Below are 65,000 nucleotides of genomic sequence, written 5' to 3'. Positions count from 1 at the left end.
ATGAATAATGCACACTCCACAGTCAAACAGAAATTTGAAAATTTAAATCTACTTTAGCCTTACAGACTTGAGCTTAGAACAAAGAAAAATCAAATTTATAAAAATTTGGAGCATAAATTTAAGATTAATAAACATGAAGATGCTTGGGAAAACAAAGTCATAGTTTGATAATAATTTTTCACAAATGATGGGGAATATGGAAGAAGAGGAGTTCATAAATGGTTAACTGCGAATTAAGAAATGAATTCCATGTTGCCATGTGCATCAGTAGTACATCACAGATGACATCAATGTGGGGTAAGAACAAAACTGCCATGTGTCACTAATGCTATTCCTATAATGACAGAGCCATGGCAACATGGATTCTGTTTGTCTGATTTATACACCAGAGAAACAAAAAACTTGTCCTTCCAAAGATCATTACAAAGAACCAACCAAAATGCATGTAGAATTCAGCATATGACATAATTTGAAATTCACACCTGGACATAAAATTTTGGAACACATGCCAATGTGTGGGCGATGTTGGTGAGAATGGCAGTATTTACCGGAGGGTAGGCATAGTGAAGACTTGGGTTGCAACTGTACTTAATTCTGCAACAATAAAACTTTAAGTTAGTCATTTTAAAAAAATTTTATAGCCAAGCCACATCAAACAAACCCACTCAGATTGTATTAATGATACATTTAAGCTAAAATAAAAAGTGTAAAACATGAGGATTTTAAAGTATAATTAATAGCTACAAAAACTGAAAAAAAGTTAGAATGATTGTCATTTGGCAAAATCATCCTGATTTTTACATAGGAAAGTATAGTGATGCTTAAAAGCCTCTGTAATTTATTGATAACAACTTTTAAAATCTATTATGCTGAATTCATCATTATAACAAACTTATGTCTACATTAATAATCAAAAGGATTTTGACAAAAGGTCTATAAAATAGGGTGAAAATTAAAATAATTCAGAAAGTCTTTGCTCCGAACCATTTTTTAAAAAAAAAATGCCCATAAGGCAAGAGCACTTTCTTGAAAACTTAGAGAATAAAAATTATTTACAAAAGAGAGCTCACCAAATGAAAATAATTTTGAACAATGTGTCTGGAACAGTCTCATTCATAAATTAAACATATAGAAATTGATAAAAGAGTAGCAATTAGGAGCCAGACACATACATGCATCCTAAATGACCTAAAGAGAGTTCCTGGTTATAATAAAAACCAACAAAAGGATCATCCATAAAAACAGAAATACAATTACCCCTATCGTAACATTTTTTTTTCATTTATTCAGGATTGGTTCAGATTAATGATCATTAATAACTTTAGACATAATGGCTCCTAAAGTTATTTCCATTATTACTTCTCTTTGAAAATTGACAATCAAATGAAATAAAAATTACAGATGACCATTAAAGTGTCAAAAAATGAAATGATGAATGTAAACAATATATCAGCCCTGACAGATTGCATTCATTGCTTTTATTTCTGTTGTCCTAGCTGCTAAAACATAAAAAACAATTAAATTTCATGTCAGTTTATTCTGTACAAATCATAGTCAACTGGCTGTGAACCAACAATTATGAGGAGACATGTATATTTGCAACATCAATAAAACAAAAAGGTTGACTAATATATGACACAAAGCCACCACCCTCACAAATGAGCTGCAATTTTAGCAATCGCAGGAAAGAAGTCTGAAAAAATAAAAAATATTCAGGCTTTGATGGCATTTGAACCTATTAGCACCCCAGATACTAGATGGGTGCTGCTACTAACTGAGCATCAAAGCTACACATTGGGAGGGAGGAAAATACATCATTGACTGCTACACTATGCCATCTTTCAATAAACAGTGAATGAGAAACTCTGATTAGCATAATATTTACTAGGATTTTTTGTACCCTAAACTTGGTGCTATGCCTTGAGTGTCACCAGACTTCACTTTAACTTTGTTACTGAGTTGTTCTGTCTCCACTTTTCTTGTTTCTTTGTCGTTGTTTGTGTTTTCATCCAACGATACTGAAGGGGAGACCCTTAAAAAAAGTCACACAACAAAACATCATACAGTAACCCCTGAGATTATCAATGGCTTGAGTTAGCTTTTTCCCCTTTATTCCCTTGTGTGACTCAAATCTATTTTCTTACTGCAATAGGCCTGGATTAAAATTTAAGGTCATGAAAATAAAGGAAATGATCACTGACTAAACATCTCAAGCTGTTGACTGTGAGAGAAATTCTCCTTGACAGAACATTAGGAAAGGTATAGGGAATAGTAAAGAGAATTTGAATTTTGATGTTATGGTGTAGAGAGTTAAGTTTGTATTTAGAGAAGTTCAACACAAGTTTGAGAGGAATAAAGTGGTTCACATTTTTCAAAGTATTACTATTAGTAAAATTACAATATTTTCCTAAACAGATCTGATAATTATCCCTTTGTTTCAATCATGATCATCAGTGAAAAATGATTATTTATAACTTACAACTGCCACAGACATACAGACCACACCATACAGTGCAGCATGTCAATTTTACATGAATTGAGTTAAATTTTACACTTTGGCCTTTCTTTGTTGTATGCAGAAAACATTTTGGGAAGCTTGAAGTTTCTGCATAAAAATTAACTCTTCAATCAATTTTGGGTTCCATCAAGAAAAAGAAAAGGAGGAAGGAAAGAAACCTGAGATTTCCAAATTTTTCCATAGTGCTGATTTAGATAGAGGAGAGCTACATAATATGTCATTCACATCTAGAAGTGTTGGAGTTCACATTTTCTTTCTTCACCCATGATGGTCAAAGTGACTAAATTAAAAGCCAGGATAATGCAAGACCAGAAATTAATTTTCAATTACAAAGGATATTGGTGAATTTTTGTACTTCTGAAGATGGTATGTTTTAACAGCCATTTATTTTGCAGGATTTAAACTTTCAGTGGATCAGGTCAAGGTGTGTCAGCTGGTGGAAGGGTTCAAAGAAGGGTGTTGTGTATCAACATGATTGTGTAGGTAAAACAAACGAATTCCAAAAAATCCAAGTTTACCTGCTACACTGTTGAGCTGCAAGATGTTCATGAAGAGGTTTAGCATATTCCACTGTCAATCGGCTGCCAAGAACCTCAGACTGGTGTAACTGAGAAATTGCCTGTGAAGTACACAATAAAAGGATTTTGGCCTTGCAGAAATGATCAATCTGCCCCAACCAGGTGCCAAGTAACTGAAACACTGCAAGCTATAAGAACAACTCTCCTGTCCAACCCACACAGTACCAAGTTACTGAGTTAATGGCTCAAGTTTAAAATCAATTTCTGCTGTACTGCGAGAAAACTCAAGTGTGGGGTGTGGAAATGAAATTACCACAATGCCACTTGAGCTCTTATAGAGTAAAATGCCTCTTGTAATTTTGCCATCAGTTGTTGCATGAGAAATAAAACCCAGAAAGAAATGATTCTATAAATAGATTAGGGACCTAGTACAATTATGATAATAATTGTAGAGTTGGTAATTAATATGAAATTGTCAGCATTGCTTTTATTCTTTCATTTTTTAACACGGGCCCATTATGGATTAATTTGGATAGTTTCAAACTGTCCAAATTAATCCAAAATTGAACAGTTTAAAAAAATCAAAGAATAATAGCTTGACTGAGCAATGCCCAACTCCAACTGACTAGCTGGTATATAATTAACAAGTAATAGGTCTACATGCTTGTCTAATTTTGGAAATAGGATTCAAAAAATTCTTTTGACTGCCAAATTGGACTCGGCTTATGGCCTTGTCCAATTATGGCCGTCCTCAGAATTTTTTTCATCCAATTATTTCCAAATTGGACAGAATGTAGTCCTATAATAAATACATAATACTGACACCTTAAGTTGGTAAGGAAAGTCGGTAATGGAACCATTAGTGGCCTATCAAGCCTGAGCTCATCCCAGTTTCCCTGACATAAAGCAACCAGGAGCATGGCAACCTACCTGAGCAGCTTGTGTTAGGGTGGAAAACTCAGCAAATGCAGCATCTCTCTGAAAATGAAGATCAGTTAACCAGACACTGATTGTCTCTCACTGAGTGTTCACCTTAACTGTACAGTTTTGCTTTCTTACATTGCTACAAACTGACATTTCACTCAATACTCAGGAGCTTACCAAATCAATATTTAGAGAAATACAAGAAAAGGAAGCATTTTCGATCCTCGAATTCTTCCACCTGAGGTCATGAAATAGATCTAGACACCCCGTTTTTGAAAAAGTATCATATCCAGTTACTGAAACAAATTCATTGACTGATCCTAAAAGTAAGCAGGGAATCTGTCGCTAATTTTTAAATCTCTTAAGTTGAGCAGTCACAACTTTAGTATGAGATCGAGCAAGTACAGCTTCTGCTCAATTTCAGATTATCGAATTCAATTATTTGCTTGAAGTTTCTGTTGCGTGATTTCGTCAAAAGGTAACAATGGAATTGTCTAACACCCACCAATTTTCCTCTCCTTTCCATACATATTACTTCCTTTGCTCCAAAGTGTTTCAGTAGGTCCGTTTTATCATGTACACTGAGTTGAGAGGGTAAATGTCTCACTAACAGCTTTGTTGATACGTCGTCCGCCATCTTGAAATATAGTGCATTACCGCTGAGCCTCTTTTAACTACTTGACTTTAACAAAGGAAGGTTGGTATGCAGGGTGGGTGAAGTGGGTGAGTTTGAATGTGATCACCCTCCCCTCTCCACACTTAAAACTGATAAACAGACAGCTCAATGAAGCATTATTACAAAATTCTGAATATTCTGTACTTATCGCCCAGAAAATCACTTCAGCCTGGGTGAACAATTTTGTCTTGAATAAGGTTTGCAATTCCAAGGCTGTTTTGACCTTGTAAGCTGTGCTACAAGCCTGACAATCATCCAAGTTTTGATTTATGTAGTGATAATTATATCCTACACACTGGTATTCACCCCTCCCTCCCTCTCAGACAGACATCTTATCATTTCATCATGCATCTTTTATTTTATAAAAAATTTAGCTTAATGATGATGAACTTAAGAGAACATCAAATGAATGAACATGATATGCTTGTCAAGTTTCCTTTGTTTGTGTCCTTTCAACCTTGCAAGAGGGCAGAATTTTGATATTTTTGATGTCTCATGTTAACAAGTCTGCTGTTAATTGACCTCGTGCACTCAGACACGCATGCATGTGACAAAGCATATCCAAAGACCAATGAAAGATTTTTCTTTGTTAAGAAACCCTTCCCTCCCCCCCAAAACAAAATATTAATTCTCTATTCTGTCAAAATATCAATTCTCTGTACAGTCTACTGCACATTTCTTCTAATTTTAGCTCAAAGGACTTGTTGTTTAGTCAAACAGTATTGCCTAGTTGACAATATTTTTTTTCTTCTCATTTCCTTCATGCAAAATATTTTAAGGATGTTGTGGGGAGAATTTCCTCTTTGGTCACTTCAGTGAGTGAAAAGGTAAAAAAAAATAAGTATAGCAAAATTAGGGCATGGGGGAAAGAAAAAAAAGGAAATCAGTATACTAACATATTCTGTTTCATTTATCTGTTTTCTCATCCTTCCTTGACAGTAGAATGTTAATAAAACCCTGCCCAATGAATCATCTTTGACAGATAAGTTAATCCCAAATATAAATGAGTCCTTTGGTTCAAACTGCCTGATTTGAGACCTTGTTGCAGACCATAGTCCATTTAAAGACACAAAGGGTTTTGGTGTTGTTCATATGACTGGTTTTAAAAATAAAATTTAATTAACTCCAAAGTTTCCAAATCACCACTGCAAATTAACCCCTCAAAAGGATGCACTTTGATCTTTGTATCATTCTAAGTGTAGGCTTGAAAATGTCACAAAATTTTCACTAATCAGTTAGCAGTGAAGCTTTTTAAAGCAACATCTCTTTCATTCACAATCTCTGACAGATAAAGGCTCTTGTAGAAAAAATAGATTCTGTAACTTTGGATAGAAGGCAATAGCTCCCCAACAACCAATGAAAAAGGTGTCTGGCAATAATAGTCATGGCTCACAAGATCTCCAGGTGCTGACAATTTATACCGTTCAGCTCCTCATGTGGGCCATGGCTAAGGTCATTGATGGGTATACAAGGCAACTGATTACAACTTAAAATTGGGAAATGGTTCTCAAACTTTGAAATCTATTAAAATAAAAAAATAATCATCCTCAAACCCAACTTCTACCAAACTTTAGGAAATTCTGCCCTCTTTGGTCAACGATTACCACTCTTAATTTTCCTTGTTTCCATTTGGTGTGCCAGATTCCACAACTTCTCAACCAAAAATTTAAGTTTTCCAATTACTTTCCACTGATCATTCACATAACATATCTCCTGGGGAGCCATTGTTCAGTCTTCTTGCTCTAAGTCTTCTTCCAAGAGGGGGAATCAAAAGAGTTCTGCATTACAAATCCAAATTACAATGGCTGTGTGGTAAGATCAGTGAGAGGAACTCCCTGCACAAGTGTTTTTATCCTTCTCCGGAACTGAAAAATTCTGCAGTCAGGCTAGATCCTCCTTCACTAATTGCACGTCCTCTATGATCCAAAAATGCACAGGCCATACACCTGATTCCTTTCTAATGAAAACATTTTGGGGTTGATGAAAAGATCACAACTCAAATTGTTGATATCCTTTTAAAATAGAAATGCAGGGGAACTAAGGAATAGTGGGGTGATTTTGCACCACAGGACTTTGTATGCCATGTTCAATCCAAAACTGACACCGGTTAAATGTGTTCTCCAAGAATAAGATCACTAACAAGGAGAATTAGGAAAAATGTTTCAAAAGAATTGTGGCATATTTCCTCCAACAAGTTCCTTCAAATCTCCAACCATTTCCCCTTTGTTATGGGAAATGCCAAAAATAGAGCTCAAGTGCAGATTCAAAATTGGTCAGTATTATCTGGCAAAAAAAGAGCTTGCTTTGGGACAACCAAGTGTCACAGAATCATCCTCCCCTTTCTTATCTTAGGAAAAGGACATGCAGCCCCTGGCAGCTAAATTCCCACCCTTGAAAAAATGCATATCAGATGTTTCCAACTGATGTTTCACTTCCCATTTCAATTGGTTTAGTAGCTGCACAGGTTAAGGCCTGTGCAACACCACCACATTCTAACAAACAGTAGAAATAGGGCCATAGCTTTTGACATCAAATAATCAACTCAAAATAGTACATTTTTTAAGTTTATCACCCACCAGTCTTGTGTCTTATCTTCATTACAATTTTATGCTTGGAGGAAACCTTGGAAATTTTGTAGACATTGTTCAGCTACACTCAACCACCCTCAGTTAAATTGTTCAAGAAAGCATTTGAACAAAAGTGATAGTCCACTTTAAATTCAGATGAATAAAAATTACTGATATTGCCATAAATCAAAAACTCTTGAAGAAATGTTCACTGCATGGTTGCTCTAATCTACCACACTACAACCATGGGTGAACAGCACAAAGAAATCTACTCTTTTCCTCTAAGGGTAAAAATTTCTAGTTCCGTTCCATCTCACAAAAATAAATGTCGTAACACCTTCAAACTTGCTGCATGAATAATATGCAACACCTTTCAGAATCAATATAATGCAAAACAAACTAATGTGATGTCCTCCCGCTTCATAAATAGCCCCTACTAAATTTAACAACAACTCAAGTAGAAAGCACCATGCCATACGTTTTTCTTTATAATAACCCTTCAAAACAAGGTTCCAACTGGACAGGGCACGACAATCTATTCCATTTTCAAACATGGAAAGCCTAAGAGAGACATGCTAATTTTTCCCCTAGTTTTGTCACATGATTAAGACAATTTTTCTCACCTAGTTCAATCCCTTAGTAACAGGAACAATGCAAGATGCACATGCAAAAATAAACAACACTCACATGATTGCTCAGTTTTAATTTCAACTCTTAAGTATAATTTAACAATACATTTTACAGGAGAAAGTGTCTTTCATGTCTACATACTCCTAACACTTGAATTCCATCGCGAGACAACATTCACTCCGCCTCTGTTAGACCAAAATATCATATACAGCGCACCATTTCTAAAGGAAAATACAATGCTACACCTTTCAGATTCCATGGCATTCTAACAATAACAGCTGCAAAAACTTTTTGGAAAGTGAAAAGTGAAACTGACGTGACAGGACGTCATTGTTTCCATACATAGCACCTTGCAAGTTTCTAATGGCTACTACAAGTGGCAGCAGGACATCAATATCACTGAAATACTATGCAAATTGGAAGGGTAGCAAACTTTTTTCAATTTTCACACATCTCTGTAGTTCCAGCTATCGACAAACTGTTTCACTTTGTGATCAACAATAAAAAATAAATGCAAAATAATTCTATATTTAGGCCTTTCATGTTCCCAACGATTTGTTTTAAATGAAGGGACACTAGATATGCATGGCTTAGACTTAATTTACTACAGTATTATAATTTGCAATAATTTGCAGAAAAAAAAATGAATGTTTTTGTCTCTAAATTCAGAAATAGAAGAGCATGCAACCTCGGCTAAACTACTAAATTTAAGACAAATTTAAGGCACTAAAAAAGGCCTTCCAAACAAAACACGTGCATGCAAAACAAAAACTAATACACTACACTATCAACATATAAATTACTCTACTTCTTTAAATTTATTATTGTAATGTCACTTGGTTCTTACTCCAAGCTTTACAAAAAAAAAACTATTCTCTTAGCTACTCTTAAGATGTTCACGTTTCGTCTTCTTGAGTGAAAAAAAAATTAACTCATGGCTCAGAATTAGCTTATATTTAGAAAGGGAGATGCAATCCGCTAGCCATAATAAGCACCACAAACACGTAAAATCTACGGAAGGCGAAAGGTTCTTGAAAATTGGGAGGGTTTAACTCGCCACAACAAAATTAGATATTAAATCCCAATTAGACTGTCCAAAGTATATCTTTGCTCTCTCGTCCATGAAACCCATCGAAACTCGTCATGTCTGTTAAATTTTCAGTTTAGATGGAACATAACTCTGAATCGCAAAAGAAAGCTGCTAATTTTAATCCTGTTCGAAGTGGGCAAGACGAGAACAAGATTAGAACATATTTCTGTAAATATTTACCGACTGTGGTGTAACGTTCGAGTGAGAGAAGACGAGTTTGAGGATTCAACTAAACGATTTCAAATTCCAGCACAATAATGTGAATATAGATATCCACTGTTGACAATTAAGAAAAAAGACTTTTCCTGAACCTTACATAAATACCGTGGTTCCTTTGCCTAGAATCTCGGACTCAATTTGTTACCATATAACTCACGACTATTCAATGTTGTGTCTCGAAATTAATATCTACTACGACTAGACGAAAATTATAGCGCAGGTACAGAGCCACGAATATTGCTTCGTGAGTATTATTACACTACTTTCAAGTTTTTCATAACAATCAAAATATTATAATAAAAAATTAATGTCTTTGTACTGATGTAACCGAGCGCGATCACTGCTACTTAATTCGAAAATCGCTATCTTCTAAAGCCCCACCTAAATTGGGAAACGACACACCTTCGGAAAATTACACCGATTTCAGGTTTTCAACCGAATTCCATCTCAACGGGGCTGCTTCTAACAAAATGAATAGATTTGTCTCGATTTTAACGGTCAAATACTAGCAATGAAATAGAGGAATAGTGAATAATAATCAGGAAGAATCAAGAATGGATTTTCAGTCACGAATCGATCGCGCGTTGAGAGAACTCGAATTTCCCTCGCAACAGCGAGTGAGCAGCGATCTACTGAATGATCTCTAATCACACACAACCTCTTTTCCCTAGCAAAGAAATCTACGCACGTCTTGCGTGTAAGCAAGGAAAAATAATACTTACAATAGGAAACCTCCGTTCCTGGATTGAACGCCTAAAGTAATTCATTAGTATTCGGTTAGGATATAGCAGCGTTTTGTTTGCTCAAAGTTCACAGAAAACGAATCTGAAAAGCTTACAGTTTATTCCTGTGCGGCTTCCTCGGCTTTTGGTTCTTCGCCTCCATCGCCGTTGACCACAGGAGTTTCTTCCTCTTTCTTTTCTTCTGATTCCTTGGTCTCCTCCTCTTTTGATTCCTCCGCTTGTTCCTTTGGTTCTTCGGCGGCTGCCTCTTCTGTTGCGTCTCCATTTACAACGGGCTCCTCTTCTTTCTTTTCTTCTCCCTCTCCTTCTTTCTTTTCTTCGGTTTCTTGGTCTGCACTAGCTTGGCCTTCTTTGCTCTCGGCTGCTGGCTCTTGGGACTTGGTCCTCTTCTTCTTTTTGACACTTAGCCTTGATTTGGGTCGTGTCTCCTCGACTTGCTCTTCTGAAGATAGATCATTCCAGTCTAGCCAAAAATTAAGCTTCATTCGGTCGCAGAAATCGACTAAATTTTTCAAATCTTCATTCACAACTTTAGCCAGGGGCGAGTTTTCGGCCGTGTGCAGCAAGCATGACAGCAGGCCAAACATCGTGCAATCGATAGTTGTAGGATCGGAACCCATGAAGAACTCCTTGTCGCCCAGGAACGCTGATAGCGCACGTAGATCCTTTTCGCCGATGGCGTAAATTTCTTCCTTATTATGCTTGCCGATTTCATGCGCTTCTAAGCACTTCACACACTTGCCTTGGTCGAGCTTCGGGCGTACATTCTTTCTGACAACATCCAGCCCTTTGAAGTATTTCTTGGTTTCTGCGAAGTTATCCACCCATCGGTAATACATCAAACTCCAGAACGTGTTTTCCTCGACCATAGTTTGAAAAGCTCGCGAGCAAGCTTTGTCCATTTCATTCAAATTTGCATCGGGGTCCGCTTCGAACTTGGAATTAAGGAAGCCTATGAGGTCGTGTTTCTTTGTCTCGCCTTGATATTCGATGTACGGCAATTTCTGATCAGTACCAGGTTTGTAAACGTTTTCGTAAGGGATCTTCAGCATACGGCAATACGTTTCCACTTTTATGCAAGCGGGGAGCGGCGATGGAATTGCATTCCATGGTGGATGTTGATAGAGAAAAACCTTTGGTGGTGCGGTACCATTAACTTCTTCTTGTTTTTCGCCATCGACGACCGCATTCTCCTCGTCCGGCTTGTTTTCATCGGCCTGCTCCTCATTCTTCTCTTCGACGTGATTCTCTTCAGGTTTTTCGACCTCTTCGGTTTTCGTTTCAGTCTGATCTACCTCAATATTCACAGGCGGTGCTTCAACTTCTGTCGCCATCTTTACGCTTCGAAATCAGCAGAAGTAATGTTCAATGATCAAGGCTTCGATCAGCTACTACGCCTTTTCTGTAGCCAACTAAGGCCAAGCCCAACAATGACCTTTAGCTTGGTTGAACACCACGCGTTATTAGCACGTTTCAAGTTTATAAATTGACGGTATTGTCAAAATATTGGCCAATCGAAAGTTGTCTTAAATTCACAAACCAATCACGTGCGTTGTTGCTTAGGCAGGCAAAGTTATGGGTGTGAGGTATAACAAAATGCCGAAGTAGGGTGGTGCTGGGGCAAACAGATTGCGCTACACAAAGAAGAAAAAGTTTTGTGCATCAAAAGAAGTGCCAAACTGCAAACAATGGAGATAATTTTCGTTTGACAACTCAATAAAAGTGTGTAAATATTCGGCGTGAGCGAAATTCTTCGCAGAGAGATTCAAAGGTTCCCACTGTACATTTTTCTTTGGAGCTTTTCTTTCGATCGCTGCGTGATATTCTAACGATTGCATGATTTTATCTTTTCCTCGATATTCTATAAGTGTTACTGGATCGATTAAATTAGTTGCACTCGAAAATCGCATTGAAGTTAGGATCAGTTACTCGGAACAGCGATTCCAAAATACTGTCAGGGCAAAAGAAATGAACTTGATCGTGATAACGGCGGGAACAGAACATTACATACCGGTCAAAAATTATTTTGATTGTCGATTGAGCAACTCTACGTGGTAGGGGGGTCAAAATTTTAATTTAGTCCTTTTTTCACACACCTGAATTGAAATTTTACTGAAATGGGCGGGAGTAAACAGGGGCTTAATACAGTAAAAATCTGACGTAATCGAGACAGAGAAAAAGTAACAATTCCCTCTGTGTCTTTATAGTGCAAAGTTCTGTCCTAAATTCTTCAGTTCGCCCATTTGGTCGAAAAGATAAAATTGTGAATATATTAAGTTTAAAAAAATAAATTTCATGTCGAGACGAATCGGCGCTCCAAAATATTCAATAGCGACAGTTACGAGGCAAATTGTCGTGTTTTGAACATTTCCCCGACAATTTTATTTTGAAGTTTGCGTTAATTAATCAGTGGTTACACGCCTGAAAATGAAAATTTTATACTCACCATTTTGTCAAAATTTTATCAATAATAATTTCGTGTCAAATGGAAATAATTTCAGTGCAAGTATAATGCAAGCGACACAAGTGAGAAAAAAGAACAAAGCGCAGGGCAAACTTTGAACAATCGATGTTATGAAACGAGTCGTTAGGAAACGAACACAATTTTTTATTGACACTTAATTTGCGATGATTTGTTGACAGACGTAACTGTTGCCATGATTCCACCGCGCCCAATAAAACTCATAATTTTGTTTGCCATAAAAAAATGGTAAGGAGAAATATATGATTCTTTTTTGGTGGAGTTAATTGCGTATACGAATTGAAACGAAAATTTTCCTTATCACAAAAGGGTTAAAGGTTATGCAAGTAGGATTTCATCGTTCACAGGTAATGTCCTTATTGGCGTAAACCTGTAAATAAAACGCCCAGACTAGCTCCAGTAGCAGAGCACAGTTGCTCCTTATTATTACTCACTTTCACGTGAGACGTACTTCCGATCTAAAGGTCGTTTTGTCAGTGCAGTTCGGTGAAAACCATGTTTAAACAGAACGATGCAATTCTTATTACGCCCGTTACTAGGATGGATACATTTCATTGTTGACAGAACATGACGATATTTGGCTAATTTAATAGTGTTATTGCGGTGAATCTATGTATTTTGGTATTTCTTCTCTGCCCTATTTTCGCCGCCCTTGCACCTTCGGTCGATTTCATCACGTGCCAAGCATCACGCATTCCTCACCCCAGCAGTGACACTTCCGATCACGAAGAATCGAAGCGCCTGCAGAGTTATGCTGATTGCAATGCTGCAGACCAAATTCGCTTTTCGCGGCTTTATGGGGACATCAACTCAAGGTATTCCTTTCCACTAAAAGGAAAAACAATTTTTTTCTAAGCCAATACCAGGTAATCGTTCCTCTCAAAACAAACTATTTTTGCTCCAAGAAAAACAACCCTATTTAAACTGGCACAATACCGAGATAATTACAGGATTGTACTTTGACAACCAGGGCATTCAGAAAAGGCGTTGGAAGGCAAACCCATAGAATTTCAAGTATCTACTGACGAATGAGTACTTTAAAGGGAAATTGTGAGCCAGTGCGAGTCCAGAAGGCACAATGTTCAATAACACAACATCTCTCAAGGGGCCTGTAAATCGTGCTCGCATCCCCCCCCCCCTCCCATCCCCGCCCTGATATCTAAGGATGGACTTTGTCAAAATAGTCACAAGATAGTTAGTCACAAGGCCAAGGGTGTTAAGATTTCCCAACTGTTACATTCTTCTCGGGCGAATTCATCACGTCGTTGCCATTTCAAACATTCGTGATGCATGAGTCATGTGAGAAAATGCTGGATCGGGAAAAGATGGAGCCAAGGTTAATCGATTCGGTACTAACTGGGCTGGTCGATGACCATTTAAATTATTCCGTGTTTCATTTGTAGCCCCTAAGGAAGAATCGGTAGACGGAGTCTGACAAACGCATTGACTTCGCCGCCAGACCAATATTGGCGGCGCTAAAAGATCACGGCACCTCTTTGCGGCTTGCGCCTTGCATGTTGTGGTTGTTGTTCTCTCTAACTTGCATTTGCACAAACAACACCGATAAACTCGCAGCATAAGAGCCGTTTAAAAGAAAAGATAACAAAAACCGAGTGGTCGAGCGAAATTTGCACCATACCTGCGTGTTTCGCGTTATTTCGAGTGGCTCCCACGATAACATAAACACCAAAAGTAAAGGGAAGTAAATCCATATCATACTAGTAACTTGTGATTATTTCGTTTTCACTCAGCGAGCACGAATATGTTGCGTTACACAAATGGAGCGGTGTTGCGTTGCATCGCCGCAATAGTGACAGCCGCACTCTTCAATTAGTCACGCTCGAGCTTCATGCTCTGAGGAGTGAGAACTCGGCGAGAAAAAATTTATTACTATAGTTTTTCATCTATGAATTAAAGGATTTTGTAATTGCCTTCAAAATGAAATTGAGAAGGATCGCTCACAGCTAGAAACCGTGAAACATTCAATTTGTACCTGATTACAATTTTTGAATATCACAAATGTGTTTTCATTCCATTCATTTTAGAATAATTCTTGAGGGTCATATTTTGGGTTCCTTTGAAGATAAGAAGTGTTTTCACTTCTTCGCCATTATAAAGATGGCACTCGGAATACCACAGAAAAAGTTTCAATTCCTTAAGTATGGTCCAAACTGGAGAGGAACTGAGAACTTTATCAAGTAAAACAATATTGATTTTTTTTTTCAACTGTTTATCGAAAACTGAACTATTTACATCGCTGAACAATTGGAACATGTCAACCGCAGCCCTCAACTTCGCTAAGGGCACTTAAACCTTTTGTAAAACAAGTTATTTTTACAAAGCATATCAAAGAGTCGACATTGTAGAAAGATGACCTGAGCGTAGCGCTGTAATGAGAAATACACCCCTATTTAAAGACCTAGAAAGCCCACAAATTTACAGAAAAATGAAATTGAGAATTTGACAATTCGTGTGTGGTGTTCTGAGGTCAAAATCTTGGAATATTCTAAATACATGGCATGTTAATTGTAACTTCTTACTGTGTAAATTGCAAAGAATTCCATTCTTATCGTCGGCCCTTGCGGGCAATTAAGCTTTATTCCTGTTTAGGAATTTTCCGTTTTCTCAAGGTACTTATGTAAAGCTAGTATTTTTTAGGTTGAAAGAATGTGTCTTAGATTCCAAAGAAGTGTTTTCAGTAGACTTAAGTAGAAACGTCATTTACTTCCTATCTGTGTCCGGTTAAAGAAGTAAACATGTTTGGAATTATCTGCATTTAAGATTAAGATATTGGAATATTGCTTCTAATATTTTAAAACCACAATAATCTTAATTAACTAAAGAGTGTTTTTTTTTTATATTTCGTGTCAACAGTTTGGGCACATTAATAACTTCCCGCCAAAAGTAAGCGCGGGAAAAGTCGAGGTGCACAGGCTACACGCGGACGTTGATGAAACTGCTGCTAGTGGCAGCACCGTGTAACTTGTATGTTTGGCGAGAAAAAAAATTCTGTCACCGTATTAAACAAATTCAGATCAAAGTACCCAGATATTAAAGAGGCCAAGAATGCACAATTTCTCCGACCTCGAGTATCATTTAATTAGTTGTCTACTCAAGCCAGTTTTATCTTTTACAGGATTAGCAACTGAAAGCACGAACAATACTTTTTTTCAACATTTTAACAAAGCGATGCTTTCAATCAGTATTGAAACAAAGTGGACCAGATACTAAAATGTTTTTATTTACTCCACGTTTTGTTTCCACGACAATGAAACTCAGAACGCCATGTGTAAAGCACGTGTTAGACAGCTGTTCCATGTGGTCTTGGTCGAGACACGTCCGGCATCGTATCGAATAACTTTAACGCAAAAAAAAAAAAAAAAAAACGCGGAAACACCTCGGTGCGGCGTGGTTCCAAATGTCAGACCCTCAGCCTTGCCTAAAACTTCCCCAAAATATTTTCTATCATATTTCTTCATATTCTTTCAAATTTAACACAGCAACCGAATATTAAGTACTACTATTGCCATTTTTCGATGAAGGAGAACAAAATTCTAATTTTCCTCGCACAAATGTTAGCATTTTAGGACTCATTTTGAGCCACAAAGATGCAGTTGTAAATCACGCAACCTAAAATTAGACAACAACTTTCTTTTATCATGAAAGAGTTGACAGTTGATAAGTTTCACGTGCATTAGACGCCAGCATTAAAACAGTTTCTCAAAAGGTCGCTTAATGTTTTCAGTGTCTGTCTAACACCAATGTGTCTTTTTTAAGAATTTCCCGAGCTTTATTTCGATAAGATGAGACAAGACATTAATTCCGCTTGGTTGGTTTTCCTATACTGGGAAAGTAAGATAACTCCTCACTCAGCAATGGATAGAGAAAACTACTTCAGTTGTCTAAAACTCAAGAGATAAACTTTAACACGCTTCTATAATCACTAGCACGTGTTTGTATGTAAACACGATCCACCCAGCTTTAGTAGTTCTTTCATTTAAAAATCTTTTAGTGTTAGTTTTACGTCCCTGGGGCATTTTCACCTGCTGTAGAATCTGTTGTTTTCATTTTTAAGCTTCCAGCTGTTTCCTAATTAACTAGCGGCCCAGTAAATTGTGCCCCTGACAGGAATTGTGTAAACAGTAACTAGGTTTAATACAGTGCGTTAAATTGACTGTTTTTTTAATATTTCTGACGTGACTCTCGTACGTCAACTGACAACAAACTTTACGTAGAGTTGTGCCCTTTGCACAGTGGGGTAGATGTCAGAATCTACCACAGTGGACACAAATGCACTGCACGAGCGCTGATTACATTTCAGACAGAGATTTAAAGCGATATCCCCCAAGTTGATTCATCCGCTTTCAAAAATCAATTTAGTATTCATTTGGTAAACGCAGGATCTTTGCATCATGACAAGCATTTGAAAGCAGAGCTGTCATTTTGGAGCTTATGTAATACTCATTAAAGTGTCCCTCTTACATATCTTTCCACTGTTTTGTGAGTGACATGCTGATAATAGATGGACAGATGGACCCCTCAACGCGAAATGGTGAATCAGGCGGTTTTTTAATGAGTATAGAAAGTTAAAATTCCGTGTCAGTGGTGTACAGATTTAAACAATCGCATGCATTTGATTGTGCTTGGGCAGCCGCTAAGAAAGATAAAAGAATTTTAATAACTTTTGTTTGTACGCTGGTGAACATCTCCGAAAAAAATTGGAGTCTTTCGGGATTGAATCCGAAAAGTTCCGATTGTTGCGAGAGAGTGTCGAAAAGAAAGGAACGTTTTATCCTCCACATTGCAATGAATTTGAGCAAAATTTTTGCGCCACATTACTAAACGCTATTTACATTCGATGACAAATTTCGTCCTTGAAAGTCTTTCCTGAAGACGTTTAGCCTTCTTCTCAATAGGGTACTCTATTGCTCAGTGGTTGAGCATTGCATCGCGCAATCCGAGGGTCACGAGGAATCAGATTTTCCTTTTTCCCACGCTCATGACATGCCGTGACGAATTACAACTTTTTTTTTCTTTCATTCCAATACCTTGCTTAAAGTTTACCATCGTTCTCATTATTCAACGCGAAAGCAAAACTCGAACAGAAAAGCTAAGGTAAAGTCAATTATAACATCAGAGACCAACCTAACGGCTGGGATCCCTGTAAGCAAATCTGAGATCGTTACTAAACAGTTTTAGTTTCTCAAACCTTGTTCATATCGTGATCTTACTCACACAGCCTTATACTGTGTGCCCCACTCTCCTAATAAAGGGCTCGTTCACACTTCCGTCGTTGACAATGGATGATTCCAAGCTAATCCTGTTACCTTTTGGCCCGCACCATCGGCCCCATAGCGAGAGAAAACCCGAGACTTTGAAAACTTTGAAAAAATGCCAGAGTTCAAGACTGAAATATGTTCATCATTACTAGATTTCAAGACCATGGTTGAGGTTGACGAGATTACGAGATCTAGATTGGATGAAGAGTTTGCAAGAACCCAAGCTACCCTTAGCCACCCCCCCCCCCCTAAAGTAGGTTATCCGTCAGTCCTCACAGCGGGAAAACCTTGTTAATTAGAAACCAAACCTTGTCAACAAAAGCTTGCTGAGGTAATACCGGCTGCATTTTCCATAAAGAGCTAGCCCTTGCAAGCTGCATTGTTCCATGTCTCCGCTAGTAATTAAAACTGATCCGAGAGGAAGTATCAAAGTTACCGGTGCCTGCAGATTGTTCTTTGTCAGTACCAACTTTTCTGTGTCATATTTGATCGAGAGAATATTGAAAACTGAGATGTAAATTCGATTTGACTCTGCCTATCTAATTAATCTCATTCATTTTATTTACCCAAATCTAATTTCCGAAACCGTCTCCGAACGGAAAGAGAGGAGAATGGAACGAGACTGCTAGGCTTTGTCTCGATCTCGAGTGCTAATAACATGTATTGACTCACTCGAGTGAACAATTAAAATAAGGCGTTAGATGCAAAAAAACTAATAAATCTCAAAAGCAATTAAGTTTACCAACCAAATATCTTCTCGTCCGCCTTCAAAAGCAGCTTAAGGCTATAAATTTTTAATTGCAACTTTTTTAGAGGTTTTAAATCCCGGCAAAGTCTTAATCGAATGAATAAAGAGGTAAGTTTCTAACGAAACTGTGGTGCTGCGTCGGTGGGGGTAATAAGGCAATTTGGTTTTATCAACTGAGTTGATAACGTGAATTGGCCACCGTAAAGAATTTAAAACTAACTAAAAGTTAAAACTGAATAAATTTTTTAGTCGATTTTGCTCCTTTCTGACCTTTCTGTACATGGATGGTACAGCATTTGTGTTGGCTTACATCAGATGAAAGACCAATCACCATTTTACATTACAAAAGGGGTATTAACGGATGAACGTGTTGATCAAGTCAATAAGATTTTGCTGGTTGATGATTTAGCACCACTCAGTATGATTGACTCTTGTTGAAATTGTTTTAACGCGCTGGTGAATTGTTTACTCATCACGGTTCATCGGTTCAAGTAGTCGTTAAGGTACCTCGGTTGTCTTATTGCGACTAATGCACAACGCTTTGGCCACGCAAATGAAATTCATCTCGGTCTCCTCCGATCTTTCAACAAATACCACATGTAATGGTTCAGTGTTTGGTTTCTTCCACGTTCAGATCTCAAGTGAACAATGGCGATGGCTTGGCTTGGCTTTTTGACAGCAGCTCAACATCGGAAATGATAATGGTAATAAAAAAAGAAACGCTAGGACAGTAGACGCCTATTAATAATGCACGAGAGTTCAATAATCTCATTTCTGGATTTGCTACGCTCACAAAATCATCTAGTTAAATTAGAAACGTCATTGACTTGCTTTGTGTGACCTTACTAGCGCAGTAATCCATTAGGGTAAACTGGCGCAAACAATGCTAGTTTCACATAAAAGCAGGGGTGGGGGGAACGCAAGAAACGATATCACATGCAGTCTCCTCGTCTGGTTGAGAGTAATCCTAAGAAAAACATGACATCACGGCAAAACTGGAAACTCAGTGCCGGAACATGGTACACAGGTACATGCAGGAACCAGAGTTATAATACCCGACTGATAAACAGCTCTTCACTTGAATGTACGCAGACTTTTCAGGGTTCCAGTAGGAAAAATGTCAACTAAATGGAAAAACATTAACAGACCAAACTAGCAAACGCAAGAAACTAAAACGTAAATAAAAGTTATCCGATCTCTTGACGCCAAAAAAGTCAAGTGGGCTCTTTTATAGGGTTTCCTGGCCAAGCTAACTTCACACTGATTTTTTAAAAAAATTCAACCAATTGATCGCTGGAGAATCGCGAACTGTCTCGGCGGGAGGAGGAGGGAAGGATAAAACAGGTAAGCGAGTATTCTTGCCTCGATAAGTTAGCTTACCCAGTCAGGCGGGACAAAATTTCCGTGGCAATTTAGCTTGCCTACCCGAGAGTGTCGAACTCACAGTAACCTTCACAAACAACAATCCTTGGCATTTAACACCAACACCCTCCACAAAACAACCCAGGCACAGGCAAATGAACACTTAGGTAAATAAAAAGGAGAAATAAAAAGTATTATAAAAAGTTCTTTATAGCAAACTGCACTGAAAAAATTAGCATCACAACCTCGTGAAAATATTACAAACACACTTGTGATATAAGAACACCAGAAATTACTTGTTAGCTCTGGTTTCTCTTGCAAGCTTTAACTGATATACAGTGCGACCACCCTATATTTCGAAGCCAACTGTGTGGTTATTTCAAGCTGTGAAATGGGGATCACTTCTTAGAGAATTTACTGTTCTAAAAAGCTTGTTTGGTATACTTCAAACTCGTGAGAAACAATATGGAAGAATTCGCCATTACACAGTATTTTGCCCTCACTATAAATAAAACCACTGCGGTCAATGGAATTTCGAGAAATAATGAATATGGTTACCCGACTAAAAAGCTCACTTGAACTATTTACAAAATTTCTTTCAGCAAGAGGGGAAAAATTACGTGACTGGAGTAATTAAGAAATACACAAGAACTCTTTAGAGTTCATTAGGTTCTTTTCACGTGTTCTTTATACAACGTTAACTAAGAGATGAGTCAGAGTCAGTATCTGGGCTACTGCACCCCTACCCATCCCCTATCCAAACAACAGTCAACCGATAGAAAAAAAAGGTTAATTAGGGGAAGGGCAGGTGTGCAGTTGCTCAGAGACCTTTCTTCCTTTCTACCCGTACCGAATTCCAATACAACATAAACTAGTTTTAAACATTTTCTTTTGAAATCAGTGTACTTAACATATGGAGACCTACATTACCCCTGAAATCAATTGTATAAAATTATGTCGTTTCCTCCATCTTCACGTCCTGCGTGAATTCTACAAACAGCTACCGTTTGGGTCAGACAAGAACGTTATGTCCCTGATAAAATGTTGCTCATCTTCTCGTTCTCCGTCACGCAATCTTTCCACCGTTTTGAGGTCAAACATGTCACGTCAAGTCATTCGCAATATTCTGTTTAAAGTTCCCTTACAAAGCATGTATTTCTGCAAACTTTTGGTTATTCAAAAAGTTTTTCAACTGTCTAATATGTTTAACGAATATCAGTCACACGAAAGGTCTAATAATTGATAATAATTTTTAACCTCACGGGGGGGCTATAACAAAAAGTTCAAAGTCATCACTGCAGAAGAATTGGTAAATACCAGTTTGATTTGTTTGTTGAAATATTGAAGTTACACACTAGTCCCTATACGGGGTCTGCGCAATGAACGTATAGCGCATTCCCTCCCCCCCCCCCCACCCCTCACGAAAAAAATAACGGAAAAAGAAAATCAGGAACCTCTGATTGGACTTCCACCATACACACCTGTCTTTTGACCACGCCCCCCCTCTTACCAAACATAAGCTTGGAAGCAAATGCCTCTGATGTGGAATCACAATCTAGCGCTGTGTAGTCAAGAAAAATACTGAGTTACACTAAATTAACTTTAAATACAAACTAATTTCATTATCTTCAGGTAGATGATCTATTTGTTGACTAATCAATCCGTATGTAACCTGTTGGTGTAAAATTTACTCTGCACATTGATTTCGAATGGAACTCTTGTTCTTCCAGCTGAAGTTTTTTAGTAGCGGTTAGTCCCGTTCTGATATCCACTAGAACGAAAGAAAACACAAAATTGTATGATAAGCTCCATGCACGCCTTCTGATTGGTTCTTACTTATGATCTATTGGAGAAAAGACGCACTGACGACGTGACCCTTAACAACATTTTGCTTTTTCGTAATATGAAACAAACAGCTGGCATGTTGCCATCAGTCTGTTTAGTAGAAATATATCAAAGAAGACGTAAAATGTGATATAGAAATCAGTGACACACTCGGCTGAGCGCATGCGCCCCCTTTGTCACTTTATTGTTCTTACCACATTTTGACCTCATCTGTTCCTAGTACTAAACAAACACACGGCAACATGGCGTGTGCAAACCAAACGCTGTTTTTCGGAAGTCAGACACAACGAAAATTCCATCATGTTTAAACGCCGTTTGAGGGAAAAGCCAGAAGTAGAAGAACACAAACCGAATCTGGCGCGAAAATACGGGCAGCCGACGTGACGGCGTCGAAGTTGGCAGGAAAACGTGTTAGCCATGATCAGTTATTGAAGGTTTGTAAAAATGCCTCCGTACTAGAGGAAAACTGAGTAAACAATGAGTAGAAATGCCTTAACTTGAGATGGCAAACCAAATGGCTTTTACCAGGAATCAAAAATGTTTTTGAAGATTCCAATGAAACGCTACTTGGGGAACGCGAAATTGAATTTGGCGCGAAAAACGATGCAACCGACTTCAAGGCCGTCAAATTGGCGGAAAATCTTGGGAGCCACTGACACTTCTGTACTTTGCGAATATTGCGAAAATAATCGGAAATACTGTCCGAAGTTTGTCGCTGTCGCAGGAGACAAATTGAGGAAAAAAACTACCAAGTAAGCTTTTCAATTATGACAACAAATGCATGGCTTTGACCATATCGGTCACAAAGAGAGAAAATCGACAGAATTCTTGCCGAGTTTGCATAAATTTAATCCCACGTCACCTCGGAAGCCCAGAGCTGCGTCAAAATCAAACAGACAAGTCAGGGTTGGTTGTAAAAAAAACCGAAAAAGCCGTCAAATTTTTCTCTTGGGCTTTTATCTGTCCACTAGAGAATATACGTGTGAACATCATATTCAGTGAACAAAGCTAGATGTTGGCGAAAACGGCATAGTTTATCATTTCAAAGACTACCAATTGACAAACATGGCGGTCGGTAGTTACAACTCGCCACAGCGCGACAGCGAATAAGAAAGCATTGATTAAGTTATGCCGATGTTATGTCTGACTTCCTCTATGACTACCAAGTTCCACGAAGAAAAGGAAGGAAAGAAAGACATTTTTGATCTTTCTTTCTCGAACTACAACTACAAAACGGCAGTAGTTCCATGCAACGACTGCCTCTGTTGCTAGTATTTCATTACTTATAACCTTATTTTCCTTAAACCAAATATTAAGACATGAAATGAATTAGAGTAACAGTCTTTTATATTTTTGTTTTGGTCAGCCCTTTCATAATCTCTCAATTAATGATAACTCTCTACGTGTTTATTGGGAAGATATTTAACAGTTCGTTGTTCTTAGTGAGGGAAAGTCGAGTTATTTTTTTTTTATTCGAATGTAACAGCGAACACTGAATGTATTTAAGGTTCACTAGTTAGCAAAAAAGAAAACGTTATGGGAACACTTTCAATCGAAAATTCAGGAGCCGCTATCAAATATTGAACTTTAAACACGACAATACAGAGATCAAGAATATTCCAGTTTAAATCCTAGTGACGAAAAATGCTATGCGCAAGTATTGGAGAAGATTTTAGATGGAAGGATATTTTCCCCGATAGTTTACAAAAGTTTCTCGAATTATGAATACTGCTCGCGATCAAACAAATGAAATCTTTCAAATCAAACATTATTTGCAGGTCTACTCTATCACATAATTTTTAAGAAAGACTTCAGCATTTTTCATTACAGCTAGAAGAGTTAGAAAAGCAAGAAGAAAACATTTTTATCGACATTTAAGTTTATTTTATAAGCTAACATGCCAAAGCAACAAGCGCTGCCGAGCCTGAACTTTCAGAGTTCCCTAGGAGTTTCCGGTTGAACGCTGCTCCAATTCGTCATGAGCAATTACATGTAACAGCCAATCAGAGGGAAAATTGCTAGGAGCTGCGTTTGTCGGGGGAAGAGGCTTACAACATCAGTCCAGTCACCCAAATGGAAGGACAGTTTTGCAGAGGTCAACAAGCAGTTGTGCGATGAGAAACAGTCGGCCTCGTAACAATGGACACTCAAATAACTTCTCTGGGCTCTTTCTGTGCCAAACACAGCAGCACTTGTGCTTTAGGCGCAGAAACATTTTTAAAATTTACAAACCCGCGCTAGTATCTGCTTGGAGGAGCCTGGGGATAGACAGCATTTCTGGCAGAGGAATCACCACATAGTATTAAATCACACAACACAGAAAACCATTAACGCAATACATGTTGCCTCACGTAGCCACTTTTCGGGTGCGTCAATGCCACTCCTACCACAATAAGGTATCACCACCTCACATCTCTCCAATCTTAAGCCAATCACCAATTACTGGGGGACATTACTCAACGATTCCCAACGAAATTAACTTATTTGTCTAGGGTTTTGAACGATGAACTTCAAGATTACAGATGGCAAAATTTTATTTGTATAGTGGCTGACAAGAAAATTTGCCCTTTAACAAGCACGCGCTTGTGATAAGGAGGGCAATAGCTTCCCTGATAATGACTGCTGGGTTTAAGGTAGCACTCCAAGACTAACGCTACGACTTAAATTTGCCCAGACGTCAATATTCGAGCTACTCAAGTAGTAACCAACCCTCATGCAACTTCTTTTAAGAGCCACCTTAAATTTGGACCACCTCTTCATGCATGTATCACGGAATGGCACAGAAAAGATTGTTGCGAGGGCGAGCAAAGCTCCTGCGTGTTACCCAACACCAAGCATTCTCCGTTAAAAACTATTGGTTTGTGTTAAGAAAACAAAGCCCCCGTCCAAATAACTTGTTAGCTTTACAGTTTAGCTTTCAACCAATGTTAAAACGGTTTCATGAGGTTTCTTATGATCTCTCTGATTTATATTTGTACCCTTCACCTTTAAATGGTTAGCAACAGCAAATTTATCTGAAGTTAAGATATTAGAAGAACCTCTTTTTTAGAGTAAAATCCCAGTTCAATGTTATCATTTAATAAACCTATCAATGAGTCGATTTAAATACAAGTCAATGCATGTTAAATGTTTTTAGTTTGGTCAGGCATGAAAAAGAAAAATAATCATTCAGCATATAAAAAATGCACGAATAGATGAAAATTGACAAATATTTCGAAAACGAAATAATTTCAACAAGTGGGTGGGAAAGGCCGGTAACTAGATATAGAAATCGAGAAAATGGAGGAATGAATGAGTCACTGAATGAATGCAAGTATGACGTTCCCAAATCATACTGCACGTAGGTTTGACAATGAATTAACATTAAAGTAATTAATAATATTTCCATCACCTACTTGGGGTTAGCCCACTGTTTCTTTTCGCTGGCCCTAGAGTGAGAAACAACATCACCGGTCATTTAGTTCAAACCCAAACATGAGTTAATCTATCTAGAATAAACTTCCCATCTATTGACAGGAAAACAAAAACAACCTCAAAATTTAAAATACACATGTAAACCAAACTTACGCGGGGTAATGGGGTGGGGCTGACGGATAATGCTGTCCCCCCATTTCAAACATCTCCCTGCACAGACAACAAAGTGAAAATAAAATTGAAAATAATCTCAACAATGCTTTAAGTATTGAGCAAACACAACCATAATTCTAGTTAGTCCTCTTGCCTAAAAAAAAACTGTTATTCTTAGGGTACAGCACCTATTAGATTTAGCTACACTTTATAGGAATTTGCCATGTGAAAAAATTAAAGTTAATACTATATAGTTCTTACTACATAAGTTTTCAATATTTTGATGAAGCAATAACTTGTCTACATCTACACTCAAAACTCAGAGAATAAAAACAAAACAAGAGTTATACTTAATTTTAAAACTGCCAAATGAAAATTGAGAAAGATTTTAGGTGTTAAGAGAGTTCAACAGAAAAGATCTGCAGATGTCCAGTTCAAGAAAAGCACCAGCGTAAATCATACAACACAAAGTTTTTACAATAAGTTACTTACGACTCGAGTCCCTGATCAAAGTCACTCTCATAATCCATTCTGCGGTAATGTTTAGCAAGTTTAACACAGAAAATTATTGCAGGAATGAAAAAGAACAGACAATATCCAATGGAGAACCAGAAACCATTCTGAAAACATAATAAAAACAAAGAAATTATGTGTGTCCAGTTAACAACTTATTTTGAAAATTATTAACTATTAATTATCAATTTGTTTGAAAAAAATCGATACTACAAATCACTCGTGACAGTCGGTTGGTCTGAAAGTTAGTCAGTTGACTCATCAAGCAGATTTCACAATAAATCCCTTTAAACGACGTAGTTTACTGCTGTGTTTTGCCGCAAATTGTCAAGCGGATAATGAAATATGTGCGCATACCAAAGATCAAAGTAAATCAAAGTTCAACAAGATGTGACTTACAAATGGGTACAGGGCTTGCTTGCAGATTATAACAATAGTTGCATCATAAATGTTCGCCACAGGCTGACATTTGGCCAATTGGTTGTTTAGCTATGTGATTGAAAGAAAAAAAAAAACAATATAATTATTGTAACCTGAGACATACACCCAAATATAATAATAATAATAATAATAATAATAATAATAATAACAATCTTTCTCATACCAAACCCTACCACAGAACGTAAAAGAAAACATTTTAATTGAGTATCAGATCATAAAACCAAACCCAAAAGTAAATACATACAATTTAAAACTATTTTGTGGCAAAAACAATGCACAGTTGAGAAAAACTAAATGTAGCCTTTGACAGTCAACAGAAAAATGCTCTAGTATTAACACTAATAATTTCAAGGATAACCTTATGGTTTCGATCAAAACTTAAGCTTGTTCCCCATTTCAGGTATCAAGCAGCTTCACAAGTCTAAATTACTATAATTATAGCCATCACTTACAAGGTACTCAATGTGGTCTGTGAATTGAAATCCCCAACCTAACACTCGCTCCGTGTACCCTTCTACAATCTACATCAAAAGAAAAACAACAGAAATTAGGGTTAAGAATGGCAACCACATGCAGAAAATTGATAAACACCTGAATTATTAACCATCTTTTTTTTTCACTTTCAATTCAACACTCTTGCATGTTACAGTGACAATTGACCTCACGTCTGCTACACGTAAAACTGACTGAGAGAAAAATCATCTCAATACTATGACCTTGGACACAGCCAGATCGTATATGGGGATTCACCAGTGATTGCTTAAAATTCTTTTGACCTCCAATTTGTTCATTTGTTTGTGTATTTGTTTGTTTGTTTTTTGTGCATTTTCTTTTTTGTTTGTTTGTTTTTTAATTAACCACTCACTAAGATAATTGTCCCTGATCATATTGCCTATTCAGGCTCTCCCGGAGCACGCTATTTATTTGAAAATCTTCTAATCCAATAGTATAGACCTTTTTTCAATACCAATTACATTCACTTTGCTAGAGTACATAGTGTGCTACGGTCGCCCACAACTGTCACATCAAATTAAAATCACTCACATCAAATTAAAATCACTCACATCAAATTAAGATCACTCACATCAGAATAAAGTTACTCACATCAAATTCAAATCGCTCACATCAAATACAAATCAGTCACATCAAATTCAAATCGCTCACATCAAATACAAATCGCTCACACCTAATATAAATCGCTCACATCAAATACAAATTGCCCACATCAAATACAGATCGTTACATCTATTGGTCAGCGGCTAAGTCAATGAATGCTATCCCTAATGTTTACTCGGTCTTCCAATTTACCGTCATTTTGTACGATTGTTCTTTTCCCGAAATCCCACTTTCACACGTACAAGTTGATGTTGAGCCAAAATGAGCAACACTGGATCTCACCGATCGTCCATAATATACATGTAGAACACAAAATATGTGCAACATTTCTCTTACCTTTGCCACAGGTTCTGCATAATTTGCAGTTTTCAACATCGCTCCCACAATTAGTGCAATACATATTTGCTAGAATTCTGATCAACGAACTAGTGTCGAGTCAAAGAACGATCGTACAAAACGGATTGTACAAAATGGCGGTAAAGTGGAAGTCCGAGCAAAGATTGGGGATAGCATTCATTGACTTAGCCGCTGACCAACTGATGTAACGATTTGTATCCAATGTGAGCGATTTGAATTTGATGCAAGCGATTTGAATTTGATGTGGGCGATTTGAATTTGATGTGAGCGATTTGAATTTGATGTGAGCGATTTGTATTTGATGTGAGTAATTTCAATTTAAAGTGAGTAACTTTATTTTGATGTGAGTGATCTTAATTTGATGTGAGTGATTTTGATTTGATGCGAGTGATTTTAATTTGATGTGAGTGACTTTAAAAATGATGTGGCAGTTGTAGGCCACCGTAGTGTGCAATAGCCCTCATGATGCCTAAACTTAGTTACTTACTCTGCTGATGTTAGAAGCTGATTGAGTATGAAGAAAGTTCTCTGCCCTCTCTGCTTCTCCTAAAGTGTTGGTTGCTAGTGTCTTAAATCAAAATAAAGTCAAATCAACAACTAAAAGAATAATCTACCTCAGCAGTCATTTTTCTGAGGCGAAACTTACTGCTGTGTTAAGGAGATCATGGTCAAATAAGACTCTGTTATAGAACACATATCATGTTTTAGTGGGTACTCAAGCTGACATACATTTTGACTCTTTCTCAATCTGATACCATTTCAACAAGTAAATGACCATTTAAATGTTTGTCTCACAGAGTAGAGTCAGACAATCAGTTGTACTGATCACAACATTTTGACTATCATACTGCAAGTCTTGGATAGGCCATCAGGTCAATAGTTTCCATGTTGCCTTTTATAACACCTTGGTTTGCTGACGGTTGTTTGGTTTTGGTTATGGCACCTTGATTTGCTATAAATAGCAACAGAGAAACTTCTGACCTCATCACCTGACAGACTAGCAATACAATTGTCGAAATGTCAAAATCACTAAAACTGTGTAGCCTTTCTTTGTCTTGACCTCAAGAGACAAATGACTAGATGATCATTCATCTACCATGATGAAAAAAATCATTTTCCATGACACCATTTCCTTTGCAAATCTGCCAGAATGGTCTTATGGTTAACCAAGGAAATTGAAAGAACTTTTGAAGTGCACCTCATTAAGCAATAGGCATCTCTTTAAGTGCAGTTAGTTTATTCCATGTTTTGCAAGAGTTTACACAGCAGTGAACTCCTTAAATGAATCAAAAACTGTTAGTTTCCGATGTATTTCTGCTTGGAAAAGTTAGAAAACATTTAGAAAAAAAAATAAGACAGTAATTTCATCCCTACAGTTTCTTAAGCCTTGCTATCAATTAAATGATGACCAAAAAACATTTACCGAGAGATTTCCTCCAATGGTTCGCAGTTCCTTCACGTTTGTATCTAACTCTTTCTGTAACAAAAATATACATAAAGTAATTAAGCCAGTGTCACAATTCACCAATTGAGCTGCATTACCTTGAGCAACTTACTGAGTGGTTATACTTTACAAAATTAACAAATACATAAATTACATGAAATACCCTATGCACATACTAATTATGACACGTGTATTATGTACAATGTAACAAAACAAAAATACTTCTCTATTTCTTTACCTGGCTCAGAACTTACCATCTTTCATATTCTATTTACAAATTATGCAATAGTTGAATAAAACATGATAATTATTTCAACCAACAGGCAAATAAATCTCCCCTCTGAAAGCTGTGTAATACAACTATAGATAAAAACCTCCCAGGGGAGCAAGATTGTGAACCTCCTTAGCAGCTAATGCTACCTAACTGGCTTTTTTGGCAGCTTTTTAAAAACGGTTAAAGATAGTACTATCAATGTTAAGAATCCTAGTTACATGATAACCCCTTTGTAAATCTAAAATTGCAAAACCATATTGAAAGGAAAGTGCATTTCCTTACTGATTTAATTTCCATATCCTTGACTACATCCTCCTGTAAATTGCGCAGGGCCTGGGCAGTGTCATGTGACTTGTTTCCCAGTCTCTAGAAGTATACAAAAACAGGAACATTGAGATGATTTTAAAGTAATATCCAATTGAGCAAGAAGAGTAATCTGGGGCTATAATGGCTTTCCACTGTGGTCAAATGAGACCACCCAGACTCAAATAGTCTCATAAATAAATAAAAAAAAACAAACTCTGAAACAGCATGAAACAGATTGATCAACACAATTGTTATCATTATGGGATATAACAACAAGGCTTCTGATCTATTTGTACAAGAGGTCCTGGGGATTACAATCTAAAATATTTTAAAAACAGTTTCATTAAAACTTACATTTCCTACAACAAATTGTGAACTTACATAAGCCTCAGCTGCATCAGCTCCAGAAAGACTGTTTCCTATTTCCTGAAATGTATCACCAAGATCACTGATATTCTTGGCAAATGCTGTGAGATTAACAGCTGTTATACCTTTTGTGGTCTATAAATTAAAAAGACAAAAAAAAAAAACACTGTTAATTATTTCAAAATGTAATCATCATCATTATACAGATACTGGTATATAACAATGCCTAGGAGTTCAAAAAAGTGATAACTTCCAACTGCACCATCTTTTTGGGCCATTATTAGAAAAAATTCAGTTGTCTATACCATGCCATTATTTTGCTCATATTTGACTGGGTGAAAGCCTGTTCAAGACATCATCAGGGCATGCCTGATGTCATGTAACCCCCAACAAAAAAGTAAGTGCTTCTCAAGTGTCTTATAAATCAAAATACTCACTCAAAGAAATTAAAACATGCGTTTAAGGTGGCTCATACCGGTTTTCATCTTTTTGATGGTTTGTAACTTTGAAAGAATACAACAGAAAGACTGACCAAGGCCAGTTGAACACTTTTACGGGGTTGAATTACATAATCATTGGTTATCCAAAAATAAGTGTCATTTGGTCACTAGCAGTTTCCATGGCAACACTTTCATAGGCTTATTCAGACGCATTTTTTAGCTGGTGGCTTAAAAAATTTGAAAACTAACCCGGTGACCCCCTGATTTTTTTCAGTGATTGCTTTTGGCACTTGAAAAGGAAAATGCACAAAGATTTTTAAAAAATTCTATGGAGTGGAATTTCAGAAAATCTACAAAAAGGGCAATTTTCACACATCACAAATTTCCTTTGGTAGCATTTTCTATTTTTTTTTCTGATGATTCCTTTTGACATTATCATCATATTGGAACAATAAAAAGAAGGGGTCACTGTACTTGTTTTCATGCAATAGCTTTCGTGAGTTTAGCAATTTCCACGTGCGTTCTCGCGCATTTAAAAATCTGGATTCTATAAGATCGACATTTGCTCATGATCTATTTTAGCTACCGCTGACAATTGCATGTTCTCGCGCGAGCACCTATGATCTGATGTTTAAAGACGTTTACTGCTAAGAAAATCATTAAACAGCTCAAAGACAGCCTCCCGAACTCATCTTAAAAATCCTACACATGACTTCTGGCTATATCATATTATTTTCCTTGAAGTTTCAAAGTCTTCTTCCACTTCAGGTAGATTATCGTTCACTTGAGTTCTTCTTTTCTCACCATCGCAAGATTTCATATCGGTTGAATATTACTTTTAAATGTGAAGTGAAGCAACCTTTACTTCTCTGAAAATCATCTTCATTATCTTAGTTTCTATTTCCTGCATTCACAGTTGCCGCTCAACACATCAAATACAAGCTCGTAGGTAAACTTCTCACATAAGAAGAAAAAATCATCGCGCCGCCATCTTTGTTTTAAATTTTCATCTTTTAATCTCGCGCTTCTTTCGCACGTTTCTCTCGCGCATGACCCTAGAGTGATCTGTTCCCCGCGCAAGGAAACTGGTACGAGCCACCTTAACCATTGCATGAAAGAGTGAAAAATGAGGAAAGCTCAATTTAGAGGACTGCAAAAAAGGAAATTTGAGTTTCACTTTAATGGACAAATGTTTGAGATTATCATGGAGAATATATAAGACTACTTGAAGATTACATGTCAGAATAAGCTGCATAAGTGAGTCCCATGGGTGTTTACAGTTTTCACTTATTATGAAATCTACAAAGCAATTAATTTTTGTTGTACTTATTACTCCTTAGACAAGGTTTAAAACATGTAAGTCTCCAGAAAAATTCTATTAATAATTTATCATGAAAGAAAGAAGGAAATACAGGTATAATCAAAATAAATAAAAAAAAAACAACAAAACTACACCTTTACCTCATTCAAAAATGCAGCAAAATCAATATCATCAACACCTGAATCCCTAAGGTCAATAAGGCTGTTGCGGGTTTCATCGCTGAAGACATTCACATCACTCAGGTTGACCTTTAAATTGTCAAACTGCTCTGTAGTATCATTTCCAAGCAACTGCATAAGTAAACAACAAAAGCAACATTTGGGTGGCCAAAAACATAACCAATCACAAGTCACCTTTCAATTCATTCTTGAAATATGTACCCATGTACAGGGCTTAAAACTAACTTTTCAACTTACTAGCCAAGTGGCTAGTGATATTTTAGATGTTACAACAATTTCAGTTTGTTTACTAGGCAAACTGGCTAGTGGAAATCTAAAACCACTAGCCAAACCTGAATTTCTACTAGTCTGTGGCTAGTGGGCTACGGTTAGTGTCGAGTCCTGATGTAAAAATGAAAACAACACATAAAAAAGAATGAAAAATTAGCACATACTCATGTACTTGAGTTCTCTCTGATCATTTTACAATGAATAAAACTTACTAAGGTAAAACTCAACATGTTACCATTTATGAAACAAAGAAACCATTGCAATGCAATGAACACAAGATGTGTAACAACATCAACAAAGCATCATTCATAAAAGGAATTCTGTTAGTATTTGTTCACATAATTCATGATATCCATATACATTTAGGTGACTTCACTTGATACTAAACTGTAAAAACAGTGTAATACTGTAGGCTTAACCTTTTTGATGTCCAGCCTGTCTGAAATATTAAAAGCTTGATCAAAGGGCCCAGCTTTGAATAGTGGTTTGTTCTGCCGACAGTTGCTGAAATAAAACAAAATTGAAACATCATCATAGCTACTCAAATATGTTCCTGTTAACCAACAAATGGCAAAATGTTTGTGAGTAGCTAACGCTAAGCCACAAGTAACACTTAGGTAATTTCCTGAGCTTCCTAGCATGCATTCCCAAAAAACAAATGTGTTTTACACAACATGATCTGCGAACGTCAGATTTAGAGCAGTCAAAGTTGCCTTGCTAGTTTTGTTCTGCAAAGGAGCATTTTCTTAGATTTCTTTAGATTTCAACCAGTCCATTACCCTCATCACTGGACAAAGCTAGTTTGTAGCTCAATTTTGTTCTTTTTTAATGTGTCCTCTTAAGATTTTCATGTGTTTCATCAAAACAAGCCGACTTGTGAACAGTTCGTTCTTCCAATTGATTTCTTTGTCATGTATTACTTTCTAGTTTTATGCTTCTTTCTGTAACCTGCTGAGGATATTAAAGGGAAGTTGTAATTCTGCCAGCACTGTGATAGTGATTTGTTGGGATCGAATTGGACCCATTTATTGCGCAAAAGATCACCGGTAACAGTTTGAATGAAGGTATGGTGTTCTACACTGCATGTTTGTGTAAGCAAGTTACTTATTGAAGACAACAGAGCGACTATAATTGTAACTGACATGCACCTATCAACCTCTAAGCTTGTTTCTAAACTTGCTAATTAATGACACTCCAAAACTTTTGCATAACAGAAGACCAATAGTGATGGCAAAAAGGTAAATGGCCTGGTCTCAATCCAGATTTCTAAACATTAAACCTGTGAAATGCTATGTTGTATATTCAGCAGGGAACATCACAATTACTCAGTAGAGACAACTTGCAAAAAATTACTGCAGCAGAGAGCATCACTCACTCAATGAATCCACCTATAGTGAATTGTATGTTTGACTTATTTGCACCAAAAAAGGTTCTTGATAAGAGGTATCCTTCATCACCCCAAAAGCGTGGATTATCAACAACCTGAAAATGATATTTTTTAAAAAACATTAACAAAAAGAATAATGTAAAAACAATTAAAAAGAATTAATGTCAGAATTAAAAGTCAGTAACTTAATCACTTTAATTACAATGTTCATGATTTTAGTATTTTCCACAAAATGACACAGTCACAAATCTTCCACACTTTTTACCCCTGGATACATATGGTAAAATAGTAATTAAAGTTCTTATTAATTTCCTGAAATTGGTAGAACATCTTGAATACTGTAAACTGCTGCTTAGAAGCACCCCCCCCAGCCCACTTTAACACCCCCCTGGTTATCGGCCCACAAATGCATCTGATTTGAAGCCCTCCTTGATACAAGCCCCATCTAAGCACTCTCTCTTTAAAGAGACAGGAGCTCTGTACTACTTCAAAAAGTAAATTTGAAAAAATTATTTCTCTTTCCTATTCTGGTTGTAAGCACTCTCAAATAGAAGTTCCTCCTTGTTTACAAACCCTTCTAAAAGTCCCATATGAAGCTATATATATAAGCCCAGGGTCTATACAAGAGTTTCTTAAAAGACTTCCAGACCCCCAAAATCTCTTTTGATTTGGGTGATTGTGCTAGCTTTGTATCTTTCACTTAGGTTGCTTTTTAAGACTTAATTATGGTGGCCCACAAGGGTCACTACATAAAAAAGCTCAAATGCATATTAAACACTGCACCACATACAAACAAAAAAAATTTGGCTGCATATAAAGAAAATTATGTTGCTGCAAATGAAAAAAAGATGTTGCTGCAAATAAAACAACATGTTGAATTTTGGCCTGTTGAATTTTGGAGGGAAAATAAGACCCAGAAGGGAAAACATTTTTGTCTCGAATATGAAGTGGTGTGGGATCTAGAGGCCTAAACTGCCTGCCTTGTCACATTTCTTCACCAGGGAGAGCGAGCCGAATTAACTGCCAAACTTTGAAAGCCCCAAACGAGCGATTTTGAGGCTTTCTGACAGAAAAAACACTTCCAAACAAGTAATGAAAGATTAATCTTAATTCGGAGCTGATTTTTTTTGAAGACTGACTACTAGGGACAGGTTCTAGGGGCAATATATTTGAACTACATTGATAACGGCTATGTAAATGCCACAGGAACCCAAAAACCATAGAAACCCGAAACCACAGATATTTAAGATGGTAAGCCTGTGCTTGCAGCAACATTTTCCATTTGCAGCGACACTTTTTTATTTGCAGCAACATCTTTTTTTATTTGCAGCAACATCTTTTTTCAACTTGCAGCAACATAATTATTTTTAATTTGCAGCCAAATTTGTTTTGTTTGTATATGGTGTACTTTAATATGCAGTTGACCTTTTTTTATGTAGTGACCCTTGTGGGCCACAGTACTTAATTACTAATTGATAGTAACAAAATAAAGGTGTTTGTACAAACCTCAGAGTACAGTTTACCAGAATCAACAGCTTCACATACTGTTTGCAATGGTGCTCCAATAATAAAACAGATTGTGGTCAATAGCATCAAAAATGATGCAAAAATGAAACAGAACCCAGCAGCACTAAAAATGAAAGTAGCAAATTACAGGAAGACAAATTTTATGGTTTTGAACTATTACTTAAAAGGTAAATCAAAACTTGGTTAGTATAGGAGAAATTTCTACCAAAAAATACTTGGCAACTTTTTACTACATCATAAGAAATAGTTAGGAGAATCTAAAGAGTAACCTAAGCTCTTAAAAATGTCTCTGAACTTGTTTAAAATCTGATGTCAAGTGCTGCCATTTTGAATATTGCCAAGCAACCTTTCTGCTTATCTGGTACAAAGAACAAAGCATAGCTGCCCTCAGACTAAATCCATTCAAACCAGAGAGGACTTCATAAAGGCAGAAAGCCCCCTGGCCAAAGCGACACCATTTTGGCATGTTTTGGTTGCCCCAGAAGACTTGATTTGTAGGACACTACACCTATAGGGCTGCAATCCTAGGCTGTTTTCAAATGGCAATGTCCATGGTCAGATTTCATGCACATTTGCAAACAATTTTCAGAGAATAGGATACTCTTTGAAATTTAAAAAAGGAAATTAGTAGTAGATTTTTTAAAAAAGATAAAAATCATACAGGTTCTGGAGCACTGCATGTATGTTAAAACATGAAAAATCAATCAAATGTTTCTTACGCCATAAGAGAAAGACCTCCCAAGTTGGACACTGTACCCCGAGTGGTTGGTGAAGCCTCCTTGTCGTGACCACAGACACCACACATCAAGCCAAGAGCCATCAACACCACAACAAGGAGAAGAATGCAGGTCAAGCCAACACCAGCCATCCATCTGAAAAACATTAATTCCAAATCAGTCCCACATCATGCATGAGATAATTAATAAAGATAAATTAATTTGTAAATGAAAATTGCTTCCATGAGGGTTTTAAGTTCTACCAATCAGCTGATTCACCTCCCATTCCAGTCCAAATTATTTCAGTTTGAAGTGAATATTCAGCATCTCAGCATCCATTCTGAAGAGTCAGAATGCTCTCTCCAAAAAGAACTATGATGTCCACAATTCTTATTTAGGAGACTTTCGGCAAGTCATTCAAGGTCACTTGCAATAATGCCCAGTCCAGTAACAGAAAGATACATGTATCAGCCCTTGCGGGACTGGAGATAAAGTAATCTGATTGGTTAATGTTACTTACTAATTATACTCCCCCTCATTACACAGCCTTTGATATGCAATGAGGGGGTTTACTACTGCAACACTCACACATAGAGCAATCTAGCATTTATTACAACTTGTTTTCAATCATATATTACACTCATCTAAACAATTAGACTGTCCATCAAAACATGACTGATGCAGTTAACAAAATTGTGTTTTTACTGCAAAACATTTAAAATTTAACCAACTGTTCAATATCTTTCTCTAATTTTTCTGAGTTGTCTAAGGGTTCAGCTCAACAAATGGAGAACCTGTAACCTTACCTGTAGTTGTCATATTTTTCTGCTTCTTTTTTGGCCTTTGGGATGGTATCAGTTTTATATTCCTCAAGTTTTGAGATGACATCCTATTAACCGGAAAAAAAGTCAGCAATATGATGCCTGGTCCTGGTTGTTTGAAGGGGGGATCATGACATCCAGTGGACAAACCTCAATCCCATGGATGGCCCAACAGGTTTTGTAAACATTTATGCACTGCAAAAGCAATCTATCCCTAGCATCCATGTATCTACCATTTGAACAACTGGGCAGCTAGCAGTTGACTGTTTTAAGACGGAAGACTACAAACCAAGTATTTTAACTAATACTTTTATTAGATAAGTGCACCATTTTTTTTTTTTTTTTTTTTTTTTGCCAAACCTTTCTTTTCTTTCTCCAAATAAAAACCAAAGTATTATCCATGGAATGCAATCCATTACAAATGCAGTGTTGTTTTCAAACCATAGACATACATTGAGCTGAAGACTCACATTATTTGCAATTTTCTTGAGATCATCTCTCATCTTGTTGACAGTGCTAGTTGCATTGCTAATCATTTTCCTAATATCTGCAAAAAAGAAAAACAAACAAAAAAAGGAAAGGAAGATTACATCATCAGATTTACAGTGAATAATTTCCATTTCCAACTCTAAAATCTCTCTATTATAGATGAGGCAACTAGCGATGGAACAAAGTGCAACTCATCTTGACAGGTCTTCCTTAATGAAGATAGATGATGGTCAACACCTTTCACTCACTCAGGGGTTTCATTAATGTTTTCAGCAGGAGGGCAACTAGTTTTCACAGGTGGAAACTGAACTTCTTTATAAGACACACTTTCCTCCAGATCATCCACCCAGGTGCGCAAAACCATTCTCACAACTGGTCAATTTACCTGGTGCCCAGTCCTTAATGAAACCCCTGACTCACTGTCAAACATACCCCTCTTCTCCTATCAAAGAACTTTACGCATTAAGTATTATTTTAAGAAAACTCACTCTACCTGCAAGTAAGTTTATCTAATCCCATCACAGGTTTATATTTACTATGGCATAAATAACATATTTATATGAATCTCTTCAATGTGTTTAAAGGTGAATCTCACTCTTAACAAGAAAGAGAAAAATTACCCACAATTCAGCGATGCTTGTACACCAGCATTGTTTCAATTTACTTTGGAAATGAGTCACTTCTATGTTGAGTCTTCGATCATATCAAATCCTCAGACTTACTTCCTAATTTTTTACACAATCACTGTATAAGATTTGCATAGTAATACAAGACTTGTCTAACAAAACAACACTTGCATCTCAAGTCATTTTGAGTGGTGCATAACATTGTATTTGGACATAATTTGATTCTAAAGATTAAATTCCACGTTCTGTTTACCTTTCCGTGTGTCAGTTGTGTCATTGATGACCTTTTGGGGAATGTCCCTAACTTCTGCAAGTCCCTGCAATGAAAGAGATTAATGTATGGGGCTATCATTGTCTGAAATCCATCAATACACTTCAAAACAATGCATTTCAAGAAATGCTACTGGTTCAAAGACACCCGATCTGTATAAACCATGTAGTCTATTGGGTTTACCTGCCATTTCCAGATACATTGCTTTGAATCAGAATCTGTAAAATTTAGAATCTTAGGGGCAAATAACTATATCAAAGATATCATTGGCTTAATGTGAACAGGGAATAACTTACTTCATTGGCTGTCTTCTCAAAGTCCTCATTTACAACATCTTCAACACTTTTAAGTTCTTCTGAAACATCAGGAAGATCTGTAAAGTTTGCTCCAGTAGCAAGGTCATTTGGGTTGGTATCATTGCAGGCACCTGGAATACTTGGCAACTTAGCGCAACTTTTCAAAATCTCTGTCAAGTTGGTTTTGACTTCATCCAGACCCGATTGAAGTTCTGTTGTTGAGTTTGACAGACTGCTGCTGGTGTTTCTGATGATCTCAAGTTGATTCCTCATTGTTTCAGTGCCTAATAAATGAAATTTTTCAAGTACTCAGAAAGGATAAGGTTCAAAAATACAATTAAACTGTTCCTGAACACCACAATTACGCCAATATATGTGCAAATGTACAATGTTCATCTAGGGGTTAAAGACACTCTTTAGGAACTTTTACATTTTAAGCAAACTTGGCAATATACTGTTAGAAAGAATCAGTAAGAAAATGGATTACAGTTGTGGGAGAAAAGCTGATTACATAGAAAATGTAATGAAATTGAAGCAAATAGTAGACAGAACAGGGTTGTGGTCTAGCAGTGCCCAGTGGCTCCTGGCACCTTACTTTCACTCTTGGGGCGACTTAGGAATTTTAGTTTTTTCATATAAAAGCATATGCTGGGCACCCTGTATTTCAAAGTTTCAGAGCAATGAGCTCACTTTACTTTTTCTTAGAGCACAGCCTTGCAAAACTAACACTAAACCAATGGAAAATTAAATCAAATAGGAGAAAAACCTCTTGCTTCCAAAGTCACCCATTTTTTAGTTTTTTTTTAATAGTCCATTTTACAGTTGTGTGCTTGGCTGCCAAGCCTCTGAATAGGAGTGAGGCTGAGGGCAACATTTTTATAATACAAACATTGCTGCTTTTCAAATGTAAATCACTTTACATATGAAGCACGATCCTTGCAGTAGATAGCGCTATTTAAGCAATAGCGAAAATCAGACCTGAAAAAAATCAGGCCTGTACGGGATTCGAACCACTGACCTCTGCGATACTAGTGCAGCGCTCTACCAATTGAGCTAACAAGCCAACTGGGAGCAGGCCGTTAAGTTGATTCGTAATAAACCCGTGAAAGTAATAAATGAGATACAATGAAATATATGAAGTGTAGATAGCGCTATTTAAGCAATAGCGAAAATCAGACCTGAAAAAAAATCAGGCCTGTACGGGATTCGAACCACTGACCTCTGGGATACTAGTGCAGCGCTCTACCAATTGAGCTAACAAGCCAACTGGGAGCAGGCCGTTAAGTTGATTCATACATTTAATATATGATGAAGTTGATTCATACATGAAATATATGATGAATACATATATTTCATTGTATCTCATTTATTACTTTCACGGGTTTATTACGAATCAACTTAACGGCCTGCTCCCAGTTGGCTTGTTAGCTCAATTGGTAGAGCGCTGTACTAGTATCGCAGAGGTCAGTGGTTCGAATCCCGTACAGGCCTGATTTTTTTCAGGTCTGATTTTCGCTATTGCTTAAATAGCGCTATCTACTGTGAGGATCGTGCTTCATATGTATCTAATACCGCAGTACAAAATATATGAACTTCATATATTTCATTGTATCCCGTAAATCACTTTGTTGTCATGCCAACTAGATGCTGGTCTCTATCATGACAAGGTCACCTTCAGCCTCACTTCAAATCAAAGGCTTGGCAACTAAGCACACAACTGTAAAATGGCTTATTGTGCAGCTTGTATAGATGAGTAGGAGTGATATTTCCCAAGAAATTTAATTTTTAACATCAGGTAAAAGTAGTTATTATTTAGCAAGGTAGTCCTGAGGTAAAATTGAGTGTTCTGACTGGTTCTGGTGTGGTCCAGATTTTGTAATGCAGATCTAGACCATTTCTATTTAAAAGGCCATAAACCACGTACTTTTGTTTGTGAAAGCCAGCATATTAAAAATAAAAGTTTAGTCTGAGTGCCATACAACTAACTAGTGAAGGTGTAGTCTGATCGTCCGGGTGAGTGTAGTCCTGAGAAGGACTGTTGTTGGTGGTAGTGACTGACGTTTTGACAACCTGTGCGGAAGTCATCATCAGAGTCAAGTGAATGATTGTTGTCTGTAGAATGTTCTTATTCCAGTTCGTGTGAAATGATCGGTTGGTTTTGCTGTGATGTTATTAGCTGTAAGACTCAAGTGACGAAAGTCGGTTGTGATTGGTTTGTTTCGATCTGTCAGTAAAATTAGGTCGTTCTTTTTCGGTCATTTGTGATGTTTATGTCGTGAATGAGTCGTTTGTATGGAGCGGGTAGTTGTGACATCTGTTTAGGGGAGTCTGTTCTAAGTTAGTAAACCAACTTTCCAGAGTCAGTCGTTGAAAATAGTCAGTGCTGTAGGTTAGGCATTGCTCAGAGTCCCAGTCAATGTTGTGGTTGGTAAGTCGATGGTGTTCAGCAATGTGATTGCTGACATCACCTTTCCTTGTTGCCCGTCTGTGTTCAGTCAAGCCATTTACTGCATACAACTAACTACTTGCTCAAGCTGTGCTAGGGAATATTGGCTCTCGGTCATTTCTGTATGAACCTTACTGCCCTTGGTCCATACTGCCATGACTTCAGGGCTAGTATTCAGTTAAAAAGAAGTTGTTATAAATTGAGTTTGCCCATTGTATTAACCATTTAACTTCTAAGACCTGATTGTTTATTCTCCCCTTTACTTGTTATACATCTCCTTGAAACTAGTTACGAGTACTCGGCGCTAGATCAAGATAGCAACTTTTATCTGTTAACTTTGAGTATTCTCGTCACCTGTTTGCTGGATCATGTATGGATATTGTTGGGAGAAGTTACATGTAAAGCACTTGTGGTAGTTAAAGGGTTAACAATATGTAAAGCATGAAGATACCATGGTGTACTCACTCGCAGCCAAATTCTTCACAGCTTCTATTGGCTTAAGAGAGACTGTATCTAATTCCTTCAGTAGAGGGTCACCCACTAAACTTTGAAGTTTTTCATCAGTAATATCAGTTGTTAACTGATTAATCACAAAACCAAAGTCAACACCAAGGAGTTTGTCAACTTCCTATGAACAAATATCAAGTAAAATAGCCACCATGGTGAATTATTACGATACACGATGAACAAGGTTTTTTTTGGTACAATTTCCTATGCTCAGGTTTTTATTGAGATCTGCATGGTATGATTGGGCAATGGTTATGCCACATTATTACTCATAAAATAAACAAGATACTAACAGCACCCTGATTAGTCAAAAAACCTATCCTTTATTACAACCATAAACCCATAGTTACCCTATTTTATAAAAGCAATTACTAAAAACTAGATCATTGGATAATGCAATTCAAGACTTTTTATTGGCTTAGCCATTATGGTATATCAGCCGATATACCATAATCTACAAATATGGTAAGTATACGTGTCACCTTAAAATTAAAAGGGAACTAAAAGTTTAATAAAATTTAATAATTTAATTCAACGCTTTTAATAAAACAATTATTCCACTCACGCTTGTTGGATATGAGATGATTATAGCCAATTCGGCGCTATGCGCCTCATTAGCTATCTATCATCTCATATCCAACGGTGCGCTCGTGGAATAATTGTTAATTAGTTTACCAACTTAATAACACACTTGAAATGTTGGAAGAACACTTGTTACAAAAACTTTGTAAATCACTTGCCTCTGGCTTGTGATTTACAAATTCTTATCTCAAGTTCCCTTGTATGTTATTACACTGGCTAACTCATGCAAGGGTGCAGTTAAGTGTACAAGTGGAAATAATCAGAAGAAGACTATTCATTTGACGATGCTTGCGACTCCTTTGCTCATGATCTAGTCAAACCTAGACTCATGGTACCAGGTCTGAGAACTTGCATTATGATTGGTTGGTTGTTCCCCTTCAACTTGTGATTCCCACAATATAGTTTTCATTGGATAAGAAGCATTGAAATCACAAGACTAAGTATAATTGGGAGGAGAGGAAACTATAGTTACATAAGTATGCATAACCTCTATAGTGTTCTCTGTACATTTCCTACATGTAAGGCGCTGACAAAGAGAATTTGTTTAATAACCAACAAACGTTTTTCACAAGTCAATGAGTCAAGTAGTAAACGGATTCAGATTCAACATCTTTTTTAAATGGATCTATGGATTTGTTTATTAAATCACAGAAGAACTATGGATTTGCATCATACCCCTATTCACCCCCCCCCCTAACTCCAGGCCTCTTGCTATTCACTACCATGAATGATCAGAACTAAATTCTCTCCACCACTTTAACACACTGTCAAGTGTGAGATTTAGAGAGAATCAACATGTGAAATTGTCTCAACGATCAACACTACCTTTTCAGGACTCCCAAAAAAAACAGAAGTTTATTACTGGTACCAATAACAACAAACATTTTCTGTATCCAATGTCAGGAATAGGTGATATCGTCACAAAAGATAAATAAATTTTAAAAATTTCTCAACTTACCCCTACAGTACGGTTAATAAATTTGACTGCTTCATCTATAATAGCATCTGAATTGGTCTGCATCTCATTGACAGTTTCACTCATGCGATCATTGCAGACAAATGTCAGCAAGACTCCCGTGCTGGCAAAAAAAAAAAGTTAAAAGACAATTTACCCAGAAGTCATTTTCATATTAAGGTATGTAATATCCATACCTTATCTGGTAAACAGGTATCAAGAATAATCAATAAAAACAATACAAATAACAAGATTGTACACAAAATTATGCATAACTGTACATTCTCCAGTCCAGATCGATCAATTATTTAGCACAACAAAACATTTGCAGTGGACAGGCAAATGGCCAAAAGATGATGAGAATGAAACAAATGCTCAAGGTGTCCAAGAGCAGTACAGGTGTCAGTTGACAGTTGTTGTAAAGAAACTTATCATACCTTCATAGTGTACCCTAATTTGAGAGTTTAAGTATTTCACAAAACATCTTATTTTCTCCACCTTACATGGAAGTTTCATACTTGTAAACAGTATATGCAACAAAATTATAATATTATTCCTATTCTAATGTGAATCTGAGATCTTCCTTGGATAGGAGAATGGTCATAGCACACAAGATTTCTTCCACATATTAGTTGCTAACAATATTATGATAAATAATATACTTAAAAAAAGGAAAGTTAAGTGAGAGACATTTGTTTTTCATTGATACAATGTAAGTTTATTACTTACAACATCAGAAGTGTGATCACAGTAAGAATCACGGCAAACACAGCTCTTTTGCAGCCATTATTTGATCTCTCTTTCTGTGACATCTCCCCACCACATTTTCCACAGCAGCGACAGCAACAGAAACAAAACCCAACAATTGGCATAAGCACACAGAACAAAATACCAATTCCCACACAAACAATCATTCCCATGGCATAGCTTTTAATAATCTGTTGAGAAAAAAAAAGGTTTAAGGTGGATTTCCATTTTAGCATACTTAAAACATACGTAAAGAAAATGCTGTATGCAATTTCCACTGCTGCATAATAATCAATGCCACATGTTTTGCTTTTATATGCAAACACTGCATGCCTGAATCATCTAAGTTGATGGCTTTACGCTCACTGGCTTGTAACATGCATAATGAACATGTAAGCCTCTTAAAAACAAAAATGTGGTAGCAGAAATGAGACAATGTTTACTAAAACGATGCATTTATGCATGTAAAAGTTCATTTCACCTTAATTAACTTTTTTACTGCCATTTAGCGGTGTGGACAAAAATGTGACAGAAGAAATCCAGTACGAGTTGGAACCTTGCTTGAAGATCAACTCTGTCTATGGCAGAAATCTTCCCCAAATGCCAGCACAAAAAGCTTAGACCAACTTAAGGCTGTTGTCTATTTCATAAAGGGGCTCCAGTGTATGCAGGTTTCAATGTAACAACAAATATTTACAACTTAGAGATAAATGTACACTGTATGTAATACAAACCAGGTAATCAATAACTAACAGCTATCTGTCAGAAGTGAAAAAATCAATTTTGATTTTTGACATTTTAACTGCTTGTCTTGTGGTGCAACTTCAGACAACAAACATTCCAAAGTAGGTAATTTTACCATTATTACATAAAATTATTTAAAACTCACATCATTCTTGATAACGTCTTCTTTTAAGCCATCTTCCTTGATTTTAATTAGAAGACCTGAAATAACAAGATTCAGTTTAGAAAGTTTACCAATTCATGTATTTCATAAAACTTTAGGAAATACTGTTTGCAAAGCTGAAAATTGTTCATTTAAAAAATAACTTGAATAGGTTGTTAGCTCAGCATGTAGAAGCAGACTATTAAATAAACATGCCACAGCACTGTTTTACAGATTCCAGCCATTAATAATAATAATAATAATAATAATAATAATACCTTTATTTATTACCTGTGGCGATAATAATTACGGTAATATTACATTAAAAAAAGTTGAAAACTCAAAAATTCAAATTAACAAATTCAAAACACAAGAAATATATATACAATTAAGTTATGTCAAATCAAGTTAAGGTGGTTGAACACAGTTTTTGATACCTGTGTTTCTTTCACCTTTTTCTCTAAAACCCTTGTTCTCTCGGTCGCCAAAACTGGCAGCAAGCAAGTTAACAACACAAACTTTGTTTTTTTGATAGTTAAGCTGGCGTATGTGCCATTGCCATGGTAATATGACTAAGGTAATTGTGAAGAAGAGCTCCCCAAAAAACCTGTCGGCCGACTGTCGGCCGACTGTCGGCCGACAGTTGACCGACAGGCGGCCGACAGTCTACCGACAGGTTAAGAAAAAAGAAAAATTGTGTAAAAAACGAACAGTTAACGTGACATAACAATCCGTAATGGTGATGTATGACTCGACAGACTTCACCTACTTACCGATCGACGGCAAAGTTGGTAGTATGTAAAGAAACGTTTCTTCCAAAATGTTATCAGATGCGTATAGGATATATCACTTGCGTAATTTACAACACACCAGACAATCTAAGAATCGCATAGGAAGATAATTTAATCGAAAACTCGGCCAAAAACTCTGAAAACCATAAGCTACGTATCAATACAAACACTTTCGTTCCAATCGCCCAACAATGCAACGCGGCCTCTTATGGTATGTTAAGTATGTATGTATGTATTTGTTGCTAGCATCGTAATCTATCTTGTATATTTCACCACGCACAAAACGGCTCCTTTAGGAGCCACCAAATCTTGAAAGTCAATTGTCAACGTATTAAACATGTTGGATGTTGTATCAAGCGAGGCACGATTCTACGAGTGAAATATCGGATCACTCAACGTTTCTGGTAAACCAGACCAAAAACTCTTGATCTAAAACGACCACGATACCTCGTTTTGCCACTCTGCGACAAACGCAAATTAAAAAATTAATAATTTAAACCCATATGCTTTTGTAACGGCAAACTTAGAATCCCTAACATTGTGTGATCGTTTCACGGACAAGCTACCGACAAGGTACCGACAGGTTACCGACACATTACCAACAGTCGGCCGACTGTCGGCCGACTGGCGGCCGACAGGTAGCCTATATTTCAGGCAAAACCTGTCGGCCGACAGACGACCAACTGTCGGCCGACTGTCGGCCGACAGTCGGCCGACAGACGACCAACTGTCGGCCGACAGTCGGCCGACAGTTGGCCGACAGTTGGTCGTCTGTCGGCCGACAGGTTTTTTGGGGAGCTCTTCTTCACAATTACCTATGACTAAATATAAACAGGCCTTTAAAATCAGTTTTTTGTATTTGTAGAAAATCTAGTCATTAGATTTAACTGAGAGATCGTTAATTATCCCTTGTTGAAGGTTCACTCGATCATCTAGAATTTCCTTTGTTAAAAATCAATTTGTTTCAATACTCCAGTTACTTATTTCCTAAAGTATTTTCGTGCCAAATTTTGGGGAATTCTAATGAGTGGTTCTCAAGAAATAAGGATATTTCCAAGAAAGCAATTCTCCATTCAATCGCAATTTGTTTACTTACTACAAATATGCTGCATTTAACTGGGTTCTTTTGGTAACGACGAAAAAGCTGAGAATTGCTGGGTTCTTTGCTCCATTAACTTTTCCTACATGTCTTTGTAATAAAAGATTAAAGCCCTCAATACACTGCACCAACTATAGAGAAAAGTAGCACAGATAGTGCGCATACATGTTGAGTAAATAAAATGATCGCTCTATCGACAGCATGTTTGTTTTTTGCAATCCTTGTGCGCACGCTGAATTGCATCAGCAAAAGCGTGCCCGAAAACTGTGTTCAGCCACCTTAAGTTTAGCAACTCTGGGAATAAAGGATTGCTTGTGCCTAATAGTGCATGATGCAGGTATTCTGATGTGCACTGGGTTCGTCTTACAAGATCTTAAGTTGAAGTGGAATAAAAAAGGGAGGCTTTTGGTGAAGAAAAACTGCAATTGTGAGAGTAAAAGGCTCAAACCTCCAGGCAGGAGAAGGTGGGGGAGGGACGGTTAAAAGCGTTCTTTTTTTCCCCCAACTTTTAACAACAGTGCAAATTGGGCACTGGGGATCTGAAAATTCTCTAGCCATAACAGAAATTTTTCGCAGACATTTCCATGGCCTAAGCCATTTCCTGTTCAGACATGAAGCACATATTGTTCTCAGCTTACAATGTTATCCAGTCAGTTCCTTTATCTTTTTTAACAAATTTGACATGGGCCAGATAGAGCACATAAGCTGATGTTTCTTGTAAAAGGGCCTTGGAGAGCAATCTGTTGAAAAGTAACTGCACAGTTCTTCAAAGTAAAAGAAAATGCGACAGGCAATTGGGAGGTGATGACAGGAGAGGTGCAAGTTTCTGCTCATCAACATAAAAAGTCTGTAAAATGCTATGAGTTTGTGACCTCATAATTCTTTTTTGAGTTTTCAACAGATTTCTCTCAAACTTTGAATCCAAATTGATTTTGAGGATACAATGTATTTTTCCAGCAATTCTGATGAATGTTTGCAAACAATAACCATGTCTATTTTTTCAAGATCCGCAAAATTACACATTTAAGTCTAAAAGTTGGTCTTAGAACGTCATGTGTTTTCAAAGTGCACACACTACCAAGAAGAATCTTTACGATCTGGTGCACGTACGAATCGTGAAGCAAATCATTACATATTTGATATTGCCCTGCCAAAACACAAACAAAATTCATTTAAACCAGAGTATGTCGTGTATGTACGTACGAACATCCAGAGTATTAATCCAAATGAAAGCCAGCAAAAACGGTTAACAACATACGAGTTCAAAATAACTTAGACCGTCTATTCAATTCAAATTTCAAGCATGAACTACACCTATTTGTCGTTTAAGCTTACTTCTCTTTCGAAAACGGAACGAATATCGACTCGCCCCGTAATTAAGATACCAGAAACCCGGTAAAAAACGGAACGATAGAGAACAAAGCATAAAACGGAGGCAGTGAGGAAAAATATTCATTTGTACAGATTTTGATTGCGTGAAAACGACCTAAAATAACATTACGCATCTCACGCTCCGGCTCGTACGTTCCCACAAACAACAAAACCCTTTTGATCAGAATGCAATATTTAAATTGGATAGAATCATTCGTCCTTCCTTCCCTGTAAGAATTATTTGACAGTAATCTTCCACAGAAACCGCACAAGTGGGTTCAGCGCGACTGGAAATGTATTAGGTATTAGGTATGAATTTATTTTTAACAGGGGAGAACAGTGCTTTCGCGTAGATCTTTCACATTGCACGAAACTATCTGAAAACGCCACTCTCACGCACTGCTGGAGACAACACACACAAAAAAAAAAAAAAAGAAAAGAAAAGAAAAACACAATCACGCGACAGATGATAACAAATCCTTCAGCAATGTACCGTTGAGAGAATCCCTGATCAAAATGACAATATACGCGACAACCCCATGAATTTCAGCCTATTTCAATTCAACCTTTACCTTCGTCATCGTAATACACAATCATGCGTAACAAAATCCGCAGAAATGAGCTTTGTTAGAGATGCTCTAAGCCACAGATCTTTGTTTTACCATATAACACAAACTGAACACAAAATGGATAAACCCACTCACCGTAAGGGTCTTTACTGAGAACTGTTCCGATGAAAGAATTTGCGAAATTGTACCAAGGTTGTAGGCCTTTCGCGTCGTACTTTGTCTTGAGATCAGATCCCTCTGAGCTTGTATCTTCAAAGTTGTCATTCCATTTTATTTTTGTGCCGTTAACTGTCGGCGCTGTCGGCGTTTCACAGCTCTCATAGACAACAAAACAAAAGAAAAACAAAACTAGAAATGTAGTTGCCGGCGACGACATGTTTGCCAATCACTCTGCCAAATCACCTTGAAGCTCGCTGATGTTGACTTTCCGCGTAATGACTTGTACGATCAAGTCTTTGCAAATAAATCCGTGAAAAAACAGTTTGTCTTTCACCCAAAATTTGGTAATCAAGAAGAGACTGAATGTCACGAGGTTCTTGATAATTTTTCACCTAGGAAGTGAACCTTTTCCTGAACTTTGCAAGCAGCACGTTCAAGCCAAATTGCATCAATTCCTTTGAGACCTCTTCAGATAATTCATGCGGAACTTCGTCGTTCTGAAATTCAAATACCTGAGATTATTTGCAAATAAAGGTCTAGTTTGCAAACCTCTAAAGCAAAAAGAAAAAGAAAGATATCTTTATAGCTAATGTACGTTTCGGTTTACAACGCCGTGCTTCATATCGTTGAATTTCTCAACAAGTGAGAATCGTTACGTCACGTAATACGTCACTTATGGAATCACGCCCGATTATAGTTCTCTTTGTTTACTCTCTTGGATTTCATTTCCCTAGAAACAAAACTCCATCTAAACAAGATATTGACATGGTAAATTATCATTTCGACTCGGTTCTCAGCTGGAATATTGTTGTTTGAGCGCCGAAATCACGAAAATTGGTATGCACCTTAAAATTTGCAAACCTCAGACTGTTGAGAATATGAAACAAGGAGTTATCTTTCTTTTCATTCCAAGTAAGACCAAGTGTCTATCCTAATACAGCGATAAATACAGCAGTTGTTAATTTTATATCATGGAAATGGAAATAGAATATTTAAATAGGCGTTGTTGCTATGAATTTCTGAGACATGCGTAAAATCAGAAACACCCATATCTGTTGCTTAAGTACATCTGCTAAATTCAATGCTTAAAAACCACGAAGTTGATGCTTCTGCGCTCTTCAATCTACAATACCAGAATTAATATTAACTCGACAGCAAATTCGTCATACCTGGATAGGGGAAGGTGTCCCATTAAGGGTCATGTTTAGGAATTTATGTAAAAAAAAAAAAAAAAAAAAAAAACAGACAAGGAAACTGATAGAACATTCATAAATTTAAACAAAAACTAACAGCTTTTAGGTAAACGTGACATGTTAGTCTAGACCAAGATGAAAGAGTTAATTCTTCCCTAATGTACTCGTAAGCATGAACCAGACAGATACAATTTTTTTTCCAGACCAGTAAGTAAACTATTCATGTAGTATTTCAGCGACAGACACTTAAATAAGAGAAATATTTCAGCAGGTACGTACTATGAGAAATTTTTTCTCAGGACAAGTGGCAGAGGATTTATAGCAAACCACAAGGTTCCTTTTGCAGTAACATGTCATCTGTCCAGCCGTCCATATCATTAAAATCATTACTAATAAACATATCAATCATGATGATTCCTCCCTTTTAGTATAAAATGCATTCAACAATATGCTCGACGTCTGTGCACTTTCTAACACGTTCGGATTTATCGACGTTTCTCTAAACAAGTCATACTTATTTTCAATTATGTTTATGTCAAGCGACTACGAACTGCGAGGGGTACAAAAGGAAGCCCTTTTGCGGCATTAACGGAGGTCCTTTCGTAAAGTTTCTTTGACAAAGTCGAGCGAAACGAACGTGACGGTAGATGATGATTTTGTTCGCTCCTTTTCCAGCTTCGCGGAAAAAAAAGTCATTTGACGATTGTTATCAGGAAATCAGAGCATGATGTAATTCTAAGCATTAAAACTCTTGAAGAGCAGGCATTTTTGGCGATGAAACATGTACAAAGAACTGAAAATAGCGGCGAGGGGATGACCTCAGGGATTGAAAAATGCACTGAATCGCCATTTAGATTTCACCCGGCAGCAAAAGCAGCCAGAGGGCTCCGTGGCTTCCAGTGAAGTCAGCGTGCGTAGCGTTTGAGGTCAAAGCGACAAGATAACGTCAATACAATGAGCAAGAATCTTGACTCTCAAAGCATACCTGAATACTGCGAGAAATCCACTGCATTGACGAGAAATGAGCACACGCCACAGACGTCTAAGTCTAACAAAGGTCTGCACGAATTATCCAACGCAAAACAGTCATGCTTCCCAGAATCCCACTAATAGGGTCAATGATCATATTGTTCTAAATACTTTTGTATTGTTATAGGCGATTTTTAATTGAACTAAGTCAATAACAAACTAGTGCACAGGAATGTGTAGCATATCTAAAAATGATCTCCAAGGATTGCAAGGATTGCTTGCCGACTGTTAAGTGTTTTAACAAAATTCAAAGCAAATAAAATACATCAATAAATCACCCGGTGTGGATAATATACCATCAAGAATTCTACAAATCTGTGCGAAGGAATTGTCGGTTCCCTTGTCGCACTTGTTTAACTTATCCCTAAGCTCAGGAGTCATGCCCACCTTGTGGAAATCCGCTAACATCACTCCTATACATAAGAACAATGGTAAGGAATTCGTGGAAAATTACAGATCAATTTCCCTGTTACCTATTCCAGCTAAATGTTTAGAGCGTCTTGTGCATACTGCTGTTTACGCGCATATTTCGCCCTATTTATCTGAGTGGCAGCATGGATTTGTGAAGGGGAAATCTTGTGGGTCACAATTGGTTCTCACTCATTATCAGTGGGTCACAGCTTTGGATGAGGGACGACAGGTGGATGTTGCTTTCCTGGACTTCTCCAAGGCTTTCGACAGAGTGAATCATTCAATCTTACTGCGGAAGCTCTGTAATTTCGGAATTTCTGGCTCCCTACTACAGTGGTGTGAGAGTTACTTGAGTAATCGTTGGCAAAGAACTGTGTTGGATGGCGTCTCCTCCACTTGGTTAGAAGTTCCGTCCGGTGTCCCACAGGGCTCCATTCTGGGGCCGCTATTTTTTGTAGTTTTTGTGAATGACTTGCCCGATGTTGTTCTCCCTGGAAATACCATTGCGCTTTTTGCTGATGATTGTAAAACTTCAAGAGTCATTGATGATGTTAGTGATCAATTCTGTTTTCAACGGGACCTGGATAATCTTCATCATTGGAGTATTCGCAATGCCATGGCTTTTAATGTCAAAAAGTGCAAAGTTATGAGATTAACAAAGAAAAGGCAACCTTTAGTCTCTAATTATTCCTTGGACAATTCTCTCTTGGAAGAAGTTAGAGAATTCAAAGACTTGGGAGTTACAACTACTGACAATTTTATCTGGAACTCGCACATTGATATTATTGTGTCGAAAGCAAACAAAATGTTAGGGCTAATTAAAAGGACATGTAGAGGTCTGGATGATACTACGACTCTGAGAACTCTTTACTGCGCGTTAGTTCGATCGAATGTTGAATACTGCTCTGCTGTATGGTCACCCTACACCAAAAGGAACATAGAAAAAGTTGAAAAAGTACAAAGAAGAGCAACCAAGTTCATTTTAAAGACTGAGGACAATTATGAGACTCGTTTAAAGAAGCTAAATTTGATGTCACTAGAAAATAGGAGATTTCTAGCTGATGTTACTTTTTTATATAAAGCTCTCAATGGAATAAGTAACATCAATATCGATTCATACGTAGATTTTTATTCTAACGCGGATCATTATTCATTTAGGAAATACGATGATTTATCTCTTAAGAAGAAATATGCAAGAACAAATCCACTTAAATATAGTTTTTTTCACAGGATAGTTGACTCCTGGAATCTTTTGCCCTACGATACTCGTAAGGCAGCAAGTGTTGATGTTTTCAAGCGGGGAGTCAAGAAATGTTTACTGGATCGTGCATTAAATTAGTTATTATTGTTGAACTATTGATTTTATTTTGATTTTATACTTTACTTTGTAACTTATTTTAGTAGATATTCATTGGTGATCTGTTCTTTATGGGGTCCTGGACTCCTTTACAGATTATCCGTATGGCTATTTATATTAGTTTTGTTGTTATGTATTACTATTAATGCCATTAAATTGTAATAAATAAATAAATAAAAAAAATGAATCTGTGTCATGCTTTACAATTTACATTATTTTTTCCACACTCGAGAGCACTCAAATTAATTAATAGTTGAGACCTGAACTCTGCGTCGACAAATTAATGGCTTTCAAGAACGTCGATTGAGATTTTTTAAAAAAGATGAAGATTAACTTTTTTTCAGCAGCTGTAAGAGTAACATTTACTTGAGTGTCGAAAACAAGCCCACATTTCTCTGGCGGGAAAACTCCTACGATCTTCTCAACAACGAATCAGATGCAGTTTAAGAAAGAGCGCGCTTTGGTCACTTGATTCTTGTGCTTTACGAAGGTTTCTTCCGGTGTAAACTTTGAGTTCTAACGGCGTCCCTGTATATTTCTCCTTAATGACCCCTAATTCGGATTGGCTCCAGTTTTGTTAGACCATATTGCGAGAAATGCACTCCCTTAACCAGAGGTCTATCAATCTTTCTTGTAAATTTGAATTCCACTTTAATCATTCTATAAATTATCATCAATTTGCAGGCTTTTAGCTCAATTTTTCCCCTAGAATGCATGCTTCAAGTCCATCTGCATATCGCATAGGCACGTGACTGGGAAAAATGTGTCGAGTGATTTAAACAGATTGAAATGAGTCAATCTGCGCGATCCGCCTGCCCATCCTTCTTCCATCCATTCATGGATTCTTTCAATTTTTCGTTTTTTGTTCATTTATTAGTTTATTAATTCATCAATTAATCATACCTCCAAGAAACTTGCCGCTTGATGTGAACTATGGGGTCAATATCATGGGCACTAGTATCGCAGAGGTCAGTGGTTCGAGTCCCGTACAGGCCTGATTTTTTTCAGGTCTGATTTTCGCTATTGCATAAATAGCGCTATCTACTGCGAAGGATCGTGCATCATACGTATTTAATACCGCAGTTCAAAATATATGAACTTCATATATTCATTGTATCTGATTTATCATCACGGGTTTATTACGAATCAACTTAACGGCCTGCTCCCAGTTGGCTTGTTAGCTCAATTGGTAGAGCGCTGCACTAGTATCGCAGAGGTCAGTGGTTCGAATCCCGTACAGGCCTGATTTTTTTAAGGCCTGATTTTCGCTATTGCATAAATAGCGCTACCTACTGCGAAGGATCGTGCATCATACGGGGTCAATATCATTTGATGTTTTTTTTCCGGATGAGCATTGGGCATGGAAAACAGTTCACTGTACACATAATGTCACACAACGCTCACCTATTGAGGTTAATTGCGTGACATCCCATAGAAAGTCCGGGAAGTATGAGCTAAGCAAACTACGGAATGATTTTGACGCACGCACCGTTATCATACGAATATCTGGGAAACTTGGTTATAAACAACTACTTCGTTCAAGGTCAAGTTCAAATCTACCAAGCAAGCACATGCTACCTGCTTAGAGCGACCACGATAATCAGTTGACGTCAGTGTTTATTTACGCCTGCACGTCCTCTGATTCATTGATTCTTTCGAAACTTTCGAAAATCTACGAATGGTGTATATTTTTGTAGCTACATCTTTGGATTTTCTTAATATTCCTTTGAGACTGTTGAAAATAAAAGGAAAAAAGTCTACAGACAAGCATGGTTCTTCGTTGATAGTTGACGAGAGAGGAGATGTAAACAGGAACGAAATATTTTGCATCCCATGATTACTTTCCCGCATCAAGTAATTAAACGAAATTATATCTTATAGTTAATGATCAATGCACGTACACTCATATGTAGTTGAACTATAATTCCCTCGACAAATAGAGCTTTTAGTTGCATTTCGCGCAAATTTTAAAGCAACGTATCTCAAGCTCCTCATGACTTTGAGTGACTCATAATATGTGTAATCATAATGCTATGGTGGATGACTCGGCAGAGACAATTATAGAAATGATCCATTTTGGCACGACCCTGTGGCATTATTCAGCGGTATCAGAGAACATAGATGAATCTATTTAACCCAATAGAAGTCCTTCTTACCTCCTAAACCCCTTGCTTTCTATGAATCAACGCAAGTGATAAAAAAAACACACTATGCAGTATCAAACATCTCTTGTTATAACTTTTGGGTAGGACTGCCCCTGGTGACGTCATAAAGAGGAAACGGAAAACAAACACAGATATAGGCATTTTTGAAAACCATTGCGTTAAGGGCAAATACTTTTTGCTTATCGAACGGAATCTAAAATTGTTCTGGTCTTCGCCACTTTACTCTCCTTTTGGTTAAAATGAATGCCGCCAGTGGCCATCTGATAAACCCTTGTGGTGAAAAACCGAATGGACGCTAATCGTGACTAAGTTGCGCGTTTTTGAGGGCGGTTAGGAATGGTGGTGTTTATTTCCCTCGCACCTAAACTAAATACAAAACTATTGTGGAGTGTTACATAATGCTTAGATACTAGGGAGAACGAATCACCGACGGGAAAACGAACACAATGCCGCAAAAAATTCATATACTCGACGCTTGGTGCGGTTTGATGAACTTTGTATGTATTTCACCTCACGCTCAAATGAGTTCATTTAGGGCACTGAACTTTCTACCTTTTAAACTGAATGCTCTGCATTCATGAGAGTTGAGACAATTCTTGTGAAACAGTATCGGCGACAGCAGCGGGCAAAAAGGTCAAAAGACAAAATCACAAGACAAAAGTAGATTAATTTTAATCCCCTCGATTAACTATGATCAAATGGAGGCTCAAAGTTCACGAAATGTTGGGAAAGGAGGAAGGAAATGATTGACACCAAAACACGCAGCCTGAAAAGGGGCCTTTGATGACTCGCGTCTAACAATGAACTCCTCTGCACTATTCAATTAAATTCCTCTGCGGAATGTTGTATACAATAATTATTACTTAGTTCTTATCAACTGAGCGGGAGATCTGTATGGGAGAATCTTGACCGAGGTCGCCAGTACAGACCGAACGCAGTAAAGTCTGTACCAGCGACCGAGGTCAAGATTCTCCCATACAGACCGACCTAACACGGTTAATAAGATGTTTATTATATGGCTGTGTCTTGTATGCCAATTGTTCAAGTCATATTCTTTGTACCTTTTTTTTCTAGACCGGTATAGATGCTAGTCTAGATGGGAAAATCTCGACCGCTTTCAATATTGATTTCAGCCAATCAAATTCGTGAATCTGGTAGTTCCCAGTCCTTATGAGACACAGCCCTATAATAAATGTAAATATTCAAACTTTAGGTTACTGCTGGTCGACGCGCGGCCGTCGCTTGGCTTGCCATACGGGACATTTAAGTTTTCGTGCATGCGCGGTGGTGGCATCTTCAAACGGTTGCCACGAGGCCACCGAGTTTAGAGATCTGATAATTTGATTTCAGAGAACCAATACAAAATATTTTTGCCGTATATTTTTGCTTACCAAAATAGCGAAGGAAATTAATCGAGGTAAGGTTTAAAAGGAAAGATGATATAGCTATCAATAACTGTTACAATAAATTTGAATTTTAAATTAAAAAGAGGAGGGGTGTAATTCAATGACCTCTGACGCAACATTATGTTGCGTCAGAGGTCAATATTAGCCAGTCAAATTCCGTAAAAGCGCGCGTGGTTCGGATGTTGACAAAATACAGAAAATATTAGATTTTAAAGTTCTCTCCGCGTTAAAAATTTACCTGTTAAAGGAATTATCCGTTAGGGGTGGAGGCATTGACGAGAAAAGGGAAGGAAAGGGCATTTCATCTTGTCTCTCAATCTTTCCTCTTTGAACAATTAATTTTCAAACCATTTTTGGTGGAGCTTCTTTTTCAAAAGATGACTCATTAAGGCCGGGATTACGCTATCGAATTCTTTTTCTTGATTCGACTATCAAAGTAATGTAAAACTATTTGAAGTTTCTACTTTTTCTTTATCGAGGATCAAAACTGTTTGTTTTACTGTTTCTTTACTACTCCATTTTATCGGTTTTATTTACTATGTTGATAAATTTACATCACTTTCGTCCAGATTTCGTAAACGACCTCTATTTCAAAATGTCGAACGTTTCACCATTTAAATCACATCAGTCCAAGCTTCATGAATCAACCTCCTTAAGTTCTGATATGCTTGCGACGAAACCATTTCATAGACTTATCATGTGAAGAATTACATCTTGTATCTTCTAATAACATCACTTTTGACTTCTGCAATGGCCGAAATGCGGGGACCGGCTTGTGGTTTATGTAAACTTGTATGCAGGTCTTATTTGCGTGAACCAATTGCGATATCCCTTTGTCCAGTGTGACACAAAAACATTGCCACTAACAAAGGGATGATTTCCTTTTCCGGAAGTTGACGAAATCTGACCTTAGCAAATTACCTTCCAGATCTGTCTGTGACTGCATGTTCCCAATTCCTATAGTAAAACTCTGGGTTCCGCACCGACGGTTTCGAAATTCATTTATCTATAGTCGCATATGTGGCTCAAGTACTAAAAAAACCTGTCTTTCACGAAAAAGAATTGGAAAAAAACAAAACAAAACAAAACAAAACAAAAACAGACAATTTTTCTATGAAAGACTCAGCGAAATCTGAGCACTCCCTGTGCCGAGATAAATCTAAGTGGGATTAGACGTTTGAATACCGGCGGATTTTCTCAGGTTTTCACCAGCTTTAACCAAACCCAAAACCAAACTTCTGTGATCAGCGCAACATATAAAGCCGATTTTCGGTAAAATTTTTCTTTAATTTCCATATTAATCTTTTTAATCTTAATTTCTCGGGTAGAAAGTTAATCTTTCTTCGAGGATGCAAGAACGTTGGTCGAACACGGGAATTGTTGTATTTACCGTCGCTAGGAGACTGAAAACATCTTTAAAAAAAGCCATTTCCGAAAAATGGTCCTCGCGATATCTGACTGACAAAATCCCCGAGACATATGACTAGAACGGTTGTCAGAATTATTAAAAGCAACTTGAAGTATTCACAACGAAAACAAAAAATTTTCTGAAATAAAAGGAGGCAATTTCCCAGAATTAATTCTCGTGATGTCTGCCAGAATATTTATGAGACATTTAGCATAACTGAATAGTTTTCAAAATTACGTGTGCGCAAATGAAAATGCTACAGCACTAGTTATAGAAAACTATTCGAGTGATTTTTTTAGTTAACGAATTTTTAAACAGAAACCCACAAATAGAAGCCCACAAATTATTGCCAATGTGAGGTAACCGAAATACAAAATCGTCAAACGCGACAACTGCCTGTATAATTAAACCTGTAGAAAATCGCGCAATTAGGCGACAAAATCGTTTAAACTCGTTGGTTTCAGAATGCACTGAACTTTCGAAAGGGTCTTTTCAGATACTGATGTAATACTGAAAAACGTCATATAATCTCCTTGGTTTCAGAGTGCACTGAACTTTCGAAAGGGTCTTCTCAGAAGCTGCATGTAATAAAAACATTGAAATCACCTTCGGAGAAACGGTTTTCCGACTGCCAGACCTATATGGTACAGTAGCTATCTAAATATAAAACATAAAATGTACGCTATGCTGGAGCTTGATAAAAGGGCCTGATCACGATGATTTTTTTTTTCTCGATCCATTTCAAAGTTCATAATGGCTGCTTCGATAAACAAATATATTCGAAGGAGCTTGTTTAATTATTAAGTTCTAAACATCTGAAAAAAGGTTTTCTTGTGTTTAGAAAGGAGTATTGCCCATAGATTAAGTTTATGCATTATTGACGCGCCTAATAATTCCGAAGTTTGCTTCATTGTACTCCCCTTAAAATATCCTTTTAAAAAATCTAATATCTATTCTCTCAAACTGCAAGAGCGACCCTAACTGACGAACTTACCATGAGCGATACCTCCCTGAAAATATATGCCCAAATATTCTAACGTTTGCAGCTTTCAGACGGTTTATCAGTAGAGGGCCAACTTCCGTGCCAAATGTAAAACGAATAAATATTCTTACAAATAATGTACGGTTCTACATAGAAACTCGACCAATTCTCTTTTGTTTATCCAGTTAAAACGCAAGCCTTACCGAGTTTTGAATTTAAATATTGATATAGGTTTCACTTCAGCAATTGGCTGAGGATAAAAGCGATGGACAGCAATGGTATCGCAGATGTAGAAAATGGAATAAATTACAACACGTTTTGCATTTTCTGTTGACAGCTTTGGATATCGATTCGATTAAATTTCTTGCACTCAGCGGCTTTGATTCTGAAAGATTAAGACCAAAACTTATATAGCTCAGTGCGTAATCTTTCTCGCAATCCTCGATTCGAAATCTGCAAAGAGACGAAGAGGGAAAAATAATAATTTGAAAATGTTCCTGTGATTGAAATATTACGAGAAATTACAGGAGTTCCTCCGCAACCGTCAGATTTCAATTCTCGCCTAGATTCGATCTTTAGTAACGACTAGAATACTGTGAAGAAAAAGTGTTGCAACACAACCAGAAAGTGATTAGGCTAGATAAATATGATCTTTTTAATCCTGTGTTATTGGAACGAGTTGGGGCGTGTGTGGCAGAGATCATGGCAGCCGATGAAAACGATTTGTATATCTTTGTTTATCAGGATAAATCTGCAAGCGGTCCATCTCAAATAATTAATATAATCTGATTTGCTACGCCACTTGCTTACCATTCTACTCTCTCTATTCCTTGATAGATAATGAACAGGGGGTAGTGAGTGTAGCTGTAAAATACTAAAATATAAACTTGAAGCTGTACTTGGCATTAAGTTTTGAATGACCAGTAGATAAATACAAACACTGCTTTTAAAAACAGCTTAAAAACGTTAGATCTCACAGGACTGAGTGCGACGTGCCTCTATTCATATTCAATTTTTACCGTGTTTATAATTTTCATATTTTTATATATCTTAAACGTAGTCTGACGAAACTGGTTGAATTTTTATATTGTAATATTAGTTAGTTTTTAATCTTAACTTATCTTACATTTATAAACTTTCAAAAAGCTTTTATTTGTTTTCATTTTTTCCTACTTCTTTTTTTTTTTCCTAGCGTACCTGTGAAATAGCTTTTTAACCAAGCGTAGGGACCACGTTAAATACATTGATTGATTGATTGATGCTAAAACAATTAGATTACTCCCTCTTGATTTCTCTGCGAGATGGCTGACTCGTGTTAACTCTCACCATCCATGACACGATAGAAATATCGAGCTTATTATCTATTTGTTTAATTTCTTATGTAAAAACTCATGTGTAGGAACCAGAGGCCCAATCAGTTGGACTATTATCATGTTCTTTATCAAATCTTTCCAGTCGCGAACGCGCAGGCTGAATTTACTAGTTTTCACCGGAAGATCAAATCGAGACGCTGAGAATTCTTTGAAGAGTTGTCTACCAACTGAGTTGGTAGGCAACCTCAGCGCGAAACCATGCAGCACGTACGTGATTTTCCTATCATGAAAACATTGGCAAAGTTTTTAAATATGAGAATAATTTGTCACATTTGGTTGCAGGTGGAAACATCGTTTCCAAAACCGCACACGGCGGGGGGCCATATGACTATGACTTTTTCTGGTCTTAGTCGATTTTAAGATGAGTTTTCGTTTTGGTCTCTCCAAATCTCCGTAGTTTTTCTTTAATTCACTTTTGATCCAAGTTTTTTATATTTTGAAACTAAGATGACGATGGTTGCTGGTATCATTAATAAAAAGGTAGTTTCTTCTTCGTAGTCCTCATCATTTCATCTCTTCTTAGAGCGTCGTTTGGAGTAGCTTTTCGGTTTAGATATGTTCCTGTTCTGATGTACTCGAATTTCCTCTCGCATAAAAAGCAGCGGGTTTCTGGGGCATTCGAGTCTGCAACTTAAAGGGATTTGGGAATGAGAGTAGAGGCCAGGCCTTCTCATACTTTGACTCGACCAACTCAAAAGATCAGGCAAGTAACAAACATTTTTTATCACTGCAGAATAATGTGCGTGAAATAATTTTACTGCAGAACACGAACCTCTACGGAAAATCCGTATACGTTTCCTTAAAAATTTTCCCTCAACTAAATCAGCCAAATACAATGAATATATCAAATTCATATATTTTGAACTGCGGTTGTAGATACGTATGATGCACGATGCTAAATCATACGTATCTACAACTGCGGTTGTAGATACGTATGATGCACGATCCTAAATCAGCCAAATTCCAACCTTTTGCTGCAGAAGTTCGCTGAAGCAAACGGTCGATTGAAACAGGAATTGAAAATTAGGAAAGCTATTTTAATGGAAAAGAGTTGGATCGGCCATGCACATGCGTATAAATCCACTTAAATGCTGTCAAGTTCAACGCTGTCTTTGATGTGGGAGTTGATGGTTATTCTCGTCTCCAGGGCCTCTTGTGTTCAAAAGAAACGAGGACTCTGGGATCGAGAATGGCTGTTTGCAAGTTCTGGTGCCAGACAGAAGCCATCCGTGCGTGCGCACAGTCTGGTCGTCAACGTGACGTCACGAGTGATTGTCGACGTACTCTTGAATAGTGTAAAATGCCAACGGTTTGTTTTGATTGCAGCTACAATGCGGCGCCCGTCAGCCGTTTCCTTCTTTTTATCAATTTCTCTTTATACGCGAAATCGTTTAAGGGAAGACACACCACAAATGTAATACAAAACCGAGATTTGGTGAAATGGCCTCCTTTCTCATGGAGGGTAATGTTACACTGCTCTTGGCAATACTTTGTATTGTCTGCTGCACGGGTATAGAGGGAAAAGGAACCCTACAAGGGGATCACATCGTTTTTTCTCCATTGCGTAAAGGAAGTAACTACACACTGGGGAGAACCAAGAGCGATTGGTTCCTGTCCAGTTATGATTCGGTCGCTGAAGCTGTGGTTTTATCATTGAATTCTTCTCCTCCGTACGGTAAGAGATTTCATGAAGTCATTAGCGCGACAAATGGAAATTATGCCTTAAATTGGCTCTGTTAGTGATTCCGAGGGAACTTTTTCGCGGTTTGGGGAGCCATTTGAAGGTAAAAATTGGCGAGGTAAAGATATTTCCGTGTGCAATAGCCTGTGTAAAGCAGCATTCAAATTCGTGACAGAGTCACTCATGTGTATTAAACCATAACCATTTTAAACGCGCTTTATCTTTCAAGTTTGTAAATCGCCTGGCACTTTTCTTTATATCAGGAAATTAATATCTAAGCTTTGCAAAATTAGGAGACCAAGGAGAGGAAGAAAGGCATTGTTATTTTAAGATTTTTTTTCTGGCGAGATTTCAAGTGTAATTACAATTTATCAAAATCATTTTTATCTTATTCACTCAGGAAAGTCTTTAAACTTTTCTAAACATTTAGCCACTTTCCATTCTCTTGGTTTAATATAGAAAGTCTGGCGCAAAAATATTACTAAAATTTCCATTTAAAACGGAAAATAGTGAGATATTTTTAGAGCTTTACTTTGTTATATATTCTACTTTCTTCAATAATTTAGCGCCTGCTATTTTTCGAAATCCACTGTTGACGAATGAAATGACCCTGTTACTTTCTATTTTTCTTAATTTTCAAGACTGGAAACAAAGCTTCCCCATCCTTTTTAGCACTCAAAAAACATAGGCCGTGTATTACTCTCTCAGTTTCTTCATTGTCAAAATCATTGACTTTTCTTTAACCTGCAAAGCCACCCTTAAAAGATCAGAAGTTAAGTTTGTAAGGAAACCTGCGACTTACGGCGATGTTTACAACAGGGGCAGTGCAGGGTAACCATTGTGCAATTTTCGGTACCTGCAATTTGGCTCAGGTATCTGGAGAGATGTTCTATTGTATGATGGCGAGTTTATCGTACTTTTAAACATACGTGGCCGAAAACAAATACAATCAAAGCTCTTTCTTTTCATAAATGCTAATCACTGAGTTTTTAGCCCCCTTTGCGAAATTCGATAAAATTTCATAAAGGTCTAAATACATTATCCAGACTTTCAATTAACACAACTTTTATTTGCTAATTGAACTAATTAAATCTGGGGTCCGTTTCTCGAAAGTCCCGGTAAAATAACGGACCCGAAGCCATATTTTAAAATCAAAATTTTAAAGGATAAGAAAGCAAGTTCGGGAACCCAAACCAGTCCTTTTTGTTTCTTTAGCTAATAGTTTTGTTGTATCATTTTCAAAACGTTTTAAATCCACATCTTGAATGAAAACAGAACAACTTTACGGGCCCGTTAAGTTACTGGGACTTTCGAGAAACGGGCCCCTGAGCCGATGTGGTTGAGGTTGATTCAGTCCTTACACACAGCCCCTATATTCTTCATCTCGCACGATCAGAATGCTTCAATTTCGAACAACAGGAGATTTCTTAAATTTTAAATCAAATTGAATCTAGCAACCTCCAGTTCTTTACTAGATTTATTCAAATTGTGATACGAAAGAGCTTCTTTGCTGTCCTCCATAGCCCGGTGAATGGACATAATCAAATCTTCAGATAGCTTTACTCCTGCCAGCGTATTTCATGAACTTTGAGATCTGGTTTTAAAATAAAATGACTCGATTCAAATTTTCAGTAAATGAGCTCAAAGAATATATAACTGTCCGACCATGCTACGCATGTCAGCTTAGAAAACGTAAGAATTCTCACAACCATCTGCAGCAATCTACAGTTCTTCCGTATTATATTTTACAGATGCCATTAAAGATGGACTGCGAACTCTCCAAGGGATTAATAAATTTACCGCTGGGGACATCGCGAAAAAGGTAAAAACTACCAAATCTATACAAATCCTTTTAGTAAGAATCGAAAAATTAAATTGTTGAAGAAATTCGAAAAGTGTGAGAGTTATCTGTACTCAAGATCATTTATTTTTGCTTTTCTTTCTCTTCAGGCAATTACTGAGAATCCTCCTTTGACACTTCTGACATCTGTCTCGCTCATAAGTGCCTTTGTAATACCGCTGGTCGGTATCACATTTGGCTGCTTTCGGTGCAAGGGACAATGCGGCGGTGCGCGGATTGAGGAGGATCTGGAATCGAATCCAAAGAAACGTCGGCAAATGTTCACAGCGGCGATTTCCATTTGCACGGCTATGATTATGTAAGTTCCACGTCTGCTAAGCGACCATATTAAAGGTTTCTCATTGGAAAACGCAACTGAGGCACGCTGATAACTGCAATCTTAATTTTTTTTCAGGATCGCTGCTTTTTCAATCAGTCTGATTAACGACAGGACTGAAAATGCAGCCCCGGCTTTGGATTCTCTATTTATGGCCTCCATTGTGGATATCGCGATATACAAAGAGAATACGTTAAATGTAGGCTTAAAATTCTCTTATACTTGTAATTCCGACACTAAAGGCTTGTACTTCGTTAAAAATTATGGAATGGAGGATTTTTCACATTTTAGTCTTATAATCTAGGCTACAGATCATTTGCCTCCTTTTTTCGATTCCTTATATCATAATAGATAATCTTTAAGCCTTTTGTGACCTTTTGTTAGGTATTCGCGACAGTTACTACCATTTATTGATACTCCTGAAAAGAGAAAAACGATATTTTTCTTATATTTCGTTCCTTATACATTTTTCTTACCTCTAGGCGATAAATAATGGCTAGTCTCTAAAATCAACAGGACCGAGATAAAAAAAAAAAACTGATCAAACTTTGGATACGAAAAAAAGCGAACCATCTGCAATGAGAATCTGACTGAGTTGGTAATTAACATCATTGAATTTCCTGCCAGTTCATTGGCCCAACGGAGGAGGGTCATCGGCTCATAACTCTGTTGCAGCAAATATAGCAAGTGGGATCGTCGTACCGTGAGCTAAAACTGCGCATGGCTTAAAAATGACGTTAGTAGTTTAGGAGGTTAATTTTTTCAGTTCGTTAAACCAATCAAACCAGCATGACAGGTCATCTTCAGAGTTAAAATCGGAATTGAGAGAAAGCGAAAGTGACACAGTTTAACTTATAGGATAATTTCATAGAGCTTTATTATGCTGATATGTGACATTTTATATGTTTTCTATCTAGGAAGTATCTGAAGTAACTGGAGAAAATATGAATTTTACGATCGGTCTTATAACCCAGGAACTGAATTGTAAGTTGTTCCAAGTGACATCTGATTTATACTGCATGAATTGAATACCGATAAACATGGACTGTGATCTTCCAAGAGCGAAATCTTGTTATGAACCAGTAAGAGAAACAGTGTGCATCACTAAAAGAGAAATCATCTTCTGGATAAACTGTAATTACCTTTAAAACCTGTCATTATTGTGTTATAGATTTACCGGTTAATATAACAGCACCAGTCATAAAACGGGCTGACGATGCCGCAAAAGCAGTTCTGGACAACGTGAAAGAACTGGGATCAAGTAAGTGTCCTTCATTACTGACTGGCCTGATTTACTCTCAAAGTTGTTTCATTTAGTAAATAAGTCACGTAGTGTACCTCATCCCAGATTACTCTTTTATCTTAAACATAGAAGAAA

At 37.2% G+C, this 65,000-nt stretch overlaps 4 protein-coding genes across 12 annotated transcripts in view; 1 reads left to right on the top strand and 3 right to left on the bottom strand.

Annotated features, from left to right (window-relative positions):
• The window catches only part of LOC111337123 (RNA-binding region-containing protein 3), a 14,581-nt gene extending 6,835 nt beyond the window's left edge, over positions 1-7,746 (bottom strand). Inside the window, exons 1-5 of one of the 2 annotated variants that reach the window (XM_022943356.2) lie at positions 4,466-7,746; positions 3,967-4,014; positions 3,037-3,137; positions 1,901-2,032; positions 483-594 (exon numbers count right to left, since the gene is read on the bottom strand). In XM_022943356.2, coding sequence (XP_022799091.2) covers positions 483-594; positions 1,901-2,032; positions 3,037-3,137; positions 3,967-4,014; positions 4,466-4,597 — 525 coding nt within the window. In that variant the 5' untranslated portion in view covers positions 4,598-7,746. The remainder of the gene's footprint in view (positions 1-482; positions 595-1,900; positions 2,033-3,036; positions 3,138-3,966; positions 4,015-4,465) is intronic. The other variant, XM_022943357.2, reaches the window with a different exon arrangement.
• A 145-nt stretch (positions 7,747-7,891) lies between these two features.
• LOC111337124 (failed axon connections homolog) lies at positions 7,892-11,361 on the bottom strand. The gene has a single exon (XM_022943358.2). It carries the CDS (start codon positions 11,217-11,219, stop codon positions 9,984-9,986), a length of 1,236 nt encoding a protein of 411 aa, XP_022799093.1. The 5' UTR covers positions 11,220-11,361; the 3' UTR covers positions 7,892-9,983.
• An 8,587-nt stretch (positions 11,362-19,948) lies between these two features.
• On the bottom strand, positions 19,949-58,556 carry LOC111337119 (prominin-1-A). 7 transcript variants are annotated; one of them, XM_088725683.1, is made up of 26 exons: positions 58,404-58,556; positions 48,417-48,937; positions 44,455-44,510; positions 43,548-43,756; positions 42,822-42,942; positions 41,240-41,402; positions 38,329-38,612; positions 38,015-38,078; positions 37,117-37,193; positions 36,632-36,714; positions 35,829-35,981; positions 35,089-35,212; positions 33,571-33,677; positions 32,615-32,699; positions 31,887-32,036; positions 30,001-30,120; positions 29,596-29,679; positions 29,019-29,072; positions 28,083-28,163; positions 26,575-26,643; positions 26,081-26,170; positions 25,661-25,788; positions 25,169-25,225; positions 24,997-25,029; positions 23,834-23,878; positions 19,949-21,527 (listed from the first exon to the last, which is right to left on the bottom strand). In XM_088725683.1, exons 2-25 carry the CDS (start codon positions 48,655-48,657, stop codon positions 23,839-23,841), a joined length of 2,673 nt encoding a protein of 890 aa, XP_088581809.1. In that variant the 5' UTR covers positions 48,658-48,937; positions 58,404-58,556; the 3' UTR covers positions 19,949-21,527; positions 23,834-23,838. The 7 variants fall into 7 exon arrangements, with proteins under 7 accessions (XP_088581809.1, XP_088581815.1, XP_088581804.1 ...); XM_088725689.1 differs by lacking the exon at positions 58,404-58,556 and adding an exon at positions 54,587-54,671; XM_088725678.1 differs by lacking the exon at positions 58,404-58,556 and adding an exon at positions 50,619-50,764.
• Positions 58,557-61,057: 2,501 nt separating this feature from the next.
• Positions 61,058-65,000, top strand: part of LOC111337137 (prominin-2) — a 26,585-nt gene continuing 22,642 nt past the window's right edge. The window contains exons 1-6 of one of the 2 annotated variants that reach the window (XM_022943372.2): positions 61,058-61,439; positions 63,197-63,267; positions 63,396-63,604; positions 63,701-63,821; positions 64,540-64,606; positions 64,794-64,883. In XM_022943372.2, coding sequence (XP_022799107.2) covers positions 61,205-61,439; positions 63,197-63,267; positions 63,396-63,604; positions 63,701-63,821; positions 64,540-64,606; positions 64,794-64,883 — 793 coding nt within the window. In that variant the 5' untranslated portion in view covers positions 61,058-61,204. The remainder of the gene's footprint in view (positions 61,440-63,196; positions 63,268-63,395; positions 63,605-63,700; positions 63,822-64,539; positions 64,607-64,793; positions 64,884-65,000) is intronic. The other variant, XM_022943373.2, reaches the window with a different exon arrangement.

This window comes from Stylophora pistillata, chromosome 1, assembly GCF_964205215.1.
Source record: "Stylophora pistillata chromosome 1, jaStyPist1.2, whole genome shotgun sequence".
NCBI lineage: Eukaryota > Metazoa > Cnidaria > Anthozoa > Scleractinia > Pocilloporidae > Stylophora > Stylophora pistillata.
The sequence above is the reverse complement of the archived record's forward strand: the minus strand, read 5'-3'. Positions and strand labels throughout refer to the sequence as shown.

Excerpts from the sequence above, each read along its gene's own strand:
- LOC111337124 (XM_022943358.2), bottom strand. The coding sequence starts at position 11,219 with ATGGCGACAGAAGTTGAAGCACCGCCTGTGAATATTGAGGTAGATCAG.
- LOC111337119 (XM_088725683.1), bottom strand. The coding sequence starts at position 48,657 with ATGTCGTCGCCGGCAACTACATTTCTAGTTTTGTTTTTCTTTTGTTTT. Across the intron at positions 37,194-38,014 it reads CACAACTGACACACGGAAAG|ATATTAGGAAAATGATTAGC; the intron begins GTAAACAGAACG and ends TCTTTTTTGCAG. Across the intron at positions 26,644-28,082 it reads CAGCTTCTAACATCAGCAGA|ATTGTAGAAGGGTACACGGA; the intron begins GTAAGTAACTAA and ends CTTTTGATGTAG.